Source organism: Opisthocomus hoazin, chromosome W, assembly GCF_030867145.1.
Source record: "Opisthocomus hoazin isolate bOpiHoa1 chromosome W, bOpiHoa1.hap1, whole genome shotgun sequence".
Taxonomy (NCBI): domain Eukaryota; kingdom Metazoa; phylum Chordata; class Aves; order Opisthocomiformes; family Opisthocomidae; genus Opisthocomus; species Opisthocomus hoazin.
In genome coordinates this window covers 41991535-42063017 of record NC_134453.1, presented here as the reverse complement: position 1 = coordinate 42063017, position 71483 = coordinate 41991535, and the positions used below count along the sequence as shown (strand labels likewise).

The 71483-nt window shown below is 51.0% G+C and overlaps 1 protein-coding gene across 1 annotated transcript; it reads right to left on the bottom strand.

The window, feature by feature from the left end:
• Positions 1-53119: 53119 nt before the first annotated feature.
• LOC104336839 (transmembrane protein 8B) lies at positions 53120-62084 on the bottom strand. Its single transcript, XM_075446490.1, has 13 exons — positions 61988-62084; positions 58892-59081; positions 58157-58364; positions 57734-57867; positions 57340-57599; positions 56723-57078; positions 56323-56419; positions 56071-56194; positions 54572-54714; positions 54246-54424; positions 54013-54159; positions 53822-53938; positions 53120-53593 (listed from the first exon to the last, which is right to left on the bottom strand). The coding sequence occupies exons 1-13, from the start codon at positions 62082-62084 to the stop codon at positions 53258-53260; spliced, it is 2388 nt and encodes a 795-aa protein (XP_075302605.1). The 3' UTR covers positions 53120-53257.
• Positions 62085-71483: the final 9399 nt, after the last annotated feature.

Genomic DNA, 71483 nt, shown 5'->3' with positions numbered 1-71483 from the left:
CCCTGGGGCCCGGGTTAGGGATGTTGTGAAGAAACTCCCTGGTCTGGTGCGGCCTTCTGATTGTTTCCCCCTCTTGGTAATGCAGGTTGACAGTGATGAGATCGCAGAGAGAAGTCCCAAGGCCATCAAAAGGGACTTCAGGGCACTGGGGCGACTGGTTGAGGGATCAGGGGCACAGGTGGTGTTTTCCTCAATCCCATCAGTGGCAGGGAAGAGCACTGAAAGGGGCAGGAAAACTCACCTGATTAACAGATGGCTCAGGGACTGGTGCCATCGGTCAAATGTTGGTTTCTTTGATCACGGGAAGTTGTACACAGCACCGGGCCTGCTGGCGACAGGTGGAACTCAGCTATCTCAAAGGGGAAAAAGGATTCTTGGCCACGAGCTGGCAGGGCTCATTGAGAGGGCTTTAAACTAGGTTCGAAGGGGGAAGGGGACATCACCCAGCTCACTAGGGATGAGCCCAGGCTTGGCATGCCAGGGTCAGGGGTGAGATTGACAGCCCAGCTCAAGTGCATCTACACCAACACACGTAGCATGGCCAATAAACAGGAGGAGCTGGAAGCCATTATACAGCAGGACGGCTACGACTTGGTCGCCATCACAGAAACGTGGTGGGACAACTCGCATGACTGGCATGCTGTCATGGATGGCTACAGACTCTTTAGGAAAGACAGGCCAACAAGGAGAGGTGGTAGAGTTGCTCTATATGTGAAGGAGCAACTGGAATGCATTGAGCTTGGCCTGGGGGCAAATGAGGAACGAGTTGAGAGCTTGTGGGTTAGAATTAAGGGACAGGCTCATATGGGTGACATTATGGTGGGTGTGTACTACAGGCCACCTGATCAGGAGGAGGAGGTTGATGAGGCCTTCTACAGGCAGCTGCAAGCAGCCTCCCAGTCACAGGCCCTGGTTCTCATGGGGGACTTCAACCACCCTGACATCAGCTGGGAAGACCATACAGCTAGGCAGGCGCAATCCAGGAGGTTCCTACAGAGCATCGATGATAACTTTCTGATGCAAGTGGTGGAGGAACCAACAAGGAGAGGTGCTCTGCTGGACCTTGTATTAACAAACAAGGAGGGACTGGTGGAGGATGTGAAGGTCAGAGGTAGACTCGGCTGCAGTGACCATGAAATGGTCGAGATCAGGATCCTGTGTGGAGGAAGCAGGGCGATAAGCAGGATCAAAACCTTGGACCTCAGGAGGGCTAACTTTGGCCTCTTCAAGGAGCTACTGGGAGGAATCCCGTGGGCCAGGGCTCTCGAAGGCAGGGGGGTCCAAGAGTGCTGGTCGCTGTTTAAACGTCACCTCCTCCATGCTCAGGATCGATGCATCCCCCTGAGAAAGAAATCGAGCAAAGGAGGCAGGAGACCTGCATGGTTAAACAAGGAGCTTCTAGCGGAGATCAGGTGGAAGACAAAGGTCCATGGAATGTGGAAAGAGGCGCAGGCCACTTGGGAAGAGTATAGGAATGTGGTCAGAGCGTGCAGGGATGCGACGAGGAAGGCCAAAGCCCACCTGGAATTGAAGCTGGCAAGGGATGTCAAAAACAACAAGAAGGGCTTCTTCAACTACATCAGCAGCAAAAGGAAGGCTAGGGACAATGTGGGGCCGCTGCTGAATGAGGTGGGTGTCCTGGTGAAGGAGGATGCGGAGAAGGCAGAGCTACTGAATGCCTTCTTTGCTTCAGTCTTCAGTGCTAAAACTGGCCCTCAGGAATCCCAGGCCCCGGACGTAAGAGAAGAAGCCCACAGAGAGGACGACTTTCCCTTGGTCGAGGAGGACTGTGTGAGGGATCGCTTAAGTGATCTGGACGTCCACAAATCCATGGGCCACGATGGAATGCACCCACGAGTGCTGAGGGAGCTGGCGGATGTCATTGCTGAGCCACTCTCCATCATCTTTGAGAGGTCCTGGAGGACAGGAGAGGTGCCCGAGGACTGGAGAAAGGCCAATGTCACTCCAATCTTCAAAAAGGGCAAGAAGGAGGACCCAGGGAACTACAGGCCGGTCAGCCTCACCTCCATCCTGGGAAAGGTGATGGAGCACCTTATCCTGGAGGTCATCATCAAGCAAGTGGAGGAAAAGAAAGTTATCAGGAGTAGTCAGCATGGATTCACCAAGGGGAAATCATGCCTGACCAATCTGATAGCTTTCTACGATGACATGACTGGCTGGGTAGATGAAGGGAGAGCAGTGGATGTTGTCTACCTCGAGTTCAGCAAGGCTTTCGACACAGTCTCCCATAATATCCTCCTAGGGAAACTCAGGAAGTGTGGGCTGGATGAGTGGTCGGTGAAGTGGATTGAGAACTGGCTGAATGGCAGAACTCAGAAGGCTGTCATCAGCGGCGCTGAGTCTAGTTGGAGGCTGGTAACAAGTGGTGTCCCCCAGGGGTCAGTACTGGGCCCAGTCTTGTTTAACTTCTTCATCAACGACCTGGATGAAGAGTTAGAATGTACCCTCAGCAAGTTTGCTGATGACACCAAACTGGGAGGTGTGGTAGATACACCAGAAGGCTATGCTGCCATTCAGCGTGACCTGGATAGGCTGGAAAGCTGGGCAGAGAGGAACCTGATGAGGTTCAACAAAGGCAAATGCAGGGTCCTGCACCTGGCGAGGAGCAACCCCATGCACCAGTACAGGCTTGGGGTGGACCTGCTGGAGAGCAGCTCTGCGGAGAGGGACCTGGGTGTCCTGGTGGACGACAGGTTAACCATGAGCCAGCAGTGTGCCCTGGCTGCCAAGAAAGCCAATGGGATCCTGGGGTGCATCAAGAAGATTGTGGCCAGCAGGTCGAGGGAGGTTCTCCTTCCCTTCTACAGTGACCTAGTGAGACCCCATCTGGAGTACTGTGTCCAGTTCTGGGCTCCCCACTTCAAGAAAGATGAGGAGCTACTGGAGAGAGTCCAGCGGAGGGCTACAAGGATGGTGAGGGGACTGGAACATCTCTCCTATGAGGAGAGGCTGGGGGAGTTGGGCTTGTTCAGCCTGAAGAAGAGAAGGCTACGAGGGGACCTAATATATACTTACAAATATCTGAAGGGTGGGTGTCAGGAGGATGGGGCCAAGCTCTTCTCAGTGGTGCCCAGCGACAGGACAAGGGGCAATGGGCACAAACTGAGGCACAGGAAGTTTCGTCTGAACATGAGGAAGAACTTCTTCCCTCTGAGGGTGACGGAGCACTGGAACAGGCTGCCCAGGGAGGTTGTGGAGTCTCCTTCTCTGGAGATATTCAAGACTCTCCTGGACAAGGTCCTGTGCAGCCTGCTGTAGGTGACCCTGCTTCGGCAGGAGGGTTGGACTAGATGACCCACAGAGGTCCCTTCCAACCCCTATCATTCTGTGATCCTTTGATTCTGTGATTCTGTGACACGTGCTGAAGAGGCCCCACTGCATAACAAGCTGCCAGAAGATGAGAAACAGTATGCCCTGTTCACGGATGGGTCCTGTCGCATTGTGGGGAAGCAGAGGAGGTGGAAGGCTGCTGTATGGAGCCCTACACGATAAGTCGCAGAAACTGCAGAGGGAGAAGGTGAGTCCAGCCAGTTTGCAGAGGTGAAAGCCATCCAGCTGGCTTTGGACATTGCTATTTGAGAGAAGTGGCCAGTGCTCTATCTTTACACTGACTCCTGCATGGTGGCCCATGCCTTGTGGGGGTGGCTGCAGCAATGGAAGAAGAACAACTGGCAGTGCAGAGGCAAACCTATCTGGGCTGCCCCATTATGGCAAGGTATTGCTGCTCGTCTGGAGCAGATGGTTATAAAAGTCTGTCACGTGGACGCCCACGTCCCTAAGAGTCGGGCCACTGAGGAACATCAAAACAACCACCAGGTGGAGCAGGCTGCCAAGATTGAAGTGGCTCAGGTGGATCTGGACTGGCAACATAAGGGTGAACTGTTGATAGCTCGGTGGGCCCATGACACCTCGGGCCACCAAGGAAGAGACGCGACATACAGATGGGCTCGTGACCGAGGGGTGGACTTGACCATGGACACCATCGCACAGGTTATCCATGAATGTGAAACATGCGCTGCAATCAAGCAAGCCAAGCGGGTAAAGCCTCAGTGGTATGGAGGACGATGGCTAAAATATAAATATGGGGAGGCTTGGCAGATTGACTACATCACACTGCCACAAACCCACGAAGGCAAGTGCTATGTGCTCACAGTGGTGGAGGCCACCACTGGGTGGCTGGAAACCTACCCTGTGCCCTATGCCACCGCCCGGAATACCATCCTGGGCCTGGAAAAGCAAGTCCTGTGGCGACATGGCACTCCCGAAAGAATTGAGTCGGACAACGGGACTCACTTTCGCAACAGCCTCATAGACACCTGGGCCAAAGAACATGGTCTTGAGTGGGTGTATCACATCCCCTACCATGCACCAGCCTCTGGAAAGATCAACTGGTACAATGGGCTGCTAAAAACCACTTTGAGAGCAATGGGGGGTGGGACTTTCAAAAATTGGGATACTCAAAGGCCACCTGGTTAGTTCACAACAGAGGATCCACCAACCGGGCTGGTCCTGCCCAGTCAAAAAGTCAGCGCCCTGTAGAAGGGGATAAAGTCCCTGTAGTGCACATGCGGAACATGTTAGGGAAGACAGTCTGGGCTAGTCCTGCCTCGGGCAAAGGCAAAGGCAAGCCCTTCCGCAGGATTGCTTTTGCTCAAGGACCTGGGTGTACCTGGTGGATAATGCGGAAGGATGGGGAAGTCCGATGTATACCTCATGGGGATTTGATTTTGGGTGAGAATAGTCCATAAATAAATTGTATAAAGTTAATTGTTAAATAACCCTGTCACTGTCTGTTATCACTGTTATAATTGTTATATGTTATACCAGTAGTAGCATAGTAAGAATCGTCCAGATTAAAGAAGGATGGACTTTTTGATGAAAACCTAGCAGAGCACAGCGATGATGGGACTGGACCTGGTTTTCAACAACTGGCACCCAGCACCTTCATCAAGATCGACATCTCCAACCTGCAGACTGTGGGCACGGGCCGCACCAGATAACATCAGCTGTGAGCTCCGGATGCAGCAAGTGACCGCCCATCACCACACATGACCTCTCCTGTCACAGAAGACCGTTACGATAGATGGAGCCCAAAGTCATGGATTAAATGAACTCAATGGACACTTTAGAGTGATGATCCATAGGCTAAGGGAATGATATCTGGGGACAGGAGAAGTGGTGGTGATCAACTGGACAATGGGGGACCTGGGCATGACGTAGATGGTATGGAATAAGGGGTGGATAATGTCCTGGGTTTGGCCAGGACAGGGTTAATTTTCACCGGACTCCAGGAAGGGGCACAGCCTGGGGGTGGGGGCTGACCCCACCTGGCCAAACAGAGCAGGGTATTCCATACCATGTGCCATCACACTGGGTTCCGGTGGGGGGGAGCTGGGCGGCGGGAACTCACTCGCAGCTCGGGAGCTCGCGGCGGCGGGACCGGCTCTCTGGGTTGTGCGGTTTGAGTTGTGTTTTCTCTTTATCTGTATCGTTGTTGTTCCTGTTCCCTTTGTTTGCTGTTCTGTTAAAGTGCCCTTATCCCGACCCACCAGTTTCTGCCTGTTTCTTTCCATTCTCCTCCGCACCGCGGCAGGGGGAGGGGCGGCCGCATGGCGCTTTTGTTGCCGGCCGCAGCCAAACCATAACAGAATCACACAGATTAATGAAGAATGAACTTTGAGGATGCTGAGCTGCCGAGTTTCAGCATCCGTGAAAGGACGGGAACGACTCTCACACGCATTGGTACGATGCACAGTCGGATTCTTTATTCTCCCGCTTGTGCCGTTATATACATTTACCATATCTGTACACACGATTACGCTTATATCAGATAGGCTACATACATAAATTACACACTGTTCACACGCCCCACATTCCCTTATGATTGGTAACTATGCACTAACGCAAATAGCAACAGACTGCCTCCACGTCCTTGAACACATCTTGTTTTTGCTAACCCACACCATGTGCACTATCAGAACTTTCTCAATGGCTATTCTTAGCTGTCTTTACCAGCAGCCTGTTCAATTATGCTGTTTTGCTTAAGCGGCCTAGTCATGCTAATTCTCAAGCTACATCGACCCCAACACTGAGCAAAGTGCAGCAGTGATAGAATGAGAACTGTCTTCAGCAACTGGCACCCAGCAACTTCTTCAAGATTGACATCTTCAGCCCACAGATCGTGGATGTGAACCACACCAGATACACCAGCTGTGAGCTCCAGATGCAGTGTGTGACAATCCAACACTACACAGCACCCTTCTGCTGTGCCCAACATCACCTGCCCACTGCATCGCACCAAAGCCCATTCCTGCTCTGCCGACTGAGTGGACTTTGCACCACGTCTCCTGCCCTGAAAGACTGTTATGACAGACAGAACTCAAAGTCATGGACTGAATGAACTCAACAGACTTTTTACACAGAGGTTCCATAGACTGGGGGAATGATATCTGTGTGTATATACCAAAAGACAGGAAAAGTGGTTACTGATAATTTATTGGAAAGTGTGGGCATGATGTAAATGGTATAGAGTAAGGGGTGGATAATGTCCTGGTTTCAGCTGGGATAGAATTAATTTTCCTCCCAGTAGCTGCTGTGTTTTGGATTTAGTACAAGAAGAATGTTGATAATACACTGATGTTTTCAGTTGTTGCTATGAAATCAAGGACATTTTCCGGTCTCCCACATTCAGCTAATGAGCAGGTGTGCAGGAGCTGGGAGGGAGCACAACCAGACAGCTAGCCCAAGCTGGCCAATGGAAATATTCCATAGATGTCATGCTCAGTTTATGAAGGGGGGGTGGCTGGAAGGGGAAAGCTATTCAGCTTTTAGGTTTTCTGAGAGTTTTTTTTTAATCCCCTGTTGGCTGGGAGTTCAAACATTTTTCGGGCTGTGAATCAGTCATTGGGTGATGAGAAAAATTGTGTTGTATATAGTTTGTTTTGCATATTCATTATTATCATTGCTATTATGATTACTATTATTAGTATCATTACTATTATTAGTATCATTAGTATTTCCTTTGTTGTCTTATTAAACTGTCTTTATCTTAACCCACAAGTTTTCCCTTTTGTTCATTTCTCCTCCCTATCCCACTGCAGGGGGAGGGGAAGGGTGAGCAAGCAGCTGTCTAGTGTGTAGTTGCCAGCTGCTGGGTTAAACTACAACACTTCCCCAGACCACAACCCCAGTGCTCACAGCATGTCCTCCTCGGTCCCGACTTCCAGCCCCTCAGCATCTCAGAGACCTCTACTGAACCACATCCAGAGAAAGGCATGTTTCGGAGAGGGGCACTGAGCTTGGGACCAGCTGAACACAGCTGGACGCAACCAGTTCCTGAGACAGGACTGGAGGTATGCAGGGGTGCTGGTGGAGCACAGTATTGAAAGACTGCTCTCCATCATCTCTACAAGAGCAGAAGTACTTCATGGCTGGACAAAGGCAAAAACCACAGCCAACTTCAAAGAGGGCAAGAAGGAGGTTTGGGAAGCAAAAGGTTGAGCAGCTTCCACCCAATCCCCAGGAAAGAAATGGGGCATGACCTGGGCACGTGGTGGTCTAGGCCCAGGGAGGACATGGTGGTGACTAGGGGGAGCCTAGTGTGATTTACTAGTGGCAAGTGGCACCTGCCTGACCTGCCTGCCTGCTGCCATGGGAGCACTGGGCTGGGGACGAAGGAACAGCAATGGGGGCCATTTATTGTGACCCTTTGAGGTCTGGGACATGGTTTCCCATGGTCTCCTCTCTGGCAGAGTGGGGAGACGTGGCCAGGAGAAGGGGAGAAGAGCAAGAGCTCAAGCTGCAACGTGGAAACTCCTTTTAGGCATTAGGGCAAACATTTATGCACAACAACAATGCTCAAACCCCTGAGCAGAGCACAGAGAGAGGGAACATCCATCCTGGATGAGGCCAGCCCCAGAACGACCTGTTCCTACATCGAAGTTGGCCCCTCTGTCCCCTGTCCTAGGGATTTGGGTTGGTTCTTGATATGCTGAGCCCTGCAGCTCTGGCTCCCATGACTCAGGGAGGGGATGCTGGTACCAAGTGCTGCTCACCTCTGCTACCTTCCTCTGAGGCTGGTGACCATGCGCTGGTTTGGGAGGTGCCTCTTACACCTTGTGAAACTGGGTATGATGGTGCCGTTGGTGTCTCTAAGCTGTCCCCCTCGGGGAGTCCTTTGGTTTTACTGTCTGCCTCTCGCCTCTGTCACTGGCTCCTGTCCTGCCCTTTCTCCTCCCTACATCACCTGCCCTCAGCCACAGCCTGTCCTAGGGTTGAGCTTTGTTCTTCTGGTCAGAGAAGAGCCTTGAGCCTGGGAAGAAGATGGAGCATGTCCTCCTGTAAATGCAATGGCCCAGGGAGGACACGGTGGAGGCTGGGGAGAGCCAGGCAGGATTTACCAAGGGCAAGTGGTGCCTGCCTGACCTGCCAACCTGCTGCCATGGGGAGAGCAATGGGGGCCATTTATTGTGACCCTTTGAGGTCTGGGACATGGTTTCCATGGTCTCCTCTCTGCTCTGGCAGAGTGGGGAGATGTGGCCAGGAGAAGGGGAGAAGGTGGGTGGAAACCTGGATAGTGGGAGGGCTGAAGGGGGGTGTCAGTGGTGCCCTGTCCAGCTGGTGACATCTCTGCAGGGTCAATCCTGGGGTCGATACTCCCTGAAGCCTTCACTGGTGCCCTGGATGATGGGATGGGGCGGCCTCAGCCAGCTGGAGGGCAATACCAAACTGGGCAGGGGTGGGTATATTGGAGGGCATTACTGATGTTCAGAGGGGCCTGGAGAAAACAGCTGATGGGAGCCTGCTTATGTTGGATGGGGGAAAGGGTGAGTCCTTGTACTGGGTTTGCATGGCAAAGTTTTGGTAGTGGGGAGGCTGCAGGGGTGGCTTCTGTGAGAAGATGTCAGAAGCTTCCCCCATGTCCAATAGAGCCAGTGCCAGCTGGCTCCAAGACAGACCTGCCACTGGCCAAAGCTGAGAAATGTTGGTAGTGCCTCTGAGATATAACATATTTAAGAAGGAGCAAAAACTGCTGTGCAACAGCAGCTGGGAGAGAGGAGTGAGAAAGAATATGTGAGAGAAACAACCCTGCAGACACCAAGGTCAGTGAAGAAGGAGGGGGAGGAGGTGCTCCAGGCACCCGAGCAGAGATTCATTCCCCTGCAGCCTGTGGTGAAGACCATGGTGAGGCAGGCTATCTCCCTGCAGCCCATGGAGGATCCCACGACCAGAGCAGGTGGATGCGCCTGAAGGACGCTGTGGCCCCTGTGGGGAGCCCGTGCTGGAACAGGCTCCTGGAAGGACCTGTGAACCTGTGGAGAGAGGAGCCCACGCTGGAACAGGTTTGTTGGCAGGACTTGTGACCCCCCCCCCCCCATGGGGGGCCCACGCTGGAGCAGTCTGTTCCTGAAGGCACTCGATCCCCTCATCCAGATCATTGATAAAGATATTAAACAGAACTGGCCCCAATACTGAGCCCTGGGGAACACCACTTGTAACCGGCCACCAACTGGATTTAACTCCATTCACCACCACTCTTTGGGCCCGACCATCCAGCCAGTGGCTGGAGCAGCTTGGTGGGCACCTGGCGGCTAGCCAAGGTCGACCCACCACAGTGCTGCAGCTGGGAAGGAGAAACCCCACGTATCAGGATGGGCGAGCAAGCAGCCGTGCTGAACAGGCCTGGGGGACCTGCGAACCAGAGGCTGGACAGGAGTCAACAGTGTGTCGTTATGGTGACAGAGCCCAATGACACTGTGGATTGTGGTGGCTGGAGCTCAGGGCTCCAGGGGAAGGGAGCCTGCTCCTCTGCAGCCACTGGGGAGACCATGTCTGGGCTCCCCAGGAGAAGCCAGACACAGCAAGTCCTTGTTTCACACAATAGTTGAGATTGCAGGAGACCTCCTGTAATACTGCTCCAGCCTCCTGGCCTTGCCATGCCGTGAGCTCCCTCCACCGGCCTCCTTCCACACCTCCTCTCTCACGAGCTGCCCAGGTCTATCTTAGCAAAGTGGTTCCCACCTCCCTCATCACCCCCCTGGCAGCTCAGAGCTTGCTGATCCCACCATGGTCTTAGGGATCTTTCCCCCGTGGTGGCAGGGCTCTCCCCTTTCCCTTGTGTTGCCAAGCCTCCCCAGTGCTCCCCTATCTCTCCCACTGTCTTAAGGCTCCTCACTTACCCCCATTTCCTCCCATGGCTTCAGGACTCCCTCATTTGCCTCCCATGATCTTGGGGATCTTTGCTGCACCCTCAAGTCTTCCATGGCCTCACGGCTCCCTTATTCACCCTCTCCATGGCCTCAGGGCTTTTCACTGCAGCCTTTTATCCCCATGGTCTGAGGGTTCCTTCATTCACCCCCCATGGTCTCAGGGATCCTCATTGCACCCCCATTTCCTCCACAGTCTCAGGGCTTCCTGATTTGCTCCCCATGATCTCAAGGCTCCCCAGCACTCCCCCATCTCCCCCATCGTCTTAGGGCTTCCCAGCAGTTTGTCATGCTGATGGCACCACTACCTGTACCTGCCCTGGACAAGGCCCAGCCCAAAGCCCTGGGCAGGTGATGGAGGCAGGAGAAAGGGCAGGATGAGAGCTGTCAATGCTGAGGGAATAGGCAAGGGACAGGCAGTAAATCCACAGGTCTCCCCGAAGATGACAGGTTGGGGACACCAATGGCACCATCATCCCCAGCTCTGAAATGATGCAAACAGCACATCCTGCACCAGTGCACCACTGACAGCCTCGGGAGCATGGGAGATGGGAGCTGGGCTCCACACCTGTGGTGGTACAGCTCTCCCTCCCCCCACCCTCCTGGACTGCTTTACTATCTCAGGAATTCCTGTCAAGTCTTAGCCTTTGTGCAATGAGTTTGGAAGTTAAGTGTCCCTTGGCAGTTAAGTGTCCCTTGACCGTACCAGGAACTCTTGCATGGCTAAGGTGGGGAATAGCACTGACTGTACCAGGAGCTCTGGTTGCCTGGCCAAGGTGGGGAACGAGAGCGGGAATAATCAGTCATCCCCTGACAGCCTTGGAATATATCCTACCTGGATTGTAACTCGGGTGGATTGGTACCAGTGTTACTGGAATCTTGACAATTCCAGTAATTACCAACCCAAATTGTGGCCAGGATGGAAATTTACTGACTAAAGTCAATCATCTTGAGACCCTACAAATAGCAGTACCAAGAAGGGCCCTTTGAGCTCTTCTGGACCGCAGCGGGCTGCGCCCAGTATGTCCCTCTGAGTGTGACACCTCTCAGAGCACTTTGAACTCTGAAGTTCGAAGTTACAGTCGCTGATAGAACCTGGGCTGAACTACAGGGATCCCTCACTCCTTGAGGCTCGACCTTCGCCCATTGAGGAAAATCATTTGAAGTGAGTGTTTCACTGAACTTGAGGGGAATTTTAACAGTACCTGTATCTAGGCATATTGTCTGTGTGCGTGCATGTTTGTGTGTGTGAATCAATTCAAATCATAATATCCTATTACTGTGATTGTAGTGAATTCTTTTTAATCACTTTGTAAATGCTAAGTTAACCAATGATTAATTACTGCTAAATTTCTGTTATTTTCTCTCTCTCTCTCTAACTGTGAACAAACCTTAAATTGCTGCTAGACATATCCTTTAGACATAAACCATTGTGATCTGAGGCTGTCTGGATCCAGCCGCACCTAGGCTCCTCTCTGAGGAGGACTTCAGAAAGCAAGGGGGTCCATTTCGAACCTTGTGACTCAACAGGAGGGTTTCCCTTACTCCTTATATCTTTTCTTTCAATCTCTGCATAAATCATTGTATCTTAATCCTACCTCGATTTTGTATTCCATTAATTTAATAAGTAATAGAGTGAACCTTGCCAACGAACTTTGTTAAATCACATTTTATAAATTCTTATTAAAATAATTTCTTTAAAATACCCTTGATGGTGATTCTTTAAGCGACCTAACCACTCATTCGTGACAGCACCGGAGTCCTGGGCCACTGCAAGCTGTGCTAGCCGGGGCATGCAGGGACACATGCCCAGGTCTGGAGGGCTGGTGTAAGGTGCTATAAGTGTATGCGTGAGTGAGAGAGAAGGGAACAAGGTCTGTTTTCCATGAGCCTTGCTTTAAAATACAGACATCCTTTCCCAGCACTTTGCAACACAGTTGAGGCAATGCGTGCACAGGGGAGAGGGTCGCTGGGTGCACCCCCAGCTCGTGTCCCTGAGTCCTGTGATGGAGCAGGGTAGCAGCACAGTCACTCCTTGACCAGGAGAGGAAGGAGGGTCTTGGGTGTGCTGCTCAGCTTCGGGTGCTGCTTGCAGATCCACTGGTACTTTCTCCCGCATTTTGAACTCTCTGTTTTCCCATTAGCTGATAGTCCACAGTATGTAGAATGGTTGTACCTAGGAGAGAGGGCACATCTCAGAGGGGCAGTGACAGCATCCACACTATGGACACCTCTTCCCACAGCAGCCGAGCAGATTTCTCTTTGCAGTACTTCTAGCTCTCCCACCAGGTCTTCTTCACCAAGATGAAGAGGCACTTGCCCTGGGCAGCAGTAGTTCAGGGACTTAGTCAGGTGGCAGGCTGTGGCCAAGACCGTGTGGGGTAGACCCACTTTTTCATGTGCAGACAAGCAGAAGTAGTCACATTATTTGCAAAACTGTTTTATTTCTGAGGCTGCTCTCACTTTTGGGCATGAACAAGCTCCATCCAAGGCAGCACACCCTGCATCTGCCTCCCCAGGCTGCAAGGAGCCCCTGGACACTGCGCATAGTGGCCACAGTGGGGCTGTGCCCTGCCATGCCTCAACTTCCCCATCCCACCCCCTGCTGGGAGACAGAGGCTTGGTCCTCCACATGTGCCAGGAGGGACACCCAGAGATGTCCATGGGGGCGCTACGTGCTGCTGGCATGACCCAGGTGGTCTCTGTCGAACCCGCAATGGCCCCCATGAACAAACCCCTCCAAGCCAAGCCCCAGCAGGCCTTTTAGACTCTTGTGCATCACCCAGCCTCAAAGCAAAGTGTGTTTGCTGCAACCTCCACAGACTTGACAGGCACCAAGAGACAAGCTGCTGCTCAGCTCAAACCCTCTGCGGGACCAGGTGTGGAATTATTAGTAAAATTAAGGTTTTACATCTGAAAATTAAAGTTATATGAAAAACGTAGCAGTGTTCACCCATTGAGGAAAAGCATAAAATCAAAAGGAGCTCTGAGGATGGGACACAGCTGCAGCAGGCATGCGAGGAATCCACTAACACAGCAACTCCCTGCAACGTACCATAGAGGATGGAGCGGGGTGGAGACTCCGTGGCCATGCTCCATGATGATAAAGTGGGAAGAGATGGTCCTCTAGAACTGATAAGCACCTCATCTGGCCCCCTGAGCCAACCAACAGGTTTTCGAAACCTTGCCAAAGTGCTATCCTTTCATGAACTTTGCTCATTTTAATATCATTTTAATACCAAAACACACCTCCATCCCAAAGGCTACCTGCCCCCGAGGTGCGACCACTCCTCTTTGAGTCTGCGCCCTCGATTTTTTGTAAACTATACCTTTAAACATTAAGCAAGATAATTTTATACCAGTCATGATAAAAGGTATGTATGACTACAGTCACTCAAACTCCACCTTAAATGTAGAAAGGATATAAAAATATCCAGGGAAATGGGGGGTTTTCGGAGAAGAAAATGACACCGTGAGCAAGTCAAGGGAAACTCCATCTCAGACTGCCTCTGACTACCGGGATCGGCCGATGGGCTGAGCCTTGCTTCTCCCCTCCTTGGGACGCCTTGGGTGAGACTTAGATTAAGCGCTTTTTTTGAGTATCTTAGAAATCTCTCTAGAGAGTTACTCCCTAATGTTTATAGCCAGGCTGTATTATTTATAACCTTTTCACATGTTTATACTTAATAACGTCATCTTTGCACGTGCTTTCTTGCAGTCAGTCACTATCACCGGCAATTCAGAAAACCTATATACCTGTTGCACAAATAAAACTGCACTGTTTAAGTAGGCAGTTGTCACAGTTTCTCACTGAACGCAACCGAATCCTAAGCACGGCCGTGCTAGTTCATGAGCACAACTGGGGTGCAGACTGCTATTAGTGTATCCAGAATTGTGGTAGTTTAATATACGTATTAAATGTGACTGGACTGGTAGTGGCAAATTGGACATCACTCAGAATTTAAACCTAGCCGCACCTAGCCTCCCACTCTGGTGAGGAGAGTTAGAAAGCAAGGGGGTTTACTTTCTGACAAATTACTCCATCCTTTATAACGCAACAGAAAATTGGCATCACGGACAGGATTGCCATGGATAAACTGCTGCAAAAATACGGTTGTGTCCCTTCCCAAGCCGGGAAGGAGTGGGCCCAGAAGTTTTGGAAGGACGAAGAGAAAGTAGTCGAACATAATGAACAGTGTCAGGCTTCACAGAAGCTCCAAACGGGTGAAGGTAAAGGTGTGATTTGTGCGGTGTTAGGCGCCTGTTTGTCTTGTGCACAAAAAGAAGCTAAGGAAGACCCTGCTCCTACTCTGGTCTCTGCTGTAGAACATGCAGCTTTAAAATCAGAAAATGAGGTGCTGAAATCAGCATTAGCTTTCCAGAAGGAGAGAGGAGAAAAATTAGAAACTCAGGTTAGTGAACTTACAAGCCAAGTTGATAAGCTCTTGGGGGGAAAACAGAAATTTAGAATATCGAAATGCTAGACTCAGGAGTGAGGCTCAGCAGCTTAGGATGTTGTTGGAAAAGATGAATGGGCTTTTAGATAAAATGCAGCCTTCTGCCCAGGTCCAGCAGATTCGTAAGTCAATGCGTTACCCGAGCTCAGGAATGCAGACTGAAGATTTTTGGTGTAACAGTGATGATGAGGAAGTCAGTGAAGTCGAAGGGACTTTTAAATCCCAAGTGATTCCTTTGTGACCTTTGATTAAAACTGAAACAGCTGTTGATGATGACGATGAGATCCATACCACTACACGTACCATGCCATGGACACCAACAGAGTTGGAAAGAATAAGAGAGAAGTACTCCAGGCAGCCAATCTAGTCAGCTGTTGAATGTGTGTGGTGAGTTTCTGCTGAGGGTGGAGATAGAATTATGTTAAGTGAGGATGAAGCGGGAGACACCTGGGGACCTGGAGTGTTTTTAACCACTATGCCAGGAGATCATTGTTATTCCCTAACCACTCGAGCAGTCCACTGGGCAGGCGGCATGGATCCGCGGGAGAGGGGAGAGCTGTTAGAGATTAGAACTAAGGGTTACTCTGACCTGTCTGCAGCAGTACGAAAAGCAGCTTGTCTGCAAGCCATGTATAACCGGGAGGAGTTTCGAAAATCCCCGATGTTAGCTCCTATTGACCCAGACCGACTAGCCCCTCTCATCCGTGGTCTCCCTGATTGCCTTAAGCCATTTGTGGTCAAAACTCAAAACTGCATACGGGAGATTTGTGATAACCCTAACTGCAGTCGGGGTCAGCGTAACCATATACCCACCTGGAATGAATATGTACAGGAAATAGACAAGTACAGACGCCAAATGGGCTGGGCTACCCTAACTGGTGAAAAGCCCCCCGATCCTACCCGAAGGATTCGCCAGGTCCACATAAAAAACTCCAAATCTGATCAAATGCATACTCACAAATTTAAATCTGACGGGAGATTTAAACCTGACAAGGAGCGAAATGAGTTGTGGCGTAAAGCCCTTGACTTGGGAATACCTCGACGGCTCCTGCACGGTGTCCCTATGGAAGATCTCCGTGCACTGGTCCAATCCTTAACTAGAAAAAATAATTCGGTTGGGGTAAAGCGTCCAACCGGAGAATCTCCCGGTTATGACAGTGTTGTGCCTTCTGCACCAGAATCTAACTTGATTGATTTGTCAGAGTCCCAGCAAAAAAAAACTCCCATCCCCGGGGAGGGCAGTGAGCCACCCTGCCCAGCGGATACTACCGATTCAGTGGCTCCCTGGTAAAGTCAATGAACCTATTATCGCCCTTCCCATTGGACCCTGGAAAATATCAACTGAATTTCTCATCGATACCAGGGCCCAAATGTCAGTAATCGCTAATAAAACAGCACAACTTCTAGGCATAAAACCCACCCAACGCAAAGTCAAATTTATGGGGATTGATGGCGTGATAAAAACATGCCCCACTGCAAAAATCACCCTCTGGTTACCAGGAGAACAGAGAATGACCAGGAAAGAAGTGTTAGTGGGTGTTGCACACACTAATCTTTTAGGATTTGATTTGCTGCACGGGCGAGTGTGGAAACTCCCCGATGGAACTGTGTGGAGCTTTGCAGGACATGAAAAAGGGTTAGGCACAGTGGCACTAAGTCTGCTAGAAACCTCCATACCATTACCCCCCTCTAAAATCACTAATGTTCGGCAATACTCATTGCCAGTAGCGGCACTTGCCGGTATTGATGGGGTGGTAGTAGAATTAGAAAAAAGAGGTATCACTGAAAGAACTCATTCACATTATAATTCACCAGTGTGGCCAGTAAAGAAATCCACCGGACAATGGCATTTCAAAGTAGATTATCGACACCTAAATGCCAATACTGCACCCCTAACTGCCGCAGTTCTGAATATTGCTGAAGTGGTGACAACAATACAAGGAGCTGCCCATTCCTGGATGGCTCCCTTAGATATTAAAGACATGTTTTTCATGATTCCCCTCTGTGAGCAGGACAAAGCACAGTTTTCATTCACTTGGAAAGGCATCCAATATACTTTTAACCGACTTCCACAGGGGTATAAACATTCCCCCACCATTGCCCACAATGCTTTAGCTAAGGTTTTAGCAGAAATCCCTGTTTCTCCTGGATGTACAGTATACCAGTACATTGATGATATCCTGCCAGGGGGAGAGGATCAAGAGAGTGTTGCACATCGGTTGGGTAAAAGGTCATGATCGCTCCAACACGATTACTGCTCAGCTCAATCAACAGGTAGATAGCCTCACACGGCTGCAACAAATTGACATTGTGGACAACGGCCAGGAATGGGAATGCTTGCTCGAATGGTTACACGTTAAGTGTGGCCACACCGGACAAGCAGACTTATGTCAGGAAGGTTTAGCCCGAGGATAGTCCGTATCAGTTAAACTGTGTGAACAAGTAGCAACTGCCTGTTTGCAATGTCGTTTACGGATCAATAGAGATCATCCCAGTAAGGCACCTCCCTTACACATTTGGGACAAGAAAACATTGTGGCACTCCTGGCAAATTCATTATATCAAACCGTTAAGACCCTCAGGCAAAAGGAAATATATCCTAGTAGGAGTGGAAATTGTCTTTCAGTACTCCACATGGGGCCTCACTAGGGCAGAGTAGAGGGGGAGGAGAACATCCCTTGACCTACTGGCCGCACTCCTCCTAATGCATCCCAGGATCCCATTACCTTTCTTGGCAGCCAGGGCACACTGCTGGCTCATGGTCAACTTGTTGTCCACCAGCACTCCCAGGTCCCTCTCCACAGAGCTGCTCTCCAGCAGGTCCGCCCCAAGCCTGTACTGGTGCATGGGGTTGTTCCTCCCCAGGTGCAGGACCCTGCACTTGCCCTTGTTGAACTTCATCAGGTTCCTGTCTGCCCAACTTTCCACCCTGTCCAGGTCACGCTGAATGGCAGCACAGCCTTCTGGTGTATCCACCACTCCTCCCAGTTTGGTGTCATCAGCAAACTTGCTGAGGGTACACTCTAACTCTTCATCCAGGTCGTTGATGAAGAAGTTAAACAAGGCTGGGCCCAGTACTGACCCCTGGGGGACACCACTTGTTACCAGCCTCCAACTAGACTCAGCACCGCTGACGACAACCCTCTGAGTTCTGCCATTCAGCCAGTTCTCAATCCACCTCACCGACCACTCATCCAGCCCACACTTCCTCAGCTTCCCTAGGAGGATATTATGGGAGACAGTGTCGAAAGCCTTGCTGAACTCGAGGTAGACAACATCCACTGCTCTCCCTTCATCTACCCAGCCAGTCATGCCATCGTAGAAAGCTATCAGATTGGTCAGGCATGATTTCCCCTTAGTGAATCCATGCTGACTACTCCTGATAACTTTCTTTTCCTCCACTTGCTTGATGATGACCTCCAGGATAAGGTGCTCCATCACCTTTCCCAGGATGGAGGTGAGGCTGACCGGCCTGTAGTTCCCTGGGTCCTCCTTCTTGCCCTTTTTGAAGATTGGAGTGACATTGGCCTTTCTCCAGTCCTCGGGCACCTCTCCTGTCCTTCAGGACCTCTCAAAGATGATGGAGAGTGGCTCAGCAATGACATCTGCCACCTCCCTCAGCACTCGTGGGTGCATTCCATCGGGGCCCATGGATTTGTGGGTGTCCAGATCGCTTAAGCGATCCCTCACACAGTCCTCCTCGACCAAGGGAAGGTCATCCTCTCTGTAGGCTTCTTCTCTTACCTCCGAGGCCAGGGATTCCTGAGGGCCTGCCTTGGCACTGAAGACTGAAGCAAAGGCGGCATTCAGTAGCTCTGCCTTCTCTGCATCCTCCGTTACCAGGACACCCACCTCATTCAGCAGCGGCCCCACATTGTCCCTAGCCTTCCTTTTGCTGCTGATGCACTTGAAGAAGCCCTTCTTGTTGTTTTTGACATCCCTTGCCAGCTTCAGTTCTAGGTGGGCGTTGGCCTTCCTTGTTGTATCCCTGCATGTTCTGACCACATTCCTGTATTCTTCCCAAGTGGCCTGCCCCTCTTTCCACATTCCATGGACCTTTCTCTTCCACCTCAGCTCTGCTAGAAGCTCCTTATTCAATCATGCAGGTCTCCTGCCTCCTTTGCTCGATTACTTTCTCAGGGGGATGCACCGATCCTGAGCATGGAGGAGGTGACGTTTAAACAGCGACCAGCTCTCTTGGACCCCCCTGCCTTCGAGAGCCCTGGCCCACGGGATTCCTCCCAGTAGCTCCTTGAAGAGGCCAAAGTTAGCCCTCCTGAGGTCCAAGGTTTTGATCCTGCTTATCGCCCTGCTTCCTCCACACAGGATCCTGAACTCCACCATTTCATGGTCACTGCAGCCGAGTCTACCTCCAACCTTCACATCCTCCACCAGTCCCTCCTTGTTTGTTAATACAAGGTCCAGCAGCGCGCCTTTCCTTGTTGGTTCCTCCACCACTTGCATCAGAAAGTTATCATCGATGCTCTGTAGGAACCTCCTGGATTGCGCCTGCCTAGCTGTATGGTCTTCCCAGCTGATGTCAGGGTGGTTGAAGTCCCCCATGAGAACCAGGGCCTGTGATTGTGAGGCTGCTTGCAGCTGCCTGTAGAAGGCCTCATCAACTTCCTCCTCCTGATCAGGTGGCCTGTAGTACACACCCACCATAATGTCACCCATATGAGCCTGTCCCTTAATTCTAGCCCATAAGCTCTCGACTCCTTCTTCACCTGCCCCCAGGCCAAGCTCAATGCATTCCAGTTGCTCCCTCACATATAGAGCAACTCCACCACCTCTCCTTGTTGGCCTGTCTTTCCTAAAGAGTCTGTAGCCATCCATGACAGCATGCCAGTCATGCGAGCTGTCCCACCACGTTTCTGTGATGGCGACCAAGTCGTAGCCGTCCTGCTGTATAATGGCTTCCAGCTCCTCCTGTTTATTGGCCATGCTACGTGTGTTGGTGTAGACACACTTGAGCTGGGCTGTCAATCTCACCCCTGACCCTGGCAAGCCAAGCTTGGGCTCATCCCTAGTGAGCTGGGTGATGTCCCCTTCCCCCTTCGAACCTAGTTTAAAGCCCTCTCAATGAGCCCTGCCAGCTCGTGGCCAAGAATCCTTTTTCCCCTTTGAGATAGCTGCGATCTGCCTGTCGCCAGCAGGCCCGGTGCTGTGTACAACTTCCCGTGATCAAAGAAGCCAAAATTCGAGCGATGGCACCAGTCCCTGAGCCATCTGTTAATCAGGTGAGTTTTCCTGCCCCTTTCAGTGCTCTTCCCTGCCACTGATGGGATGGAGGAAAACACCACCTGTGCCCCCGATCCTCAACCAGTCGCCCCAGTGCCCTGAAGTCCCTTTTGATGGCCTTGGGACTTCTCTCTGCGATCTCATCACTGTCAACCTGCATTACCAAGAGGGGGCAATAATCAGAAGGCCGCACCAGACCAGGGAGTTTCTTAGCAACATCCCTAACCCGGGCCCCAGGGAGGCAGCAGACTTCCCTTTGGGATGGGTGTTAAAAATTTTATCCTCACACGAGTGGGTTACACTAGGTATTGCTTTATTCACAACTCAGAGTTGGGCCATCACCTCAGCAAGTGGCAAAGCTTAACTCACTAGACCAGTTCATACAGATTTATTAAACTGATTACATCAAGTCTAGAATCTTCATAAGTTTCTAAGCAACCATTCCGTTTCTTTGAGTACATCATTTATTAAGTTCTTTCTATTCTTCTGTCTTCGTAGAATTCTCCCTCGCTGGTTTCAGGGTCGTCTCAGCTTCTTTTGTAAATTCTGTTTGATACAATCCATACAATTAATTTCTATCCCAATTGCAACATACCGATTGTATGGTTTCTTAACACAGCTGTGTTTACACAGCTGAATCTACGTTCTAGTTCTATGATTTTATTCTATTCTATAATCAATCTTTATAACCAATCTCTAACATTCCCTCCTTTTGTTTTTATTGCATTCTTGCAATTACTAATTATTTCCAAACTTCTTTTTGACACTTCTTAGTGATTGTCATTAAACAAGTTAGTATACATTGAAAAATCACAAACAGACAAACAACGATTATTACAACAAAGAATAAAATTACTAAAGCTTTCTTTAACCAAGTAGCTAGGTTCGGGAACCAAGAGGTTAACCAAGAAACAGTATCAGTGAATCCCCACGAGGTGTTGTCTTTTTGCACTTGTTGCATCTGTTTACTAACTTCCCAAATTTTCTGCACATCAGTAATTAACTCTCCACTATGATCGGTGTACATACAACAACTTACATTTAAAATGGTGCAGACCCCTCCTTGGGAAGCTAATATCATATCCAATGCCATCTGATTTTGTATTGTAATTTTCGATAATTCAGAAACCTCTTTTTGCAAAGTGAGCAGTCCATGTGCTGTGGAATTTGCTAGTTTTTCAGTCTCTCCAGAAATGTTAAGAATTGCTTTTTCCAATTCACTTACCCCTAAAGAAGGGATAAACCAATGGAGAAAAGAGTGGAACCCTGTAGGTCTTTCTATCAAGGGATTAAGATTTCTTTTCAAACGATTAATATAGGTCCGGTGCCAAGTGTCTTTGGGTAAAACTTTCGGATGTATTTGCAAATCTGAAGTGAGAACTCCAAGAGTACAAATTCCTCCCCAGGCTAGTGGTAAAGCTTTACATGCCTTTGTTCCACAAAGCCAAAAGATACCTAAATCTGGAGGGGCTTGCCAGCTTAACCACAACCCAGAACTTATTGTGGTTGTGGTTTGGCAGTTTGTCCAGTTTCCCACAAATGTGTGATTTTGGCACAGGAATCGATTAGAACACGTAGAAAGATAACATCTTTGAACACAATGTACTTGGGAATAGTTCCCTTGCTTGGGTAATTGAATATCCCAGATTTGCTCTTTGTAGGTGTCAGTGAATGTAGTACTATACCAATATCGATTCCAATTTACTGCTTTAGCTATAGGAATACCTATTAGCTGGAATCCCTGATCAACAGTTTTCGGCAATGAGACACAAATCCAGCATTCAGTTAGATTTAGATTCTTAATAAAAGAATTCACGAGTGACACATGCATATTATTATGCCATTCATTTTCAATCTGTTCTCTGTGGTTTATTTCCTCCTGACCTTTTAGGCGTCTGCTTAACCATTGAGGGGTTTGCATGCCTCGATATACAGTGGGTCGATTAATCCTACAGACAGACATCAAATTCAAAAGGTTAGTATAGGTATAATCATAAATCACAATCCTAAATTCACCATAAAAGCAATTGCCTGATAAATCGTATCTATGACAGCACCAATCTCCACAGCCATAAATTCCCCACATGTGATGATCATAGCACCATGTTCCTCTTCCCCAGAGGGGGTCTTGTAACTGAATATGATATGCAAATATAGAGGATTTGCCGCTATCCCAGTCCCGGTACGCATGCAACCGTTTAGAGCTACCATAGCCGGAGGTCCAAGTATCCCATCGATCGTCAAGCAGAGTTCGTACGTTGACACAGAATTGCAGAGAATCTCCATATAGATTGATAGCGTCTCTCGTCTCAATCTTCGGACGGTTAGACGTAAGAATGAACCACCCAGAGTCTGTCTTAATTCCTGCAGTTTGGCCCTTAAGTTCACAAGACAAATTGCTATACATAATGTTAGTGATATTGGTAGAGGCATCTTGATAGCGTATTGCTGATCTTACCCAGAATCCGTGGAGAATGCTAACAGGCATTCTACATAGAAAAATTAGCAGCACATATACCCAACTCATTGCTCTTCAGTATCTTTCTGGACGTGAGAATGATGGATCCAAGTCTCTTTCCCAGCAACCTTAACAGCATAAAAAGAGGTTAGTAGTACAGTGTATGGTCCTTCCCACTTTGGTTCGAATCTATTTTTCTGTTTGTAATTTTTCACATAAACTTTATCTCCTGGCTGTATATCATGTACCTGGACTTCAGGAGATATACCTTGATACCAGTAAGCATGATTTCTCATCTGGGAAAAAGAATCCTGGAGATACAAAAGGTATTGAGTGATTTGCTCATCTCCATCCAAAAGGCTAGCTTTTGCCGGAACATAAGTTCCTGGAACGGCAAGAATTCTACCAAAAAGAATTTCTGCAGAGGACACTCCTACAGGATGTCTTGGAGTGTTTCTAATATCCCATAAAACTAAGTTCAAAGCTTCTGGCCACTTTAATCCAGTCTGTTTACAAACCTTAACTAACTTCTCCTTAATAGTTCTGTTCATCCTTTCTACTTGTCCAGAGGACTCTGGATGATAAGGGGTGTGTAATTGTTGTCTAATTCCTAAATCATGATATATTTGAACCAAAATAGCTGCCGTAAAGTGTGCTCCCCTATCTGAGTCAATTATTTCTGGAACGCCATATCGTGGAATTAATTCTTTTAACAAAATCTTAACTACTGATTTTGAATCATTCTTTCTTGTTGGGAAAGCCTCTACCCATCCAGATAACTGATCTACAATCACTAACAAGTATGCATAACCCAGAGCTTTAGGCATCTCAGCATAATCAATTTGGAGCTTTTGAAAAGGAAAGGTGGCCGGAGGCCTTTTACCTTGTGGCGGGTTAATTCGCAATGTAGCATAATGCTCGCAGAGTTTACAATTCTCACAAACTCTTCGTGCTGCAGCGTAAATTCCTGGTGCTGCCCACAGTCTTTGAATTCGGGAGGCTATGCTCTCCGGTCCTCCATGAGTTTTCTCATGGAACCAACGGGTTAAGGGTAATAAATACCTTTTTGGCAACAGAGGTTTGTTGTTCAAAATCCATTGCTCTCCTTGTTTTTGAGCTCCTAGTCGTTCCCATAAGGATCGTTCATCTTCGGTTAAGGATTCATAGAGTTGGCACATGTCCGGTGGGCTTGTCCATTCTGCCTTTGTTTGCAGTGCAGCTATAAGAAGGTTGCAATGCTTAGCAGCTGCTCGGGCTGCTTGATCAGCCAAGTGGTTACCTCGTGAGATGGCATCTTGTTTTCCTGGCTGCTTCTGTCAGTGCGACAACTTCCACACCTTGCGCTCCCAGAGACAAAGGTAGAGGTCCAGCAATTAATACCGTTGTTTCTGTCGTCACCGCAAAACCCACAACCCGTCGTTCTTTATCGTAATATGATGATCCATCTGTGAAAAGACTCATCTCCAGGTTATCAAGTGGTTGATCTGTTATGTCGTCTCAAGACTTGCTAGTAAAGGTTAAAATTTGCATACAGTCATGAGTATCTTTTTCACCATCAGTTGGCAAAGGTAACAGTGTGGCAGGGTTAAGCGTGTTGCACCTTTCCAATTTCAAATTGTCAGCTAATAACAATACCGATTCATAACGATGTGCTCTTTGGGGTGAAAGAGACTTTTCAGCATATTGTTTTAACAAAATTTCCACCTCATGGGGTACGCATACGGTTAGTGCATGTCCTAAAACAATTGACATAGATTTTTCTACCATCTCAGCTGCAGCTGCAATTTCTCGGATACAAAACGGAGTTCCTTTTACTACAGGATCTAACGTAGTTAAAAAATAAGCTACTGGTCTTTCATGAGACTCTAAAGTTCGGACTAAAATTCCTCTGGCTGTTCCCTTTATCTCATCACAATAAAGTTTAAAGGGTTTGGTATAATCAGGGAGTCCTAATGCTGGGGCATTCAGTAAGGCATTTTTTAGTGTCCGAAAAGCTTTTTCTTTTTCAGATTCCCATGCTATAGGTTCCACCTCCTCATTCCTGGTTGCTTCATGCAACAGTTTTGCTATTTCACTAAATCCAGGGATCCAAGATCTGCAAAATCCAACTTGCCCAAAAAATCCCCTTAACTGCTTCTAAGTGGTAGGTCTTGGCAGTTCCTGTATTATTTTAACTCTTTCAGGATCAATTTCTCTTTTTCCTGGACTTAATAAAAATCCCAGGTATTTTACCTAAGTCTGGAAAAACTGCAGTTTGGATAGAGAGACTCAATGACCTTTCTGTACCAATTGACAACACAAATATTTAGTATCACATATACAATTTTCTTTTGTCTTTCTCACAAGTAAAAGGTCATCCACATATTGTATCAAAACAGACAAACAGGGAAAATTTAAATCTTGTAAATCATTTCTCAAAATCTGAGAGAAAATAGTGGGTGAACTAGTAAAACCTTGCGGCAATCGTGTCCAGGTTAACTGTTTCCCTTGCCAGGTAAAGGCAAAAATATGTTGACTTTGTTCTGCTATTGGTATGCTAAAAAAGGCTCCTGTTAAATCAAGCACAGTATAATACTGGCCCCAAGGTGGTATTTGAGTTAATATCAAACTCGGGTCTGGAACAACTGGATGGGGTGCAATGACATGTTCATTAACTGTTTGTAAATCTTGAACAAACCTATAGTCAGGGTCTCTGTTGTTGTCCAACCTGTTTTTACTTACAGGTAAAACTGGGGTATTATAAGGGCTTCTACATTCTTTTAGAATTCTCTCTTTTAAGAATTTATCAATTTGTTTACCAATACTAGGAATTGCTTCTGAAACTATTGGATATTGTCAAATAGAAGGAGGTGTCCCTCCTTTTGTTTGGATTACCACAGGTTCAGCTGATTTTAACAGCCCTACTTCATCTCCAGAAGTGCTCCATAATTCATGAGGAATATCAGAGAGTTCCTCAGGGATCTTTTTTCCCTCCTTTTTATTTTCTGGTATTTTGATTAAAGACATGCCAATTACTATTAATTGGATACCAGTTGGAGTTAAAGAGATACAAGTGCCAAATTCTTGCAATAAATCCCATCCCAGCAAAGACACAGGTGTTTCAGGGGAGACAACAAACTTTCCCCAAACCATTTTTCCTCCCAATACCACCAGAAGGGGAAGCGAAAGGGGCAATTCCTTACCTCTCACCACTCCATCTACCTTTATTTTTTCTCCTGATAATTGCGGAACGAAAAAGTTTAATAATGATATAGTTGCTCCCGTATCTACTAGAAAATTGACAAAAGTACCATTTACCTTTGCTGTGACGTTATGATCTACCTTAACTCCAACCGCTTCCATCAATTACTGTGAGTGAGGTCTGGGAGGTCTTTCTCCATAGTTTCTAACTTCGACTGCCAAAGTCACTGGTCTCAAGGAGCATGCACGCTGTATATGACCTAAATTACCACAATAAAAACATTCAGGAGTGTTAAAATATGGGGAAACAGGGGGAGGAAGACCTCTGCCTCTTTGGCCTCTTCCTCTGATTCCTCTTCGGGGAAATCCCCGGCCTCTTCCTCTTTGGCTATAATTCTGAGCAATCGCTGCAGCGAGCAAGCCAATTTGTCTTTCTTTTTCTTTACGTTCTCTCTTCCTCTCTGCTTTCAGTTTCTCCTCTTCTTGCTTCTGTTGTTCTTCGCTCCTTCCATCAAAAACAAAAGTTGCTATGCTCAGGATTTTAGACAAAGTTTCACCTTGCCAGCCTGGCATGTGTTTTCGGAAATATTTATTAATGTCAGGAGCAGACTGGTCCACAAACACACTTATGGCCAATGGTTCCTGAAAATTTTCACGAGTCATTCCCCCATATTTTAAAAGTGTAGCTTTTAGTCTTCCCCAGTAATCACCGGGATGCTCATCAGGTTTTTGCCTACATTCCATTACTTTGGTCCAATTTGTGACTCGTTCTCCAGTTTGTCTAACTGCTTCAACTAATTGTTGAACAGCAGTTGGATAGGCTTGAAATCCTTCTGTGGTAGTTACATCCCAGCCTGGATTTTGCTCAGGCCATGGATTAAGTCCATTTCCCCTCTGAGCAATTTCCCTATCTTTTTGTAAAATTTTTTCTCTTTCGCCTGATTGGAATAATTCTCGGAGGAGAGTTCTTACATCACTCCAATTAGGAAAATAATCAGTTATGATGCCAGATAATAATTGAGCACATTTTTCGGCATCATCTCATAGTCTCGGCATTTTTGCTTGCCAAGCTACCAAATCTCCTTGTTTCCAAGGTTCATGTCTCACCACGGCTTGGATTGCAGGGACCTCTGGCGGGGCTCCTGGTCCAGTCCTAGGGTTTGGAATGTAATCCAATTTCATGGGATACATTCCAGTCCCTTTTGAGGTAGAATTATCATCGTCTGCTCCCGGAGCAAAGGGAGCAAAGGGAGCAGAGGGAGCAGAGGGTGATAATTGACCTCCATTATTATGATTACCTGCAGGTTTCCTTCTTTGTTGGGCCCAATTATACCAAATACACCAATAATCAATATCTTCAGTTCCTGTATCTTCTAAAATTATTCGCAAAAATTTTAACTTATGTATCTTAAAAGTTCCCTTAGGGGGCTACACATCCATAGGTCCCCCTCCTCTAGTTCTAGTGAGAAATGGCCATTCCTCCTGACATAATAATATCAATTTCTTTTTCTTCAAAGTCTGAGACAAAGTTATATTACTCCAATTTTCTAAAACCTCAGCAAGGGGCATCCCCCTTTCAACGCTGGGTGTAGTTCCCATATCAAATACTTCAAGCAAAATTTAAACACAAGAGAAAATCTCAACAATCATTCTGAACACACTCGAGACCAAAAGCTCTTGGACTCACCTAGTCCTTTTGTTTTGTGCCGGCACTTTGAGCGTTGGTCTCGGGTGTTCCCAGAAAAGATCCCAAGTATCTGTCTCCTGTGTCCTAGTGTCCCATCTGGGGTGCCAAATTCTGTTAAAGATTTTATCCTCACACGAGTGGGTTACACTAGGTATTGCTTTATTCACAACTCAGAGTTGGGCCATCACCTCAGCAAGTGGCAAAGCTTAACTCACTAGACCAGTTCATACAGATTTATTAAACTGATTACATCAAGTCTAGAATCTTCATAAGTTTCTAAGCAACCGTTCCGTTTCTTTGAGTACATCATTTATTAAGTTCTTTCTATTCTTCTGTCTTCGTAGAATTCTCCCTCACTGGTTTCAGGGTCGTCTCAGCTTCTTTTGTAAATTCTGTTTGATACAATCCATACAATTAATTTCTATCCCAATTGCAACATACCGATTGTATGGTTTCTTAACACAGCTGTGTTTACACAGCTGAATCTACGTTCTAGTTCTATGATTTTATTCTATTCTATAATCAATCTTTATAACCAATCTCTAACAATGGGTCTGGTCAGCATATCGGGCCCTCTGTTCCCCTCAGAAGGGAATCGCCTATGACAATTACCATCCTTTTTTTCTTAGCCAAGGCAGTCATAATACGTGGGGCTGACTGACTCATCCTAGGAAACCCCCTGGATGGACCTTCACCCACATCCTCTTTGGCCGGTCCCTCACATTCCAGAGCCCCATATCTGTTGCTTAATGGCAACTGGGCAGGTGAGGGAGGCTGGGAGGGGATTCGCGGTTTTGCCACTGGAGAAAGGGTCCCTCGGCACAAGCCTCTGCTCCAGAGCCCTTCGCCTTCAGTGTGTTCCAAGAGGCTATGCTTGTGTCATTACAGATAGTGGACCTATGTGGATCCTGGCAAAATGGGTAAAACCGACGGTTAAAAAGGAAACATTGTCAGATGGATCATCTCTGGAGCAGTGATCATCACGACAATGGCAGCAGGACCATGGACCATCCAAACAGGACAAAACTTATGGGTGCCTTTTGCAAATCTAACAGGGCAAGACTCACTGTGTTTGTCATCAGCCACACCTGGAGATCCATTTAGAATATGTCTTATTGGAAAGGCGGTGAATGATTTTAGAGATTTCACGGAGTATGTGAATGTCACTGGCATTTTAAAAACTCAGAGGTAGATAGTTGGGGAGAAGCAACGAGAGTATTTGTAGCTATGTTTTCTCCACATGTAGGTGTAGGTAAAGCTTTAGGTAGTATAGATAGGTTGTCATGTTGGGCGGCAAAGTAAATGAATTTAATGTCAGCTTTAATATCAGAATTAGCGATAGATGTAAATTCAGTGAGGCATGCAATGTTTCGGAATAGAGTGAAGGAAGGGGTTAAAAGGGATTTTAGTAGAAGTAGCATTATCTAATATTTGTGGTGCATTTAAAGAGAACTGATAGTGCCTATCTTTTGTCTAAATTAACTGAAGCAGAGAGTCTTGTATCTCCATACAAAGGGGTTAGTTCCTGATAGGGGCTGGGAGTCGCCTAGAACCGGTTAAGACCGACCCTGCTGTGTGGATGAGATCCAGAAGAGAACTGAGTTTGCGCAGAAACAAGGGTCAATTAGTGAACATCGTAATGAAGAGGATGAGCCTTCATCTTGGGACCCCCAACGACCAACACTAGGAGGCACTGCACAAGCGCAGCTGGGAGGAGTCTATGGAAATTACTTCTTGGAACTAATTATAATACAGAAATTATTTCTCGGAACTGATTTTGATATGCAATGATGATAGATGCATATGTATAGGTGTATTGGGAAATCTAATGTACATGTAATATTTGATTGTATAAATTGAAGAGACCAGTTGTTGCTCGGCGTGCACGACTTTGGTGGGACTACCCCCTGTGCCGCCCGGTGCCGAATAAACATACCTACTTTACAATCTTACAGATTGTGGAGTCTGCTTTCCGCACATCAGTTTTGGCGAGCCATGCAGGAGAATCTCTACTCTACCATGGGAGCGACTGGAGCGGAAGCTCCTAGGCGCGCCCCAGGCAGTTTCCTCGGAGGATCCTCCGCTGCCGGCTGCTCACCCGGAGAGCAGACAACAACCTCCTGAAGCCGCGGATATGAACGGTATGTTTTGTAGGGAAGGGCCTGTAAGTTGTACGCGTGGCCGGGCCTGCTGGTAAATTGCACTGAGACATCTGGCGTGCAGCATAGTCACCGTGGGGAAAGGGTACCCTGGTAAGGAAGGAGGGGTTTGCTGACCGATAGAGTGGCCGCTAGCGATCTTGAGGGTAGATCGAGCAAACCCGAGGTTACCACTGCATCCCAGTGTCGGGAGCCAGGACGGACCTGCAAATATTTGGTATATGAGAAGTAGGAGAAGGGTAAGCGGACCTCCGCGCAATTGCATCTGGGTGGTTTTTGTATGAATGTTAACTATAACTGCATTCAGGTGGTTTTTGTATGAATGCTAACTGAAGTGATAATGTTATAATTTGAATGCTCGGGGATTATATGTTAAAAGTTTTGTCTTTGCGCATGTGTATGCGTGGTTGAGACACAGCATTGCTGTGAAGTGAGTGGGAGTCCCGATCTGCGATTCCGTAACTCCGCGAGGAGCACGGCCAGAGACAGACAAAGCGCTTAGAATAATTATAAAGCTTGTAAATCTTTCAATGTGCAACTTGGGCTGCAGTAGTGCCTAATCACTGTCCTAAGCGACGGGGAACGGGAACTGGTCACTTATTAAAGTGGCAGAGCAAAGGAAATTACTCCTTAGGTGGTTTGGGCTCGAACCTTGGGAGTATTTAAATGAATAGGGGGGGAATTGGATACAAAGGGGAGAAGAGAGATTTTATTTGAAAGGGGCATACGTGACTCCCACAGGGTGGAAGGTCGCCTTTGATTGAGAACAACCTCCAGAAATCCTTATAAGTCCTGGGGTTGGTGGGCAAGTAGGAATAATTCCCTGCTTCGCATGTGGGCTAGCTCCTAGATTATATAAGAACTGGCATCAAACTTGGGTAAATCTTGTGGTAAAAAGTGGTACTGTGTATCTAGGAGGCGAGGAGCGCAGTGTCCTAGGTGCCTTCCCCGGACCCCATGGTTTTATAGTTGGGAAAGAACTCACCAAGAAATTGAGGTAGTGAAGCTGGTGTGCAGAAGGGAAAATTTGATTCCGGAAATTTGGGATGTGTGGGAGAAAGATTGGGAGGAAACTATAATGAGTTGTAAGAAATTATTTGCATGGAAACTTATTAAAAGAAAAGCAAAAGTCAAATTAAAGGGGCAATAAGTTGCAAAATGGGTAACACTCAGGGAGGAATTTTGAAAATCAGTCCTTTAGGCTGTGTACTTGCTCACTGGAAAGACATTGTTGGGACCGGAGGCATAGAAAGTAAAAGGAGCCTTATCAAATATTGCAATCAATGGTGACCTCTATATAAATTGGAAGATGGGGCCAAGTGGCCATTAAACGGATCAATAAACTATAATACTCTCTTGCAATTTTTGAGGAGAGAAGGAAAATGGGATGAGGTCTCATATGCAGATAGGTTTTTCACCCTCCGAAACCATCCGGAGTGACAAAGGGACTGTGGAATGATACCACCACAGGACCCCATGGTACTCGCACTTGAGCGAGAAAATAATAAAGAACTCAGAGGTAAACTGAGGCGGTGTTGTTCGGCATGTAGCATTAGGCAAAGATGTACTAATCTAACTGACTTGTTTAAGCCTCCTCCCCCTCGACCACAGGAACAGGATGCGAACTCGGATGAAATCCCCACTCCTCCAGACAGCCCTGTATCTTCCCAGACTAGGATTTTCCCCTCCAAGACCCGAAGTGGGATGCTAACAAGTCTGCTCACATGGAAAGGTTGCAGGCATACCAAGGGTGGATTTCTAAAGGAATGGAAAGGGCCATTCCCAGAACCATAAAATGGTCAGCTTTATATGCAGTTAAACAGGGTCCTTCCAAGTCCCCAGCTGAATTCCTGGGTTGATTGAGGGATGTAATGCACTGTAACACACTGCTGGACCCTGGGTCAGAGGTAGGAATACAACAACTAGTCTCCCTATTTTTGGGTCAGTCTACGGGAGACATTAGGCGTAAACTCCAGAAGTTGCGTCCTACAGAAGGTAGGAACTCAGAAGTCCTGCTGGATGAAGCATGGAGAGTGTTTAGCAATAGAGAAGAGGGATACAGGCAAGGGCAGAGGAGAATGGTGGCAGTTGTTAGGGAAGAGGAAGAGAGAAGGCCTAGACGGGAATTGTCCCGGTTGGGTAAAGACCAATGTGCGCTTTGTAAGTGATTTGGTCATTGGAAAAGGGAATGTCCAAAAAAATAAGGAAAAGGGACAAGGCCGCCAGATAGAAAAAATAGCCCATGTAAAGGAAGATTGACGGGGACCTGGGGAATCCACCCTAGTGGAACCACTGGTTATAATGAATCTAGGGAGGGAACAACAAGAGGTAGAATTTTTGGTTGACAGGGGGGCAACATACTCGGTTTTGAATCAAGCCTTGATGCCCCTGGGGAGTGACTATATCATGGTAAAAGGGGCAACTGGCCAAAGTGAAAAGGCATACTTTTGTAAAGCTTTGAAGTATAAATTAGGAAAACAATGGGGCATCCACAAATTCTTGTATATGCCCAATTCCCCAAAAGGCACTCCTGGGAAGGGATTTGTTGGAACAATTGGGTGCTAAAATTACATTTGAAAAAGGAGAAATTACTCTGGAGGTAAAGGATCGACAATATATCCAGGTACTGAGTCTATTTCTAACCAGTCCTCCCACAGAAGGAAAAATTCCTGAGGAGATCCTAAACCGGGTATACCCTGGGGTATGGGCCACTGATGTCCCTGGAAGAGCGAAGAATGCTGCACCTGTTGAAGTTAGACTCAAAGAAGGTCGGCAACCGGTAAGAGTTAAGCAATATCTCCTAAAACAGGAAGATAAGGAAGGAATCCGGCCAGAGATAGAAAGATTTTTACAGTTAGGACCCATATACTCTGTTGACCGTATTGGATCCCAAATTAACCTGGTTTACTGTTTTAGATCTGAAAGATGCCTTCTTTTGCCTCCCTCTCCATGAAGCCAGTCAGAAATTATTTGAATGGGAGAACCCCAAAAGTGGTCGAAAGACTCAGTTCAATTGGACAAGGATTTAAGAACAGTCCTACCATCTTGGGCAATCAACTTGCAAAAGACTTGGAGTCCTGGGAAATTCCATCTGAAGAAGTGATATTACTACAGTATGTGGATGACATCCTGATTGCCACCAAAACAGAAAATGGTTGTATCACTTGGATGCTACTGGACAAAATCACCTTAAATGGAACAAGGAGACCACGCAAGCCTTTGAACTACTGAAAAAGGCTGTGATGTCGGCCCCTGCCTTAGGGCTCCCAGATGTGAGTAAGCCGTTTTTCCTTTTCTCTCACGAAAAGCAGGGGATTGCTCCGGGCATACTAGGACATGATCTGTGTCCATATCGACGAGCAGTTGCTTATCTCTTCAACAACTGGATGCAACTGCGAAGGGTTGGCCTGGATGTCTGTGAGCGGTTGCAGCTGTAATATTAAATATACAGGAAGCCCAAAAATTTACCTTGGGCCAGAAAATGACTGTCTTGGTGTCCCACATGGTATTCGCAGTATTGGAAGCAAAAGGAGGACACTGGCTTTCTCCACAAAGATTCCTGAGATATCAAGCCATACTGGTAGAACAGGATGATGTAGAGATTATAGTTACTAACATTGTCAACCCAGCTTCCTTTCTCAGTGGAAACACAGGAGAACCGGTACATCATGACTGCTTGGAGACCATTGAAGCAACCTATGTGAGTCGCCTGTATTTGAGAGACAGCCCTATGGAGAATGGGGAAAACTGGTTCACAGATGGAAGCAGCTATGTTCTGAGTGGTAAGAGACACGCGGGGTACGCTATTACCACCAGTCAAGAAGTCATAGAATCAGGACCTTTGCCCATAAACACTTCTACGCAGAAGGCAGAGATAATTGCTTTAACCCGTGCCTTGGAATTGGCCCAAGGCAAAGTTGTGAATATATACACAGACTCGAAGTATGCCTTCGGAGTTGTGCATGCACATGGAGCGATCTGGAAGGAAAGAGGATTATTGAACTCTCAAGGGAAAAACATCAAACATGCAGAAGAAATTTTGAAACTGCTGGAGGCAGTTCAACTCCCCGAGAAAGTGGCAATCATGCATATTAAGGCGCACCAGAAAGTGAGCTCAGAAGTGGAAAAAGGAAACGAGCTGGCGGACAGAGAGGCAAAACAGGTGGCCAAAACGGAGGTAAAAACTGAAGGGGCTTTAATCCCTGACGGACGAATCTTCCTAGAAGGTAAGCCAGAATATACCAAGGAAGATCAGAAACTTCTCACAGATCTAGAAGGGTCATATAATGAGGAGGGGTGGGCTCAAACCCCACAGGGAAAACTAATCATTCCCTCCTGTCTGATATGGCATTTAGTAAGGGAAGAACATAAGAAAAGGCATTGGGGGAACAGAGACTCTGTATAAACACTTAATTAGAGAGATTGTGGCCAGAAATCTATACACCAAGGTGAGACAGGTGACTCAGCAGTGTGATCTTTGCCTCCAGACTAATCCGAAAAATAACGCTAAACCAGAGATGGGTCAGATTGAAAAAGGTAATGGGCCTGGGCAGCAATGGCAGATTGATTTAATGGAACTCCCAAGAAAAGAGGGGTACCAATATCTATTGGTGTTAACTGATACCTTTTCAGGTTGGCCGGAAGCATTCCCGACCAGGACGGCTAAAGCTCGAGAGGTGTAGCCTTTGGTGTTGCAAGAGTACGGGAAATTCTCATAGTGAATGGAAAAAGAACCAATTACAACAAAAGCTGGAGTCCAATAAGTATTTTGAAAAGATGCTGAATAATGATGTACTATAATAGAATTAAGAGTAGTAAAAGAATTTACTAACTTTTTTGAAAAGGGGGGACTGAAGGAAGGGGTTAAAAGGGATTTTACTATAAGTAGCATTATCTAATAGTTGCTGTGCATTTAAAGAGAATTGATAGTGCCTATCTATTGTCTAAATTGACTGAAGCAGAGAGTCTTGTATCTCCATACAAAGGGGTTAGTTCCTGATAGGGGCTGGGAGTCGCCTAGAACCGGTTAAGACCGACCCTGCTGTATGGATGGGATCCAGAAAAGAACTGAGTTTGCGCAGAAACAAGGGTCAATTAGTGAACATCGTGATGAAGAGTATGAGCCTTCATCTTGGGACCCCCGACGACCAACACTAGGAGGCACTGCACAAGCGCAGCTGGGAGGAGTCTATGGAAATTACTTCTTGGAACTGATTATAATACAGAAATTATTTCTCGGAACTGATTTTGATATGCAATGATGATAGATGCATATGTATAGGTGTATTGGGAAATCTAATGTATATGCAATATTTGATTGTATAAATTAAAGAGACCAGTTGTTGCTCGGCGTGCACGACTTTGGTGGGACTACCCCCTGTGCCGCCCGGTGCCGAATAAACATACTTACTTTACAATCTTACAGATTGTGGAATCTGCTTTCCGCACGTCAAGAGCAGCCATAGATTTCTTGTTGTTAGCTCGGGGACATGGATTTGAGGATTTTGAAGGAATGTGTTGTATGAACTTATCAGATCATTCGGAGTCCATTCACAAACAATTAAAACAATTAAAGGATTTGGCTAAGGATTTGAAATGCAAAAAGGTCCCAGACTGGTTGAAAGGATTGTTGTCAGGATGGGGGATTACAGGATGGTTACAAGAATTAATCCTCAGGGGAGGAATGGTATTATTGATGATTTTGATTGTTGTTATGATATTACCTTGGTTCTTGCAGTGTATTCATGGAATGATTCAACGACAATATCAACAACTACATGCCTTGGTCATTGAAAACAAAAAAGGGGGAATTGTGCGAATATTCTATATCAACGAAGGTCATGATGTCCTTGAGAGCTTCTGAAGAAGAGAAAAATAAGGACATTATCAGGTGCAACAGAGGACTTTGGCAGAACGCCCAGAGCAAACGAAGGAGAAATCATGCACAGCTAAGCTAGCCAATTGAATGTTTAGAATAGGCGCGTGAACAATGCATGTTAACAAATAAGCATGTGGGTTGGAGCGCGTGGACAGCTTTGTAAGGGTATAAAATGCAGCTTTCTGATAAATAAAAGGTCTTTGATTTGGATATCAGAGTCCGTGTCGTCAATCTCCTCAGACTGAAGGTGCAGACTGCTATTAGTGTATCCAGAATTGTGGTAGTTTAATATACATTTTAAATGCGACTGGACTGGTAGTGGCAAATTGGATATCACTCAGAATTTAAACCTAGCCGTACCTAGCCTCCCACGCTGGTGAGGAGAGTTAGAAAGCAAGACGGTTTATTTTCTACCAAATTACTCCATCCCTTATAACGTAACACCAGGTAAGCAAAGGGTCACCTCTCAGCTGCCTTCCCTGAGAAGCATAAACCATAGGCAGCCACCACGATCAGAAAGCCCAGAGCTTTAAGGGACCTGCTCTAGCCTGCACAGGAGCTGCTCTATGCTGCCACCAGGCTATAGGAACACTTGGGTTGATGCTGGCTCCTGCCACTTCCTTCAGTGCCACAGCAGCTGCTGTTTCCCACCAGACAGCAATGTGACTGAGTCAGTGATATGGAGGAGTCACATCTTCCATCTCACCACCCTCATTCCCCAAAGTCAGCCACAGTGTCTGAGTGCCAGAGTGTGGTGAATGACTTCACGGACCCCAATCTTGTGCTCAATCAGAATCATTTTATTGCTCAAGTGAATACCTTATATACTAATACGATAGTTACTAGAGCCAATCAGCTTTGGATTCGTGGCTTTGCGAATGCCAGTTCACGGTTGCTGTTTTCCAGGATCTTTTGCAGCTGGATGTGTGAAAACAGCTTATCTCCTGAGAACAGAGAAGGGAGGCACAGGATGCGCTGATCCTTCAGGGTCATGAGACAGGGCTGTTCTGTCTCAAGTTATACCGTTTCCCACATCTCCCCCTTTTTTGTTTAGCCAGACCCTGCTGACGATAAGAGCTGACATAATTCGGCCTTCAGCTTTCTACCACTTTCTCAGAGGCCTCCCCCCCCGGCCATGCCAGCCCAGCACAAAGCAGGGAAGCCACGGCACCCCGCCGAGCAAACAAGTCCAAAACTTCCCCGCCCCAAGGTTCTATGATTTAACAACGTTTGTGAAGTGGTTTTTGCAATCGTTGCACAACAGTAATAAAGCTAACACCAAAGGAAAGGGAGGGGGCTCTTCCTCTTTCTCCATCTGCCAGTTTGAGAACAAATTTTATATGTATACATTTATTACAAGGCCAGCACCCAGGCATTCCCTGTGCAAGGGAATCCCACACCCCCAGCTCCAGGGCAATGAGTGGTGGGGACAGCTGCTAGCTCAGATGTGTGACGTGCGGAAAGCAGACTCCACAATCTGTAAGACTGTAAAGTAGGTATGTTTATTCGGCGGCACGGGGGTTAGTCCCACCAAAGTCGTGCGCACCGAACAGCAGAGTGTCTCTTCAATTTATACAATCAAATATTACATATACATTACATATACATTAGTTTTCCCAATACACCTATACATATGCATCTATCCTCATTGCGTATCAAAATCAGTTCCAAGAAGCAATTTCCATATTATAATTAGTTCCAAGAAGTAATTTCCATAGACTCCTCCCAGCTGCGCTTGCGCAGTGCCTCCTGGTGGTGGTCATCGGGGGTCCCAAGATGAAGGCCCATCCTCTTCATCACGGTGTCCGCTGATTGACCTTTGTTTCTGCGCAAACTCAGTTCTCTCCTGGCTCCCATCCATACAGCAGGGTCGGTCTTGACCGGTTCTAGGCGACTCCCAGCCCCTATCAGGAACTAACCCTTCCTTCACGTGGGGCCAGGGCTGGGCAGCTGTGTGGAGGCTGCTTCCCCTGCCCTGACCCCTCGGTGCTCAGCAGATCTGCCTTGGGCATCCTTGGGGAGCAGGACATGGGGCCCTGTCCATGTCCCCAGGCTCTGCGCACTCAGAAGCATCAGGGCCATGGGGTGTTTGCTCAGATGTGGTTTCTGCTGCCTTTTTTGCATGGGGCTGCAGCTGCATCTCAGCCCTGGAAAGTCGGGGGCTGGGGTGCTCTGTGATGGGCATCCTGCCATACCCTCGGGGGTGGGAGGCAGAATCCCCCAGCCCCCCAGGGGTGATCCTGCCCCGGGCTCCCTGCCGCACCGTGCACTTCCACCCCTACAGCCGGGCGGGGCAGGCAGGGCAGGGGCGGGGATGACTGCAGGCAGACAACGACCCCCTCCGCCGAGCTGGCGGGTGATGGGAGGATGGCGCGGCCAGGACTACGTTTCCCAGCGGCTCCTCCCGGGGCTGCACATGCTCGGTGCGGCTCCCGGTGAGGCCGCCGGCGGTTCCTGGTGCGGATCCCCGCGGCTCCCGGTGCAGCTCCCGGCGGCTCCCGGTGTGGCTCCTGGCGCGGCGCGGCAGACTCCCGGTGCGTCCTCGGGAGTGCACGACCGAGTCCCAGGGCTGAACCCTACCCATCCCAGCCTCACCGGCGGCCCGGGTCCGAGCTTTTCCCCAGCACCCATTCTCGCCTCCGGCAGCATGCCCCGTGGGCGAGCCTGGACGCAGGCGGAGATCAGCAGCTTCCTGGTGCTGGTGGGGGGCTCGGAGGAGGCTGCCTTGCTTATGGCCTCCACGTCTCGACCCAACGAGGCACTGTGGCGGGAGATCTCCCAGGGGCTGGCTGCGGCCAGCTATAGACGCAGCATGGCCCAGTGCTGCTCCAAGTGGAAGGCGTTCAAGCAGGCTTTCCACTCGGACGTCACTCGCCCTGCCTGCCCCCACACTACCGAGCCATGAAGAGCATCTGGAACACAGCTGGGCAACCCATCTTCGGCAAGCAGAGGATGCCAGGTGGTTGCTGGGGATGGGCAGGTAGGCTTGGCAGGTCATGGGGCGGCTGGACGTGGGATGCTGGGGGAGCACTGGTGCTGCACGGCCACCTGGGATCCCTTGATGATCTCTTTCTCTTCCTTTAGACCTGGTGAAGCTGCTCCCTAGTAAGCACAGGTCGGCCCTCACCACCCATTCTCCATCCTTGCCAAAGACGCCAGGTACCCATGGGCTCAGGCAGCTGGAGTGGGACTTGTCCCTGCTATAGGGTGGCTGGGACTCCTCGTCTCCTGGTTACTGAAGCTCTTTTATGCACCCCTTCACCCTCCCTCTGCAGAGCACGACATTGGCGGCGACGCCCTGGGCATGCTGTTGTCCCCGCTGCTGCAGTGTGCAAAGGATGAGCCAGAGAGCCGTAAATACTGGTCTGCCCTGTTGCACCGGGCTGCATGGCCATGGCTTCAGCCCAAGCCCACATTAGCATGATGGGAATGGGGGGCTCGGAGGGTCAGGGGTGTTTTCTCCCCAGGACAGACCTGTCGCATTGTGGTCCCTTGGCAGGGATGCTCACAGATGCGGGTGTTGGGAGCTTTGGCTCCAAACCAGCCCCAGAGCGTGAGGGGGTGGGGGACTGCTGAGATGGGGCAGGAGGGGACCCTGGCTTTGACCCAGCCTCAGGGCATGGCAAGGCTGCTGGCTGCCCTGGGGCAGGTCGTGGGGCTCAAGGTGTCTAAGCGACAGTGGCCCTGATCCAGCCCAGGGGGCTCTTGCAGCTGTGTGGCACTGAAGGGCAATGTGATTCCCCTTCCTTCAGCAGGCCCTGGCTCCCCTCTTCCCCAGTAGCACCATAAAGATTTGGATGAGTTAGGACTGGGCGTGAGGGCCAGAGGTGCCTGCAGCGCCCCTGCCCTGCAGCGCACCTAGGGGTGGATCCTGCGCTCCCCTCCCTCTGTGCACTCTTGGGGGTTTGGCACTGAGATGATGCAGGATACATCCCTGGGTCTGATTTGCATGGGTGCCCTGGCCAGCATCCGCACTGGGTAATTAGCTTCTGTCTCCCTAAATTCCCCCTGCAGTTTCAAGTGGATGTGGGATTCTCCTTCACTTCCAGTCCTAATCTGTTGTGTAGTGTTGCTGTGTGCTGCTGCCTTCCAGCCCAGAGGTGGCTGCATTGCAGTGGTGGGTGAGTGACTCCTGCTTTTGTATCTAGCTCATGAAATGCTTTGAAGCCCTGCAGGGTGCTGTGGAGCTGTGGCTAGGGCATGTTGGGCTGTGGGGCTGGCTGGGGCAAGCCAGACAGACCCCAGGCTGGTGGTGATCCCCCGGCAGGTCCCATCAGACAGCCTATCTCTCTTCTCTGCTCTCTCCCAGCAGCCAGTGGGGACCACATCGCTGGAGTGCTGCCCACTCCCCCTGCCATGCCACATAAGGCTTTCTTTGCCCCACTTGGCCCCACGAGCAGGGTCTGATACAGTTCTCCTTGCAGACGCTGGTCACTGCTTCCCTTCCCTTCCCCTCCTGGGTGAGTACTGTGCCCAGGAAGCCACGCTTGTGCACCCTGAGGCAGGAGGCAGTCACAGCTCATGATCTGGGTCTGCTCTCCTTCCAGGCTGTCATACTGCCCTGAAGCAGGAAAGAGCTCCCCTGGGACGGCTGCTGTGATAGAGCAGCTGGCAGCAGGTAAAGAGGTGTCAGATGCAAGCCTGCACGGTGGGTCCTCTCTGCGGTGTCCTGACAGCGGCATCACGCTGGGCTCTTGGAGCTGTGGTGAGCGTTTGCTGCCACTGACCCCTCTCTTGCTGCAGGCTCTGGTGTGGCAGGCTTGCTCCAGAGTGTCCAGCAGCTGCTGGTACAGATCCTGCAGACATCGCAGCAGCAGCAGGCGCTGCTGGAGAGCCTGGCCAGCGACATCATCTCCTCCACCTCCTCTCCCACAGCCTGGTGCAGGTGGGTGAGACCCTGCACCAGCTCCTGCTCTAGCCACAGACCCATCCTGGCCCCTTCGGCCACTACGTCCCCCATGTGCCCCTTTTCGAGGGTGGCACCAGGGTGCCCTGCTCCCCCAGTGCTCCCCACACCTCCCCAGATCAGAAAGAGGAACCTTGGGTGTCCCCTGCTGCCAGCTACACCCCCTTGTGAGTGCCGCCATCCCCAGCCCCAGGGGCGACAGCTTCACTATGCAGCCGTGGCACAAATCTTTATAGCAGAGGCCCCGGATATTTTGGAAGTTTATAGAAGAGACGCATTTTAATAAAATTAAAAATAGCTTTTGTACCAGTGGTGACAATCAATCGATTCCTTCCCCCTCTCCGGTGGACATTCTCCTTCTCACTTTCAAGATAAGCAGAAAGGGAACTTTGCTATTTACAGCCTCTAAGAAACTCCCACGCTGCAGACCACAGGGCAGATGTACTTTCTCTGCCCCTGCCTGCTCCCTGACAGCTTCCAGCTGGACCTGGGGCTGGCAGGACCCTGGCCCAGAGGATGTGTTGCTGGGCTGTGGAGGGGAGCGGGGCTGCTGCTGGAGCTGGGGAGTGCAGGGAGCCCGGCAGTGGGAACAGGCTGCATCCTTCTGCAAGGGAAAGGGGCAGGGTGAGCGGTGCTGGGCAGCACCGGGGCTGGGAAGGCAGCATGTGCTGCAGCCCTGGTCCCTTGGTCACCAGCACCTTGGCAGGTCACTTCCAGTGGGTGAGCTGGGGGCTCGCAGCATGCTGTGGCGAGCCCCCTCCTGCTCCGACAGACTCAGGAATGTGGATCACCATCAGGTAGTAGTAGCTGCAGATGTGCCATGGCATGTTGTGCTTGTCAAAGTGGGTGCTGGCTCTCGCCCAGACCCCCGTCACCTCTGCCAGGATGCCCATGTAGGTGTCTTCCACAGGGATGGGGTGGACATGCCAAGTAACCTGCAGGATCTTCTCAGGTGCATCCAGGGAGAGGGCATAGAATGGTAGGGGTTGGAAGGGACCTCTGTGGGTCACCCAGTCCAACCCTCCTGCCGAAGCAGGGTCACCTACAGTAGGCTGTAGAGGACCTTGTCCAGGCGGGCCTTGAATATCTCCAGAGAAGGAGACTCCACAACCCCCCTGGGCAGCCTGTTCCAGTGCTCCATCACCCTCAGAGGGAAGAAGTTCTTCCTCATGTTCAGACGGAACTTCCTGTGCTTCAGTTTGTGCCCATTGCCCCTTGTCCTGTCACTGGGCACTACTGAGAAGAGCTTGGCCCCATCCTCCTGACACCCATCCTTCAGATATTTGTAAGTATATATTAGGTCCCCTCGCAGCCTTCTCTTCTCCAGGCTGAACAAGCCCAGCTCCCTCAGCCTCTCTTCGTAGGGGAGATGTTCCAGTCCCCTCACCATCCTCGTAGCCCTCCGCTGGACTCTCTCCAGTAGCTCTTCATCTTTCTTGAACTGGGGAGCCCAGAACTGGACACAGTACTCCAGATGAGGCCTCACCAGGGCAGTGTAGAGGGGAAGGAGAACCTCCCTCGACCTGCTGGCCACACTCCTCCTAATGCACCCCAGGATCCCATTGGCCTTCTTGGCAGCCAGGGCACACTGCTGGCTCATGGTTAACCTGTCGTCCACCAGGACACCCAGGTCCCTCTCCGCAGAGCTGCTCTCCAGCAGGTCCGCCCCAAGCCTGTACTGATGCATGGGGTTGTTCCTCCCCAGGTGCAGGACCCTGCACTTGCCCTTGTTGAACCTCATCAGGTTCCTCTCTGCCCAACTTTCCAGCCTATCCAGGTCATGCTGAATGGCAGCACAGCCTTCCGGTGTGTCTACCACACCTCCCGGTTTGGTGTCGTCAGCAAACTTGCTGAGGGTACATTCTAACTCTTCATCCAGGTCGTTGATGAAGAAGTTAAAAAAGACTGGGCCCAGTACTGACCCCTGAGGGACACCACTAGTTACCGGCTTCCAACTAGACTCAGCGCCACTGATGACAACCCTCTGAGTTCTGCCATTCAGCCAGTTCTCAATCCACCTCACCGACCACTCATCCAGCCCACACTTCCTGAGCTTCCCTAGGAAGATATTATGGGAGACTGTGTCGAAAGCCTTGCTGAAGTCTAAGTAGACAACATCCACTGCTCTCCCTTCATCTACCCAGCCAGTCATGCCATCGTAGAAAGCTATCAGATTTCCCCTTGGTGAATCCATGCTGACTACTCCTGATAACCTTCTTTTCCTCCACTTGCTTGATGATGACCTCCAGGATAAGGTGCTCCATCACCTTTCCCAGGATGGAGGTGAGGCTGACCGGCCTGTAGTTCCCTGGGTCCTCCTTCTTGCCCTTTTTGAAGATTGGAGTGTCATTGGCCTTTCTCCAGTCCTCGGGCACCTCTCCTGTCCTCCAGGACCTCTCAAAGATGATGGAGAGTGGCTCAGCAATGACATCCGCCAGCTCCCTCAGCACTCGTGGGTGCATTCCATCGGGGCCCATGGATTTGTGGACGTCCAGATCGCTTAAGCGATCCCTCACACAGTCCTCCTCGACCAAGGGAAAGTCGTCCTCTTTGTAGGCTTCTTCTCTTACCTCCGGGGCCTGGGATTCCTGAGGGCCTGCCTTGGCACTGAAGACTGAAGCAAAGAAGGCATTCAGTAGCTCTGCCTTCTCTGCATCCTCCGTCACCAGGACACCCACCTCATTCAGCAGCGGCCCCACATTGTCCCTAGCCTTCCTTTTGCTGCTGATGTAGTTGAAGAAGCCCTTCTTGTTGTTTTTGACATCCCTTGCCAGGCATAGCTGATGCCGCTGGTGTATGGCAGGTAGATATCAGGGTGATGGTCCTGCTGTGCCACGTGCCACTTGCTGGAGCGCTGGTGGATGACCTGCCGCTTCTCCCAGTAGAAGAGGGACCCCATGTAGAGGCCGGTCCACACTGGGTCGAGCCCAGCCAGGAAGATGAGCAGGTGTTCCAGTCCATGTTGAAGCAGTTGTCATCCATCATGGGGTTGTAATAGGAACAGCACTGGTCGGATGTCCACTTCAAGCTGTGCATGACCTTCAGGGTGAGGTTGCAGTACATGTCCCTGTAACTCCCCAGCAAGATGTCCCCAAACTCCTGCCCTTCCTGAGCGCCCTACACGCTGCTGGGCCATGGAGAGGGGCCAGAAGCATGGCCAATGGGGCCACCAGTAAGGCAGCTGGGGACAGCAGGGGCTACGGCAGTGGTGAATGGCAACACCGCAGCCCAGCTGGCATCTGGCAAGGGAGAAATGTGGGCGAGTGGTGCCAGGAAAGCCTGTTACCTCTCATGGTGCCATCACTCATCCCATGCCAGTTGCACACGCTGGGTCAGAGAAGGGCTGTAGCACAGAGGCACGCCAGCCCCATGATGTGGCGGGTAGGAAACCAGGGCCTGTGGGGGCTGCTGGGAGTGGGGCCATCTCCAGTGGGGACACTGCTCCCATGGCCACACACAAACCCTCCTCTGTGCTCCCAAGCAGGGAGCAGAAAGCAGCTGGCTGCCAGCTAGTGGCTCTGGCCCTGAGTCTTGCAGCAGCAGTGCTGCTGCCTGCTAATAGCTCTGCCCTGGCTTTCCCCTTGGAGCTGGTCAGGTTGGGTGAAGGTGAGAGAAAGGTGGGATTCCTCTTCCTGAGCCCTGCTGCTTGCAACCAGTGAGGTTGCAATAGGAGGGCACCTTTGGGCTGTGGTTGCTCATGCTCCCCACCACCCTGCTGTGCTCCCCATCATCCCACCAAGCTCCCCACTGTGATTCCCGTCATCCCACCAAGCTCCCCACTGCCCTGCCATGCTCCCCATCATCCTGCCATGCTCCCCACCGGAGGCTGCAGCTGCCTCCCTGCAGCCCTGAGTCACCATGGCATCCATTCCCTGAGCCCTGGGGGTGCCAGGGCTGTGGGGCAGGCTGTTCCTCTGCACAAAGAGGGGACAGGTCCCCTGCCGGAGGTGCAGTGCAGTGAGGGGTGCTCTGGGATGTGGCTTGCAGTGGGGTGCTCTGCGGTTTGCAGATTGGGGGTGCATGGGGTGGCACTGGAGGTGCAGTGGGAGACAGCAGCATGCAGTACCGGGAACTGGTGGGGTTAGACTGAGTGCAACGGGGTGCAGTGAGGTCACAGTGCGAGCGCGTTGGTGTGCAGTAGGATGGTGGTGGGGGTGCAGTGAAGATGCAGCGGGTGCGCTAGGATCACGGGCCGGGCTAGAGTGACAGCTCGGTAGCCAATAGGAGATCAGGGAGGAGAGGCGGGGGAGGGGTCAGGTCGAGGCCCGACTCACCATCAGGGGTGTGGCTGAGGGGCACTCTACCCAATTGGAGAGGCTGCGGCGGAGCAAACGCACTGCAGCCAGTCATGCAGCAGGGAGAGGTTTGGTGAGGTCAGAAGGGCTCCCCTGTGACGTCACGAGAGGGGGATCCCCCGGCGGGGCGAGGAGGCCCCGGCCAGCCCCCGGGCTGATCCAGCTTGCCCCAGGGCTGGGGCATCGCCAGCCCCCGGGGCGGGGATTGCCCCCCCAAGAAGAGGGAGCCGCCCCTCAGTGCGAAGGGGGTGAGCCCCCTCCGGGTGCTGCTTCCCTGCCCCCCTCTGGTGCATGGGTGCCTGGAGTGGGCTGCTGGTCAGGCTTGGGGGGTGTCCTGCCAGGAGCACGCTATGGCACGCACACTGCACCCCCTTTCCCCCTGCCCTGCCCCAAAAGCACCGGATGCAGCAGCACAGCTTGGGGTGCCCCCTGCCCCCCTCCCAGCTTGGGCACAGGGGAGTGCAAGAGGGGCAGTGGGGCAGGGCTGTACCTCAGCCCCTACCTGGTGAGCACCCAGCTCTGGGATGCAGGCAGGTGACCTGTACTGTCACCGGGCAGTTTCAGCTGGCTACCTGACTAGACTAGACTAGACTAGACTAGAATAGTTCAGTTGGAAGGGACCTGTAATGATCATCTAGTCTAACTGCCTGACCACTTCAGGGCTGACCAAAAGTTAAAGCATCTTATTAAGGGCATTGTCCAAATGCCTCTTAAACACTCACAGGCATGGGGCATCAACCATCTCTCTAGGAAGCCTCTTCCAGTGTCTGACCACCCTCTCACAGTAAAGAAATGCTTCCTAATGTCAAGTCTGAACCTCCCCTGGCACAGCTTTGAACCATTCCCATGCTCACTGGATACCAAGGAGAAGAGCTCAGCACCTCCCTCTCCACTTGCCCTCCTCAGGAAGCAGTAGAGAGCAATGAGGCCACCCCTCAGCCTCCTTCTCTCCAAACTAGACAAACCCAGAGTCCTTAGCCACTCCTCATAGGACATGCCTTCCAGCCCTGTCACCAGCTTTTTTGCCCTCCTCTGGATGCATTCAAGGACCTTCACATCCTTCTTAAACTGTGGGGCCCAGAACTGCACACAACACTCAAGGTGAGGCTGCATCAACGCTGAATACAGCGGGATAATCACTTCTCTTGACTGGCTGGTTATACTGTGTTTAATGCATCCCAGGATGCGGTTTGCCCTCTTGGCTGCCAGGGCACACTGCTGACTCATATTGAGCCTGCTGTCGACCAACACCCCCAGATCCCATTCTGCAGGGCTGCTCTCCAGCCTCTCCTTTCCCAATTTATACTTGTGCCTGGTGTTACTCCATCCTGGGTGCAGAATCTGGCATTTCGACTTGTTAAATTTCATGCCATTAATCCTAGCCCAATGCTCCAATCTACCTAGATGCCTCTGCAAGGCCTCTTGTGCCTCAAAAGAATCAACAGCACCTCCCAGTTTAGTATCATCAGAAAACTTGCTAATGGTGCATTCGACTCCTGCATCCAGATCATTGATAAATATATTGAACAGAACTGTCCCTAGAATTGAACCCTGAGGAATGCCGCTGGTGACCGGTTGGCAGCCAGATGTAGCCCCATTCACTACAACCCTTTGAGCCCTGCCCTTCAGCCAGTTCTTCACCCAGTGCACCATGAACCCGCTCATCCCACAGTTGGACAACTTGTCCAGAAGGATGCTGTGAGGGACAGTATCAAAAGCCTTACTAAAATCCAGAAAAACTACATCCACCGCCTTCCCTTCATCCACTAGGCAGGTGCCCTTATCATAGAAGGATATCAAATTAGTTAGACAGGACTTTCCCTTTGTGAACCCATGTTGACTGTGCCTGATGATTGCATTGTTCTTTTAATGCCTTTCAATACTACCCAGTATGATCTTCTCCATAAATTTTCCAGGAACTGAGGTTAGACTAACAGGTCTGTAGTTCCCTGGGTCTTCCCTCAAGCCCTTCCTGTAAACTGGAATAACATTGGCTAGCTTCCAGTCAGAGGGGACCTCCCCAGACTCCCAAGACCTTTGGTAGATGATCGAGAGGGGTCTTGCTGTAACATCTGCTAGCTCCTTCAGTACTCTGGGATGAATCCCATCAGGCTCCATGGACTTGCGAACATTCAGCTGATACAGCCGGTCTCTTACAATTTCAGTGTCCACAAATGGAAAGTTACTGTTCCCGCAGTCATGGTCCTCTGACTCAGGGGACCGGGCAACCCAAGGTCTACCAGTGTTATTAAAGGCTGAGGCAAAAAATGCATTGAATGCCTCTACTTTTTCTTCATCCCTATTAGTCAGATGATCATCTTCAAGTATTGGTCCAATGTTTTCTTTAGACTTTCTCTTGCTATTAACATACTTTAAAAAGCCCTTCTTGTTATCTGAAACAGCACTGGCCAGTTTCAACTCTGAGCTTTGGCTTTTTGTGTCTTTTCCCTGCATACACAAACCACAGCTCTGTAATCTTCTTGCGAAGCCTGACCTCACTTCCAGATTGCACTTGTTCCAAGTCCATTTAATTTTATTCAAAATAGTCCTTCTAGAAATGTGGAGCCCTGGGTTTTATCCCTGGAAGTGGTGAAGCGTCTTTGTATAAAGTAAGAATAAACTGTAATATTCCCCTTGGTGTAGGCACCACTCTCACTCCAACAGGAAGATTCAATGTGTTTTCTTTAATATGGCTTCCATTGAGAGCACTGTTCCTACATAACAACGTATTGCTTAGCACTTGGTTCTCTCAAGGGAAATTTTAGTGATGGTATTGGAGTGGGGGAAATGGTTTTTATGAGAAAACTTTAATCTGCAAGCCATAAAGGGAACAGTGGCATTGCATCCCATGGAAAATGTTCTCAGCCTCTGCTAACATGGTTTTACCTTCCTCTGTAGGTTTTGCTTCTTAAGATAAATTTATCCAGGATTGCATTTGGTGTAACAGTTTGACTTCTGGTAGTGTGAGGCTGGTTTCTCACGAGAGTAATTGCCTTAATTTCCTGCCACTTGACAGTGAGCACAGCTGCACTTTGTACTTGTAGACTTTGTTCTCGCAATCACAGCCTGCAGGATGTCCTTCCCCTGCTCGTTGGCCACGATGCACCGAGGCTGCTCCTTCAGCCTGGCATCCCTCTGTGTCTATATATGGGCACTGGATGTCTGCTCTGGGGCTAGAAACACTCGACTTCCTTGTCCTAACACAAAGAGCAAAGGCTTGCAGGACACACAGGTCCTACCCCAAGACTCATCCAAAGGAGATAGGTCCAGGTCACAGCACTCTGGTGCGCCCCTGGACACCCCCAAAGCCTCATCACTTCAGCAATGCCTCAAAGTTGGCATTGCAAAATTATTTGCCATTTTATGCTGTTGCCAAGATCTTCCTCAAAGCCTTTTGGAGGGGTTGTTTTGCTCTGGTTTTCCATGTAACTTCATCCTCTTTCCCATGCTCTTCAGTTTGACACAGCTCCCCTCCTTGAGGAATGCCCTTTCCTATCTGTTCACCCGCTCCTCGGCCATGCTGGCCCTGCAAAGCTTGTTAAAGGACACGTTTGTTTACTGGAAGTCTCCAGCATGCTGTTCTGAGCAATTCTTGTGCTGTCTGCAGGCACTCTGCCCTCCTGGCTGCTCTATTAATTTCTTTTAGCAAACTCCCTGATTTCTATGCAGTTCCCTTGATGAAGTTAAACACAACTCAAGCAGCTTTTCCACTCGGCAGAGCAGCTCTTCAACAGCCCTCATCTAAATTGCCAGGGATAAAGTCCCAAGTCTGGTCCCCCCATGGGTTTCCCCACCAGCCTCTCCAAGAAATTCAATTACCAGCAGCTAAAAATTGTGGTGCTTTGCGTCACTGCCATATTTGCCCAGTCTCCTGTGCTACAGTGTACCCCCTCCCTGTCCACTGCTCCCCCCTGGCATGTGACCATGGCAGCTGCCGTTTATCCCTGGACACAGCACCCTTGCAATGCTCCAGTCCCTGCAGGTACAGCTAAGCCATTTGTCCCTCATCTCCATGGCCCATGCACCCATACCCTCATGCAAAATTGTGCCTCCCTTGCCACCCCACTGCTTTCTCACACTTCCAGGCACTGTGGCATAGGGTGCCACTGGGGCAATACTGGTTCCTGATGCCCCAGGTCCTTCCCAGATCCCCTTGTCCCTGCTCTGGGCTGGCTCTGTCATGCTCTGCTCTTTCCCAGATGCATGGGACAGGTACCCACAGCATGGTGCTGCCCTGACGGAGGGACCTGGAGAGATGCCCCATTGCAGGAGCAATGCAGGAGCATGCACTGCAGCTGGGCTTGCTCTGTCTGTAGCTGTATCTCCTGCCTGCGGGTGCCTGGCTCCCACCTGGCCCTTGCCCAGCACCCTCCACATTGGGAATGAAGCTGTGAGGGGATGAGAGCTGGGGATGGCAGCAGGAGGGTGAGACACAGGGCTAGGGGATGGGGGACAAAGGAGGGGTGAGCAAGCAGGGTCTTTGTGAGTTACACCAGGAGAAACCAGGTCCCTTTGCCTGCTCAGAGCTGCTCCCACCAGGCTGGCCGTGGCCAGGCTGCTGTCTGTGGGGCTGACAGACAGCCAGGGACAGAGCAGGGCGGGCAACTCCAGCACCTGTGGTCTGTGAGGCAGTGCCAAGTGTGAGTGATGGATGGGTCTGTGAGGGGAGGGTGGTCAAGGATTGCTACTCTGATGAGAAAATCAAGTGGTTTCAGGGTGCACCAGGCAAATTGCAAAAGAAGAGAGAAGCTGGGCTATTCTCCCAGCCTTTCATCATTCCCAGAGTGGCATGGTGACAGCTGTGCCTGGTGAGAGAGCAAGCTCCAGCTGCACCCACAGCAGGATTTATGTTGATTGTGGTCTTGTCTCGCTGGGAGGGGGGGTGAGGACCTCCCAGGGCAGCAAGGGCTATCTGTTGCCTCTGGCCATGGAGCTTCATGGGGATGCAGGGAGCAAATGATGGTGCATCCCTCCCTATACACCTGCCCCTGTACCCTGCAGAAATAATGCCATCCTTGGGGTCTCATTGCACAGGGACCACCAACCCCAAGGCAACCAAACTGGTGGCACTGACAGCCATGCTGCCACCCACACCTCGCAGCCCCTGGGGCTAGCAAGGGACATGGTACTCTCCTGCACCCAGAGAGACCCCAAACGCTGGGACCTCTCGCCAGCCCCTGCCTGCTGCTGCCTGTTTAGGTGTGCACAGGCAGGGAGAGGACGAGGGATGATGGGTCCTGCCTGTGTGCACGCATCCTGCTGCAGGTCTCAATAATTCAGGCCTGACACATTAAAGTTGCACGACATGCAATTGCTGTCTGCAACGACAGACTGGCCACTGTCTGGTGAGCCTGGCTTGGCAGAAATGGTCTGGCAGCAGTGGCAGGGTCCGGCAGCCCCACAGGGAGGACAGGCTGCAGGCAGCAGGCAGAGCATTCCTGCAGTGGATTAGGGGTGGGAGGAGGTTGTGGGGGGGGAAGCATGGTCCTGGCCTTTGGGATAGCCATTTCCAGGGAGCATGTGTCAGATTAGGGAATGCCGGCCCAACGGCACTGACAGCCCAGCAGGCAGGATGGGGCTGGGACACAGGAGGCTGAACTGTGACAATGCTGTCCCCAGGGCTACTTCCCTCCTGCATTACCTGTGTCCCCTGCAACCTCCCTGACAGGACAGAGGCCAAGAAGACTTGTGCTGCCCCAGGCAACTTCCTGGCTGTGTCTGTTCCCATGTCCCTGCAGCCACCTACCCTGGTGGGGCTCAAATCTTCCTCATCCCTCCCCAGCACCAAGGAAGTGAAGCTCTTCATCAGCTGTATGGAGAGTTGGTTGTCATGGGGATGTCAGATGTACCTGATTGTTATAGGGACACTGTTGCCATGGTTATGCGGTTGCTGTGCCTGACAGAGGCAGGGATGGAGCATCAGGAAGGCTGTTTGCATTGGGGGGGGTAGGAGTCACAGGGACCCCAGTTCTCTGGAGTGGGGGAAAGGCAGAGTCCAGCCTTTGCCCAAACACATCCCCACAGTGCCGAGGCTGGAGACCATGGGGAACGCACTGGCAAAGCTCACCCAACCCCATAGGGATGGACAGGCTGATGCTCCTGACCCCACAATGAAGGGGAGGTAGATGAGGAGACCGGGGTCTCCCATGGGGTGTCCCAGCATGCCCCCAGTGAGGCTTGGTGGGAGACACAGTGCTGCATACCCTGTGCTGGGTGTCCCACAGATAAGTGTCTTCACCACACTTGGTGCCAGGAGCACTGAGCAAAAAACTTTCAGTCCTGCAAGAGGGCCCTGCCCATCCTGTACTTGCACTCCCCCCAGGCTGTGCCAGCCTCCTGGACAAAGGGACAGGCTTCTGCCTTGCTGGGGCTGTGGGAGGAAGCAGGGAGGGGGATCCCCAGTTCTCAGTGGACAGCCTGTGGGCCCTTGGGGATGAACTGGGCTGGCACAGGGTGCCTGGATCCCCTCCAGCACTGCTTGTCTAGGCTCCCTCCCTGGCAGTGTGCTCGGCCGCTTGTCCTGTCCTTGAGATGAAAAATGCAGTTGTGTGTTTAATTAAAACAAGAGGGAGTGCTGAACCACCTCCACAGCCTGGAGAAGCAGAGACCAGCAGAGCCGGTGCGTGGGTCCTCCAGGCTTCCCCAAGCTGCTCTACCGGCTAAGCTCCCTGCCCACCTCTGCCAGGACCCCCCAGGGGTCAGGACCTGCATGTACCACCCCGTGGTGTCTGCCTTGGGGCAGGCCAGGGGCTGCGCAGCTGCTTGCAAGGGGAATGCACATCCCTCCATGTGCTTGCTAGGCTTTGTTGTTGTAGGGTCTACACAAAGTCAGCAAGCAGTGGGTTTGCGCTTCAACCCCGCAGCAGTGAGCCGGGGAATGTGGGAAGGGTAAGGATGCTGCAAGGAGTGCTGACCACTCCACAAAATCAGGGTGCTTGTGTGCAGGGCCACCTGCTGGGCTGGTGCACACACTGGGGAGGCACAAGCCCTATGCTCGGTGCACACTGTGCTCCAGTGTGTTGCTGATGTGAAAGCTGAGCTCATTCTCTGGGGGCTGCTACTGCTGGGAGGATGCGATTGGACTTGGTGAAGTGAGAAACATGTTTAATTAAAAAAAGCCAGTCCTTAATCATCCTCCTGACTGGACCAGACAGGGCATTTGGCATCTCAGAGAAAGGGCCAGAGGGTGAACTCTCAGCGGGAGGAGGGTGGTGGGTGCAGGTCCCCCAGCCCCCTTGCACAGTGACTGGGGCTTCTGCCCAGCTGCCTTCATGCTAGGCTGGCTCCCTGCAGCCGTTGCCCCCTGCACAGCCCAGAGATGCAGGTACCAAAGCCCTGAACCTTCAGCCACCCTCACCAGCTCACCCCTCCGTCTGCTCCTGCCCACCCCTTCCCCCTGCCTCCACAGCCCCCCCAAGCCCATCCCACTCCGGCCTGCTGGGGCCCAGCTCCCAAGCAGCAAGTTTAATTAGACTGCAATCCTATTACGGACTGTCAGGCATCCAGTAAATCTCCCTGGGCTTGGGCTCTGTCCGTGGGGTACAGGGAGGGGGGGGCTGCTGGCAGATGGGCTCTGCTGAGTCAGGATGTGAGCACTGGGATGCAGAGCTTTGCCTGAGGACTCATCCTCGAAGATCCCTGCTGAGTTGGGAAGAGCCTGGGGGATTGGAGCAGTCCCCTGAAGGGTTGAGAAGGGGCAGTGTGTTTTCCCTTCTCCTCTCTGGTCCATCTTGCCACCTCAGAGCTGCAGGGGCAGGATGGAAATGCCCTGTCCTCGAGCCACATGCACAGCTCAGGTGTTTGCCACCACACCACAGTCATCATTGGCTCAGGTGGGTGCTGAGCCCATAGGTCTGACCATGAGGGGGAAGATGAGGAACAGGGGCTGAGATTGGGTTGTCCCAACCAGATGGGGGGGTACAGGCCAGGGATGCTCAGTGCCCTGCAGAGACAGGGCAGCTGCTCATGGCTGGTGGCACCGACAGGGACACAGAGTTGCCACTCCATGGCTCCTGAGTGGGTGCACATGTGTGGGGCACCGAGGGGGGCTGATCCAGGCAGCGGGGTGAAATGAATGGAGCTGCAGGCTACTGAGAATGTGGCCCTTGTAGACAGTGCACTCTCAGCCCCACACATTGCAACGGCAGGCAGCACTGGAACCACTTCCCACTGGCAGCTTCCCCCGGGGCTATGGGCTCCCCGTGGTCCTGCCGGCATTTGGGGAACCCAGCTGCCCTGGCACAGCACGGCTCCCATGGGTCAGGCGTTACAGCCATCCCACAAGAGCTCAGTACCACAGTGAAGTCCTCCCAACTCTGCAGTCTGCCCTGCAGTGAGCCAAAAGGCTGTAGCCCCTGGCCCCCCACCTCTTGCCGACCACCTTTCTCCATGACAGAGTTGCGTCAGCCCCAGAGCAGCCCACTGCAGAGTGGGAGCTCTTGCCACAGGACCCTGAGTGAGAGCAGGAGTCCATTGCCATTCCCCCCTCTGCACCCAGCCATGTCCCCTGGGCACCTTCACGGCCCTGGAAAGAGAGGAGTGTGGCCCCAGCTCAGCCTCGAGCCCCCCCAGCTCTGCACCAAACTGAGCCGCAGCAACTCCTGGAGACAAGTTCAACCAGGCTGTAATTGCAAGAACAGGGCAGCATGGGCAGCTGTGCATCTGCCCAGAGGAGTCCTGGCACTCCTGGGATGGGTGGTCAGCAAAGAGAGTGGGTGCCAGACCCCATGGGGCTGCTGTCCATGACAGAGGAGTCCGGGCTGCCAACAGCATCAGCTGGTACAAATGCTGTTGATGGCGGCCACGGTGGGGTTGACAAGCCCCAGCTCCTCCTGTTCGTTGATGCAGAGCTGGTATCCGCAGCCCTTGCGCCGGGGCATGGGCCTCAGGCGCCCGCTGGGCTTTGCACGTGGTGGCAGCAGGAAGCCAACGCTGCCAGCGATGAGTAGGTGCCAGATGCTGTGGATGTAGAAGTAGTTCTCCTCTGTCTCCACAAAGGCATAGAGCAGCACAGCAGCCGCTGCGATCAGTGCTCCCGGGCACAAGTAAAAAGCCCAGCGCTTCCAGGTTGGCGGGTAGCAGTGGCGGCGCCGGATGGTGCGCACTGTCTGCAGTGGGGAAAGGGGGGGCTGGAAGAGTCAGCCCTTGTGGGGCAAGCACAGCCCCTCCGCTGTGGTGCCACGTCCCCCATGAGCCAGGGAAGGTAGCTCATGGGGAAGGGTGAAGGCAGCAGAGGGGAGATGCTGGCAGGGGAGTGGGGCTGGACGGCTGGGCATGATGCCCAGTGTGACCGTAATGGGGAGATAAGGGGATGGGTGGGGACAGCATCTCCTTACCCAAGCGACGGCCATGATCCCTAAGGCAAATAGGCTGGGCCCCAGCAGGTTCCAGAGCCCATGGCGGTCCAACTGCAGAGCCATGGAGAGCAGCATGGCCCCCAGCAGGTACAGCACCTATGGGAGAATGGGGCATATGTCAGGATGTGTCCCTTCCTTGGCCACCCCGCATGCCCCCTCCCCCCACTTGCCTGCTTGACTATGGGCTGGAGCCGGGCCATGGCAATAACAGTGACCCAGACAGACATGAGGGAGCCCAGGAAGTCGCAGAACTGCAGCACATCGTACTCCATGATGCAGAACACCACGATGCCAGGCTGGTCACAGGCGTGGTAAAACTGGGGTTGGGGAAAGGGTGTGAGAGGCACCCCACACAGCCCTGGCACTTTGCCTGCCCCCCAGCTGCCCTCAACCCCACACTCACGGTGGAGAAGAACATGGTGAAGATGTAGATAGCAGCTTCCAGGAGGTAGTGGCTGCGGACAGCGATGGCCACAGGAGGCACAAACATGACGTTGCTGAGGCACAGCAGCAGCGTGGAGAGGAGCTGGAAGCCGTAGGAGAAAGCCTCAGTATTGTCTGTGCAGCCCCAGCCGTTCCATCCTATGACCGGGGAGAGACCCTTGCAGCACCCTACGGAGAGCTGGCACAGGAGGACTAATGGGGTGTGCAAACCCCGGGGAGGAGGGGAGGATGCCAGGGTGGTCACTGGGTGCAGCGGACACCATGAGTGCCTGGGGAAGCTCTCACCAGCTTTGCACTCGCAGGCAGCGTACAGGTAGTTGTTGGTGCGCAGCAGCTTGCACTGGCCATAGATGCCGCAGTCATTGACGCAGGGTGAGAGGTAGGCGCGCAAATACACCTCAGCTGTCACATTGATGCAAGGCTCAAACCTGCAGCACAGGAGAAGGGGGTCAGCCTTTGCCCTGCACCCCTCAAGCAGCCTCCACCAGAGGCACCTGTCGCACCCAGTTGTTGCTGACGATGGGTGACCCAAGGACTCCGCAAGCACAGAAATGAGCAGCTTTGGTACTACACATGGCAGCTCAGAGCTGGTCCCCAAGGCAACTGTCTGTGCCAGATTGGGTGAGCAGGAGGAACATGGCCACACTTAGACTCACTTTGCCTTTAGCAACACACTCAGCTGGCTCCTATTTTGTCTGGATTTTGCTGTGCAAACATTGTGCCTTGCAATGCCTGCATGTGACCATGTCGTGGAAGCACTGACCGCAACTGGCAACTCAGCATGAACTAGAAATGCAGCAGAGGAAACAGAGCAGGCACAGTACCCCTGCTGCCCCATGCTGCCCATGCACACAGCTCTGGGCACACCCAGCACCTCAGCAGCCTCCAGCACGCAGGAGCACAGACAGGCCCACATCCGGACAGCATGCATCAAGTGTTGCCTGTGGACATGCAGACACCCCAAAATACACAAACATGCATACAGCACCATCTGCACTCATGCACAGGGTGCGTCTGCACGTGTCTGCTGTTCCTGCATGTGCTCACGCAGCCAAATCTGCCCACACGCACAAAGAACACACACAGACCTGTCTGCTTGCACAAACCTGAACATGCACACAGCACTGTCTGCATGCGTTCACCAAATGTGCATGCAGCACCATCTGCATGCATGCACCAAACACCTAGTGCTGTCTGCATGCATGCACTGAACACACACAGAGCACCATCTGCATGGCACAGAGCCCCACATGAACTCTGACATGTACAGACACATGCACACAACAACCCTTCTCCTCCGCAGGACTCTCAGGCAGACACATGGGCCAGGAGTAGAGTTGCAGGCACAGGATCGGTCCCTGGAGATGCTGAATGGAGCAGGGGCACAGCAGCTTGACCAGAGCTGCCCTCTCATATACACAGCCAAGCCTTGTCCTCGCAGTGACGGCCCAGTCCCTTCCCGGGCACGGGTACAGATGGGCACTGCTGCAGAGATGGGCAGGCACCAACAGATGCACGGCATTCACAAGCTGACATGTACTTCCTAACCAAGAGACAGAGGGAAGAGCCGTGGGTACCCACAGATGGTCAGGCAGGCGTAAGCTCGAGCTGTCCGTGCCCATGCAGGCACTCACATGGTGACACACAGCCCGCAAAGCCATGTGAGCGGTGACATGCTAGGCAGGGACCAGGTACACCCGTGGACCCATGGTGCACACGGATGCAGGCTGTGCTGGGGATGTCCCCTCTGGGCATGCAGGGAGGGGAGACACTGGGGATCTTACCCATGCTCTGTGGCACAGAGAGAGCGCAGGCTCAGGTACCAGCTGCCCGTCTGGGGGTAGGGAATCCGCAGGCGACTGAGGCTGGCCGTGGCATTGACAGAGAGCAGGAAGCCTGCCAGGGACTCTGCAGGCATGGAAAGCTCCAGGTGAGCAGGGCAGGGAGCAGCCCCTTCTCCTGGGCAGAGCTGGGATAGGGCGCCCTGTGCCAGGCTCCAGAGCCACAGCAGGATGGACATGCACAGCCCAGCCTACCTGTCTCGCAGGTGACCAATGCGTTGTCATCAGGCATCAGCGGGACTTCATGGTTCAGACACCCAAACACTGTCACGTTCTCACCACACAAGGAGCTCTGAAAGCAGAGGAGGAGATGGCCCTAAACCAGTGCCAGGGATGTCCCCAGCTCGCAGCACACCACCTAGCAGTGCCTAACCCACTGCCCATCACCTAAGAAAACCCCAAATCCAGGCCATCATCCTGCCCTTAAAGCACCCTAATCTGTGCTCTATCACCCAAGAGCTCCCAAACCATGGCCCATGACTCAAGAGCACCCCAATCCTGTCCCTCACCTTGTTTCAGCCCCGACATCACCCGTCTCCCAGACCATCCCCCCCAGCTGCCCTGCCCCATCTGGGGTGCAGCGTGGCCACCTCACCATGTTGAGCTGCAGCTCCAGGTTGAGCACCCCACCACTATCCAGCACCGGTAGAAGGTTCATGACGAAGACAGCAGGGCGGTCAGGTGGCACTGACACACTGGGCCCAAAGAAGATGTAGAAGTGGATGGAGAAGGTGTCCAGCTCATTGCGCAGCGTGGGGCGGACTGGCCAGCACTGCTCACCAGTGGGCGAGGTGGTCGGGATGGGGACCGCGTGCTTCGTGCCGTTGGGGCTGGCGTGCAGAGGGCTGTCCCCTAGCTCCAGCCCACCCATGGAGCCGAAGGAGTGGGGCATGTTCATGGAGGCACTGGAGGGCAGGAAGGGTGGACGGGCCAGGCTGGGTCGGGAGCAGTCTGGAGGGCAGAGCCATCAGCCTGGGCACCACACAGCCCCTCCCAGCCCCCTCTTAGCTCTCACCTCCCCTTCTTACCGACCACTCACCTGCATCTACAACCCAGCCCCAACGCCTCCCAGTGTCACCATCCCAGCAGAGCTGGGTATCACCCTGTGTCCAGCTGGGGCCAGATCCTGCAGACATCCTTTGCTCCCCCACTGGTCGCCCAAGCAGAGTCAAGACCACGCCCCCCCACCTGGACCTCCCCATGCACCCTCACCTGTGAGCTGCACGGTGACCTGGAAGGAGACAGTGCCCAGCACCCCAGGGTGTTTCTCCACCAGCACGTAGTACCAGTGCTGCCAGAAGGGAAGATCCAGTGTCAGCTGGCAGGGAGCATGCTCCCAGCAGTCCAGCGCCGTGGAGTTGTGCAAGGGGGGAGCCTTGGCCCGCACGCGCAGCCAGAGTGGGCAGCCCTTGGCCCCGTGGCACTGCAACACCTCCACCAGTACGCGTGATGTGTAGCTGGGCACAAAGACCCTGTGAGACAGCAGTGTCAGGTCCTGCCCCTCAGCATGGACCAACAGGGCTGGGGAGGCAAGCCAGAGGGATGGGGCACCCTAAGCTCCCCACCCTGGGGATGCCTCCTCTTTAGGAGATCCTCTCATACTCACTTGTAGAGGCAGGAGCGGTTGTGGGGGCCCATGCTCTGCTTGGTGATGTAACCGGGGTACAGCACAGCAATGTTCACCAGACGCTGCACAATGAGCTGTGGCTGGAAGAGATACTGGCACTCCTCGTAGAGCCCCTGCACCAGCAGAACAGTCAGCATGGGGCAGGGGGCAACCAGCCACACAGAACCACCATCCCCCAGCTGCTGACCCCGCACCATGGCAAAGGGGTTGGGGTGCAGTCTGCCCAGGCACCCTCCATCTGGATATGCCCAAGACCCCCACCAAGAGATGTGGTAGTCCTCCTGCCCCCCATGTGCCCCACTTGGGACACATGCCCCGGGCACTGCCAGCCCAGGACAGTCAGGCCCCAGCAGAGCCCTGCAGCAAGCCCTGCCACTCCACGTTCCCCCCCAATCCCTTCACCTTGACAGATATCTTGCCCTCATCTTTGGGCAGGTGGGCAGCCAGGAACCAGTCCCCAGGCAGGGGGCTGGTGACATTGAACACCCCCGTGGTGCGGTTGGGCAGGGTCCAGGTGAGGGTCAGTGTGAAGGAGCCAGGGACAGCCGTGTCCCTGGGGAAGTGTGTGTGCAGCGGGTTAATAACGGAGGGAGCCCCTGAGCGGAAATACCTGCAGGAGAGACAGCAGTTAGCAGGGTGCAGGCTGGGCATCATGGCAGGCCCAGCCTGCCCTACATGTGGAGGTCTGTCCTCCATGCTACTAAGAAGCTCAAAGACATGATGGGGGAGCCGTCTGTAAGCTGGGACCTTGCTGGAGATTGTGAGCTTCCTTGGGTGGCTGTTCAAGCAAAACTGTTCATGTATGAGATGCACAAAAGAGTGGAGCCTGCAACGGTCCTGAGAAGACGAATCATGGGGAGTGAGTGTGCACGCGTGTGTGTGTGAATTTATGTGCATATATGCATGTGTGTGTATGCATCTGTGCACACATGTGTATCTGCATATACATGCCTGTGTGCATGTGCATGCATGAGTGCCCCTCTGTATGTGTGCATGCATGTACATACATGCACATGTGCATGTGCAAGCAAGCAGCAGACAAGAGCAGGCAGGCTCCAAGGCAAGTCCAGACAAAGAACAGCAGGGGCAGGCAGAGGCAGGCAGGAAGGAAACAAACAGGGCAGGCTGCTTACTCACACGGTGATGCTGCGGTCTGGGCATTGGTCCCCGAAGGTGCCACCCTGTTCCTTGAAGGCGATGAGGTTCCAGACAGCAATGACTGTGTCCTTGGGGATGTGGAAGTGGAAGAGCTCGATGCTGGCGAAGGAGCGGAAGGGGCTGAGCTTGCGTGGTGTGCAGGTGAAGTAGTCAGTCACGAAGAGCCCATCTGTGGAGGAGACCCAAGAGGCTCTCAGCAGGGTGGGGGGCTGGGGGGTGCAGCACCCCTCCCAGACCAGGCCCACCCAGGATCTGAACATGCCCCAAAACCAGCAGCCCAGAGGCAGGAGGGGCTGGGGCTGTGCCATTTCAGTGTATCCCCAGGGCTGATGTCAGCTGTCCCAGGTGTGCCTCCCAGCCCTGGCACAGTCTGCATGATCATGCCTGGTTCAACATTGCCTCAGTCCCAGTTCCTGGAACTGTGAGTACTCATCCTCTGGAGCCTGAGGAGCCCTCAGCCCTGGCTGCTCAGGTTCTGCCCAGGTGCAGCCCACCTCTTTCAACTTATCCTCTTCAGCGAGGACCTGCTCCCTGCATTTTACCTGTAACAAAGAGCCATTCTCCATGGCTCCAGCTCTGCCCCAACAGGTCAGCTCTCACAGGGACACACAGATTCCCCCCTTCTCTGCCTGCTGAGAAGGATCAGCACAGAACCCATCACAAACCACAGAGTCCCACCCTAGACCCAAGAGAAGAAGGAGCAAGCTGTGCACTTCCTGCACAGCCCCTCAGCTCTCCTGTGGTTTGCGGAGGAGAAATGGTGCACATATGTGTGCACATATGCACACGTGGGTACTGGCTGTGTGCACAGCAAAGGGGAGGTGTGTACACCCACATGCATGGTGGCTGTGCACAGCCCCATGTCTGCAAGACATTTCCTGCAAGCCCACAGCACTCACTGAGGCCGTATCTCCCTGCCCAACTGTCTGACAGTTTGATTTCCAGGGATTTCCAGGAGCCCCAGCAGCATAGAGGCATCCACTTCCTTGGCACAGTGGAGACAAGGGAGACCTGGTCAGACAGAAGCTGTAACTTCACCCTACCATTGTCACATTTCCCCAGTGCCAGCCTGGGAAACCCATCCATTATTCCCTAGAGATGCACCAAGGATAAGATGCACCTCCCTACAAGCTGCTGGCAAGGGGGATGCCAGCAGAGGATGGGCTTGGAGCAGAGCTGTTCTCAGGAGGACTCGTCTGGTGGGGAGTGGGATAGATGAGAAGAAGGGCTACTTTGCACAGTGCATACCTGGATGGGAGTGCGCACATGTGCTTGTGTGCACGTGTGTTTGTGCTGCGTGTGTGCAGCCCCAGCTGGCTGTACACTGACATGCATCTGCTCTCTTGTCTGGAACAAAGACAGCTCCCCCTCCCCTTTGCTGCCAGCCAACACAAGCCAGCCATCAGTGCAAGAGCACCCGATCCCAATTTCCACACCATGAACCACCAAGCCACTCCAGAGCTCCCCTCCCCACGTAGAGACAGTGATCTGGCAGAGGACCCCAGGGAGAAAGGGATGTTGAATGCAACTCCAGGAGATGGCATGGGGGAAAGCACTTGGAGCCTCCCAGTCCCAGCGCGGTTCCCCATGCCCACTCGCAAGGGGGGGGGAGCCAGCTACAGGGAGAGGGTCAGACTGAAGCCCCGTGGCGGTGTGGCCAGAGCACAGGGGAGGGTTCTGGAGGACGGAGCGGGATTTCCTATCCATAGAGGGGGAAAAGCAAGTGCCCTTCTGCCCCAGGCCAGCAGCCGGAGCCGCGGGACCCCCGCTCCAGGACCGCAGCCCCAGGTCGCGGCCGGCGGTCAGAACCGCGGACAGCTCCCGCCTTACCTCTGTCCCATAGGGGCCCCGCCCTGCAGCCCGGCCCCGCGGCACCGGCAGCCCCCGGCCAGCTGCCCCCTCCCCAGGGGATGCCCCCTCCTCACCCTCGTGTATCCCCCCTGCAGCCCCGTCACCAAGTCAGCTCCCGTGCCCCATAGCACGCTCATGGCCTCACATAGTCCCGCCAGTGTCGCCCCCGCACATCCCGATACCTCTCTGCGTGCACATCCCCCTCTCTGCATGTTGTCCATCCCCGCTGCCCCACTGCATGCACACAGCCCTCTGTCCTGGGGACCCGCTGAATCTGCAGCCTCCCGGACCCACTGCCCATGCACCTGCCCCCCCCCTCCGGGTGTTCCACTGCATGTGCACCACCTGCATCCTCCTGGCACACACACCTCTGTGCCCCACTGCACATTTATCTCCATGTCCCACTGCATGGGTACCCCATGCCCCACAGCATGCTTATCATCATGCCCCACTGCACACACATCCTAGCGCCCCATTACATAGGCATCTGCTACCCTTCGCACATGCATCTCCATGCCCCATTACGCAAACATCCCATTGCACATGCATCTGTGTCCCATCGCACATACACCTTGTGTCCTATTGCATGTGCACCTCCTGCCCCATTGCACACACACCCCGCACCCAGCTGGGCACACGTCTGTGCCTTGTTGCATATGTACCCCAAACCCCACTGCATGCACACCCCATACTTTGTCGCACAGACTCCCCATGTCCCACTGCATGTGCATCCTGCATCCCATAGTAGGAGGACACTGCGCCCCACTGCACACAAACCCCTGTGCCCCATTCTCACCCACCTCCTGCTCCATTGCATGCACACCCCACATCCCACTGCTTGTGTACCTCATACCCATCGAAAGCACATCCCTGTGCCCCACTACACGAGCACCTTGTGACCCACTGCACACACCCCCCCACGCCCCACAGCATGCAGACCTCCTACCCATTGCTCACACTCATCCCACGCCCCACAGCACATGCACCCTGCACCCCATTGCATTTGTACCTCACTCCCACTGCACAAGCACTCCTGTGCTCCATTAATGTGCATCCCTGTGCGCCATTGCACATGAACCCTCTGCCCCACCGATCATGCACCCCATGCTCCGTTGCATGTGCACTCCTGCACCCCATCCCGTACTCGTCCCTGTGCCTGTCGCATGTGTGCCCCACACCCGTTGCACGCACAGCCACCCGTGCCCCTGGCCCCGCGGCACTCACCGGCGGGCGGTAGCAGGAGGAGAAGCGGCAGGAGCAACAGGGGGAGGCGGAGGAGGGGGACGAGCAGCCGCCGCTGCCCGCCGCCCCGCCGGCCCATGCCGCCGCGCCGACTGCTGTGTGGCGCGCGCTGCCAGCAGCCCCACCGCGCACCGGCGCCCATGACGTCACCCGCTCCGCCCCCGGGGCAACCCACGCGCAACTATTCGTCCCGACACGCGTCACTCGCCGGCGGCAGCGCCCCGTTCTTCCCGGGGTGGCCCCGCCGCTGCTCGGGGCACCGGGGGGCAGGGATACGGGCAGGGACAGGGGTGCGGGCTGAGGGACAAGGACAGGGACCTGGGGCTGGGGACAGGGACATAGACTGGAGACAGGGACATGGTCTGAGACAGGGATACAGGGCTGGGGGACAAGGACATAGGCTAGGGGACAGGGACCTGGGGCTCGGGACAAGGATACAGGCTGGGGACAGGGTTATGGACTGGTGGACAGTGGCACAAGCTGGGGCCGGGGACACGGGGCTGGGGGACAGGGGATATGGATTTGGGATGCAAGTGGCCATGGGGCCAGGCTACAAGGGGGACACAGTACACAGGTGAAAGGGGCTATGAGGCTGGAATGTATAGGGACAAGGGGGCTACAACGCTGGGGGCAAATGGGGTGTACTGTGGAGAGGGGATGGGAGGCAGCAAGGGCCACCTATGGGGGCTGTTCAACGGGGGTCGGGTGGTTTTCTAACAGCGGCTACCATCTTATAATAAAATATTTATCTTATAGAGGAGGTGTCCGGGAGAGAGGGTCGGGGCACCTGTCATGGTTTAGCCCCAGCCAGCAACAAAAAACCATGCAGTTGCTCTCTCCCTTCTCCCCCCCCCCAGTGGGAAGGGGAGGCGAATTGGAAGAAAAAGGCAAAAGTCATGGATTAGGATAAAGACAGTTTAACAGAACAGCAAAGGAAGAGAAAAATAACAACAATAATACTGATAAAAAGAATATACAAAAGTGAGGGATACACAGCACAATTTTCTCACTGCCTGATGCCCAGTCTGCTCCCTATCAGCTATTCTCCTTTTGCAGCCAGTTCCTCCACTTAAATACCGAGCATGACTTCACATGGTATCGAATACTCCATTTGGCCAGTTTGGGTCAGCTATCCTGGCTGTGTCCCCTCCCAGCTTCTTGTGGAAATTAACCCTATCTCAGATGAACCCAGGACAGTATCCACCCCTTACTCCATACCATCTACATCATATCCAGGTCCCCCATTTTCCAATTAATCACCACCACTTTTCCTGTCTTTGAAAGATGGAGATATATATATATACACATACAGAGATATCATTCTCTTAGTCCATGAGCTATCCCTCTAAAATGTCCGTTGAGTTCATTTAATCCATGACTTTGGGCTCCATCTGTCGTAACAGTCTTCCATGGCAGGAGAGATGGTGTGTGGTGTTGGATGGTAGCATGCTGCATCTGGAGCTCATGGCTGGTGTATCTGGCACGGCCCATGTCCACAGTCTGTGGGTTGAAGATGTCGATCTTGAGGAAATGGCTGGGCACCAGTTGCTGAAGCCAGGTCCAGTCCCACCACTGCTGCACTTGGCTTGGTTTCATCAAAGTCCATCCTTCATTAGTTTGGGTGATTCTTACTGTAATACCATTGATATGGCATATAGCAACTATAGTACGGATGACATACAGTAGCAGGGTTATTTAGCAATTAACATGGTACAGTTTAATTTATTGGCTATTCTCACCCAATACCAAATCCCCACAAGGTACACATTGGACTTCCCCATCCTTCCGCATCCCCCACCAGGTACACCCAGGTCCTTGAGCAAAAGCAGTCCCATGGATGGGGTTACCTTTGCCTGAGGCAGGACTAACCCAGACTGTCTTCCCTGACATATTCTTCATGTGCACTACAGGGACTTTAACCCCTTCTACAGTAAATGTGTCGTGGTTTAACCCAGCAGCTGGCAACTAAGCATCAGACAGCCATCTGCTCAGCCCTTCCCTTCTCCCCCAGCAGGGTGGGAAGGAGAATGGACAAAAGGTAAAATTTGCAGATTGAGATAAAGACAGTTTAATAAGACAACAAAGGGAATAACAAAAACAACAACAACAATGATGAATATGCAAAACAAGCTGTACACAATACAATTTTTCTCACTGCCCAACGACTGATTAGCAGCCAGTCCCCAAGCAGCGATCATGGAATTTTGCTGATTTCGCAGAACTCCCAAAAAAGTTCGAACTAACAGAAAAAAGAGAGTTGAACCCCCCAAAAAGAAGTTCCTGCCCCCTTAAAAACTGAGCATGACATTTTCCTGGGTTCAGCTGGTATAGGGTTAATTTTCACAAGAAGCCAGGCTAGCTGATCCAAACTAGCCAAACAAACGGGGCATTCGATACCATGTGACGTCATGCTCAGTTTGGAGTGGAGGAGCTGGCCAGGGAGGTTAATCGCTGTTCAGGAGTGCACTGGGCATCGGGCAGTGAGAGAGAGTAGCTCTGTGTATTCCCTTGGTTTTTTTTTGTATATTCTTCTTACCAGTATTACTGTTGTTACTGTTCACTTCCTTTGCTGTTCTGTCAAACTGTCCTTATCGCGACCCACAAGTTTTGCCTTTTGCTTCCAATTCTCCTCCCCACCCTACCGTGGGGGAGGGGCATAGAGCGACCGTGTGGTCCTTTGTTGCCAGCCGAGGCTAAACCACGACAGAAGTCTATAGTATGGAATATTTCCATCGGCCACCTTGGGTTACTGTCTGGCTGTGCTCCCTCCCAGCTCCTGCACACCTGCTCATTAGCTGAATATCGAATTGTTACAGTTTGGCCATGGCCAGCAACAAAGGGCCACGCGGTCGCTCTACTGCCCCTCCCCCTGCTGGGGTGGGGAAGAGAATAGAAAGAAACAGGCCAAAACTGGTGGGTCGGGATAAGGGCAGTTTAACAGAACAGCAAACAAAGGGAACAGGAACAACAACAATACAGATAAGGAGAAATATACAAAACAAAACAGTGAAACGGACAGAGCAACTCTCACCGCAAAGTGCCCCACGCGCTCCCGAGCCGCCTGCCTTCCCGCCGCCCAGCTCCCGGCACCGGAACCCAGCATGACGGCACATGGTATGAAATACCCTGTTCTGTTTGGCCAGGTTGGGTCAACCCGCCCGGCTGTGTCCCCTCCTGGCTCCTGGTGAAAATTAACCCTGTCCTGGCCGAACCCAGGACAGTGATAGTGCAAGAAAGTCCTTGATTTCACAGCAACAACTAAAAACATCGGTATTATTAACACTCTTCTCATACTAAATCCAAAACACAGCAGCTGCTGGAAGGAAAATAAACTCTGCCTCAACCGAAACCAGGACAACATGGAAGTTTTGACTGGGCAGGGCCAGCTCGATCGGCAGATCCTCTGGTGTTAACTAACCAGGTGGCCTTTGCTAAAAGTACATCCCAATGTTCGAAGGTTCTGCCCCACAATGCTCTCAGAGGAGTTTTTAGCAGTCCATTGTACCGTTCGGTTTTCCTGGAGGCTGGTGCATGATCCTCTGTCATTACAACCTAAGCATTGCTATGCCCTAAATATTACTGCCCAATACCATTTCCCCCCTTTGAGACTATGAGACCTTCTCTTATGTGTCTCATATGTCTCACTATTTCTTTTCATCAACATTATAGAGTTTCCCGCAGTCATTCATATAATTAACCTTTCAATACAGCTCAAGGCAATACAAATTACAGTTATGATGACTATGATTATGATTACAGTTTCCAGTAAATTTGCCAACCATCCAGTAAGGGAGAATTCAAGCCTGTGGAGTATTTTATTCAGCCATCCTATTTCCATAGTAGCCTTAAGGTCACGACTTGACTTTGCCACCTGTTTTATTTTGTCGATCTGATCCTCTAAATGTTCAGTAACGTTTGGAATATTGAAGGAAGGGATTAAATGGAATTTTGGTGGATCGTTGAGCGCTCTCAGTTTAGCTCTTTGACATGCACAGCGGGGGGGCTGGGCTGATGGTGTTTAATATTTTGCTAACTATTGTGTTGTCTGATGGTGGCTAGGAGGCGCCTTAAAGAACCGGTTAAGACCGACCCCATAGTTTGGATGGAAGCCAGGAAACAACTGAGTCTGTGCAAGAACAAAAGGTTAACTAGAGGTGACGAAGAGGAGTCACCTATCTTCATCCCCACGACCCCCGACAACCACCACAAGGAGGCCCTGCGCAAGCGCAGTCGGGAGGAGTCTATGGAAATGACCCCTTGGAACTAATTTTAATACGAAGCTGGGGATAGGTTATGCATATGTATAGGCGTATTGGGAAATCTCATGCATATGTAATACTTGATTGTATAAGTTGAAGAGGCAAGTTGCTGCTCAGCGCGCACGACTTTGGTGGGGCTACCCTCTCCCCCCCCCCCGCCGCCCGCCCGGCGCCAAATAAACATACCTACTCTACAGTCTTACAGATTGTGGAGTCTGTTTTCCGCACGTCAGTATGAACACAACAATCTTTATCATTTAAATTTAAATATCCACGTACTCCATGTCTATGTAGCAATAATAGATCCAAGGCCAGTCTGTTCTGTAGGGTCATTCTAGATGTGGCTTGTAGCTGGGTATTCAAATCCTGAAGTTTACTCTTAGAAGAAAACAAAAAAACACCTGTGTGGTTCAGATTCCTTGGACCAGACCGTAAAAGTAAAGACAGACTACTGATCAAATTACCGTGGCAGCGATGAGCAGTAACTTACCCGATATACTCTTATCATGCTTTACCTTCCCTGGCTTAACTAAATCAAAACAGCTGAAGAGACAAAGTTAAAGCAATCTTAGAAGCAGGCTGCCACTGCCGACATATGCCTTTGCATATCTCTTCAATATATGGCATCAACACATCTCCTTCTCATTTACACTTTTTCTGAACACTTGGCTTTCTATACAAGGTCACAAAAGCATCAATATACAAAAGCATCAACATTTTCCAAGTTGACAACAAAACAACATCAACTGCAATACAATATTAAACTGCAACAACCCATTCTCCGACCATTGTACCCCATCACCCAATTCATAATTTGGCCACCATTGCATGCAATATCTTTTCGTTTTATCACATTTCTTTTGGATATCTGGAGTTTTTTTATACAAAGTCATAAAGGCATCAACATATGGCACCTCATCTCATTTTTCCATTCTGTGACAAAATAGCACTAATTGTAATATAGTACTACATTTTAAGGATCTGTTTTCAGGCCATCTTTCACCATCCTCCAATTGATATTGTGGCCACTATTGATTATAATACCTTTTTAAATCATCCCTAGCCAGGGGATCCCCTCCGAATTTACTCCAATGTTTTAGGATGTATCCCAAGGGAGACCAAAGACGAGTCTCTTGAGCAGTAACACCACCCATATCTGTACCAAATCCAACGTTTCTTACACAAACAACATCTCTCACAAACCAGTCTCTTACACACAAAACAGAACGAGGGACGTCTCCCGTCATTAAAACAACGTATAAGAAACAAAACAACAATGCTACTGCTGTGTATCTCTCCCAATATATCTTACACAGAGTCCAAATGGGACAAAAATGTCCCCAAATGCCTGCTACTTCCCAAAAGACTATTCCCCTTTCTCTTGCTTATTTATCAGAAAATACCTCTTTCCAGTGGCACCGTTGTGTTGCTTACCACCCAACTACAGGAGAGGGGCCAATGGAGTCCCCTATCAACAGGTCAGTGCGCACTGGAGTCCAGTCAGGCCACTGCTCCCCATTGGGTATGGCAAGACAATCCAGGCAAGGATGTCAGCACAGTCCCATCTGGGTTGCCAAAACTGTTGTCCCAAAAGTGGGGTCTTTTACCTGGTGTGCAGTACGCCAATATACAGACAGAGGAGAGGTATTGTCTTTATTGCATATTTGCGCAGATATGGGTGCTAGGTGATAATTCCACAAAGCTAGCACAGCGCTTAGCAGAGTCACAAGGACTATATACTCTTACAAAAACAAAGAAATTACTTGTTACATTGTCATCTGCTCATCGCATCACATGATTATCTTAGAAGTATACTCCTTCCTTACTTAACTACGCATGCTCGCAAGCTAGGGGGAGTGCAGTCTTTTTGGTTCTGAACTGAGTCGGTATTCGTGATCTCCCCCTGCCACCTTTACCTTTTTCCTAGTTACCCTAGATCTTTGTTCACTTCATGCTTCTTTGTCAATTGATGCCGTGAAAAACTGGAATTGAAGACTCAATAGTCAGAAGACTATTAAGCAGGTATTCTTTATTACGGCGCCGGGCGCACGGGGGATCTCTCCTCCAAACATGTGCACCGAAGAGACACACTTACTAGGTATTTATGCTATGTTAACATACATATTAATTACATTTCCAAGAAATGCTTATCATAGTAATGGTTTTTCCGAGAACTCATTAGTATATGGTAATGTCCATCGCGCATGTTTGTTTGGCTCTCTCGGTGATCGGCGGGGTCTTCAGATTATCCTGCAGCCTCTTTATCTCTGTAGATTGCATACCTGCTCTCCCAAGGCCTAAAGGGATTATTCCGGAGACTCTTATCCCACAACTGTCCCAATTATTCACAAAGAACCAAGACTTGTTTTGGTTGTGCAATGATTCTGACCACCTGAAGTGATAACATCCCCTACATGTTACATTTGTTACATTTACAGTTATCAATCCCTCCTTTTCTTTTGAGGATTTGTAGCTAGAAAGCTATGAATCCTCACTATTCTGTTTTGTAGGTATTATTTTCAAATTTCTTCAGTCTTTCACGCCAAGGGTCAAGGAAAAGTATTTTCTGGTTTCTGTTTGGTGCCTAATCTTGTTCCTTTTCCAATCACTGTGTGTCTCAACTGAATCTAATATCTGGGTGTTGTTATCTAATATCTGTAGGTCAAATCTTGGTCCAGTCATGTAGCTCAAGTTGTCGTGATCACAGTATCCTCCATCGTGTCTTCTCCAAAACTCGGGCCAAGCATTATTATCACAATTCCAATGAGTAGATCCTACCCCATGTAAAGGGAGTCTCATGTCACCTTTTGGTAAGGCAGTACAAATCCAACAATCCTTAGCTCTCGTGGCATTTGCTATCATCTGAATTGCATTGTAATAGAAGTTCTCACTCCAAGTGTTCACTAATAAGCCTAGGTTTAACAAAGTTACCGCCGCAATCAGTAGTTTCAAACCACCAGCCTTCTCAACCATCCATCCTGGTTTAGAAGCCTTCCTCACTCAAGAATAATGGATCCTGGCCAGTCATCCTCGATTCTTGATTGCAGTGAAAGTGGTCAGCAATACCTGGTACGGTCCATTCCACTTCTCTCTCAGTGGAGCACCTGAAAAATTCTCTTAACATAAACCCAATCTCCAGGGCTAAATGGATGGATCGAGTGATCTAACCCTTTAGCCCTGGTACCCAAAATATTTTTACTAATTTTTTCTAATTGTTTTCCCAAGGATATAACATAATTCTGTAGATACTGATTTCCCAACTGGTTCAAATCTTCCCCTTGAAATTTAGCCTGATATGGTCTCCTATATACTATCTCAAAAGGGCTCAAATTTTCTTTGGCCCTAGGTTTTACACGTATCCAAAGTAGTGCAATAGGCAGTGCTTGGTACTAATATAGATTCGCTTCTTGGTATATTTTTGCTGTCTGTTGTTTTATCATGTGGTTCATCTTTTCTACTTGCCCACTGGCTTGTGGTCTGTAGGGCGTATGTAACTGCCAATCGATTCCTAATAGTCTGCTGACCTGTTGCACTACTTCTGCACAAAAATGTGTCCCCCTATCTGAGGAGATAACTGTTGGTACCCCAAATCGAGGTATTATTTCATTTAATAATACCTTAGTTACTTCCCTTGCTTTATTTGTTCTACAAGGGGAATGCTTCTGGCCAACATGAAAAGGTATCCGTAAGTACTGATAAGTACCTGTACCCTCCTTTTCTTGGAAGTTCAGAGAAATCAATTTGCCAGTGTTCTCCCGGTATACTTCCCTTCCCAATACTTCCTAATTGTACCCGGTTACCTGTATTGGGGTTATTTTTAAACATGTTTCACATTGTTGGGTTACTTGTCGGACTGTAGTATACAAATTTTTCCCTATTAATTTCTGATTTAAAAATTTATACAGGGAGTCCACTCCCCATTGTGTCCTATTGTGTTCTTTAACCACCTCCCCATATCTGTTTAGCAGGGATTATAATTCTGCCATCACTTCAGTAGGCCCATCCCTGGGATGGAATTTGTCCTCCTAGTCCCTCTATTATTTCTTCATCAGCTTTAGAATACTCAATATTTTTGGTAATTCAGGTTTCTATTTCTGTTATCTGGAATTAAGGCCAAAATCTCTTACATTCTCTCTGCTGCCTCTTTAGCTTCATAGTCAGCCAACCTGTTACCTCTTTCCTGGTCAGTGTTACCCTTCAGGTGTCCTCGGCAGTGCATGATGGCAACTTTTGCTGGTAGTTGAACAGCTTCTAATAGTCGAAGGATTTCCTCAGCATATTTAATCTGCTTCCCTTGCGCAGTTAGTAGTCCTCGCTCCTTCCAAATTGCCCCATGAGTGTGGACAACTCCAAAGGCATATTTGGAATCTGTCCATATTTTTATCTTTTTTCCTTTTTCTAACTCCAGAGCCCTAGTTAGGGCAATAGTTTCAGACTTTTGAGCTGACGTTCAAGACCACCTCCACCACACCTCGCAGACATCCTGGCCATCCTTTGCTTGCTCCATCCAGCTGTTTAGCAAAATGGGCCACAGCTCTTTTGTAGGGTCCCAGTTATTGAGCTAGGATCCCCAGAGCTATGCCTTGTCTCTCATAAGAAAACAGCCAGAAGGGTTTGGTAACATCAGGCAGGCCCAGAGCTGGGGCCTTCATCAGTTCTTTCTTAAGTGTCTTAAATTACAATTATCACAATCATACAGCTTTTGGCACCTTCTGGGCTGGATATTCCCCTTTTATCAGTGTGTTGGTTCCTCTTAAAGGACGTGATTGTTAGTAAGGCATGCATTGTTTATACAAAGTAGTGGGGCCTGGTAACTGTAAATGTAACAAATGTAACATGTAGGTGATGTTATCACTTCAGGTGGTCAGAATCATTGCACAACCAAAACAAGTCTTGGTTCTTTGTGAATAATTGGGACAGGAGGGTTGCAAGACAAGGGACTCCTGAATAATCCCTTTAGGCGGCTGGGCCTTGGGAGTGCAGGTATGCAAACTACAGAGATAAGGAGGCTGCAGAGTGATCTGAAAAGAGACGCCAAACATGCGGGACCATATACTAATGATTTTTCAGTAAAACTATGATAAACATTTCTTGCAAATGTAATGAATGTGTACGTTAACATAGCATAAATACCTAGCAAGTGTGTCCTTTAGGTGCACACATTTGGAGGAGAGATCCCCCGTGTGCCCGGCGCCATAATAAAGAATACCTGCTTAATA

What these genes read in the sequence shown, in the direction of transcription:
- LOC104336839 (XM_075446490.1), bottom strand. Translation starts at nt 62,084, where the DNA reads ATGGGCCGGCGGGGCGGCGGGCAGCGGCGGCTGCTCGTCCCCCTCCTC. An exon ending in CTCTGTGCCACAGAGCATGG is followed by an intron (nt 54,715 to 56,070) that starts GTAAGATCCCCA and finishes CCTGTGCTGCAG; the next exon opens with GTTTGAGCCTTGCATCAATG. An exon ending in TCACCATGTTCTTCTCCACC is followed by an intron (nt 54,160 to 54,245) that starts GTGAGTGTGGGG and finishes CCCCAACCCCAG; the next exon opens with TTTTACCACGCCTGTGACCA.